At 37.6% G+C, this 65,537-nt stretch overlaps 1 protein-coding gene across 1 annotated transcript; it reads right to left on the bottom strand.

The window, feature by feature from the left end:
- Positions 1-35,646: 35,646 nt before the first annotated feature.
- GABRA6 (gamma-aminobutyric acid type A receptor subunit alpha6) lies at positions 35,647-60,613 on the bottom strand. The gene is made up of 11 exons (XM_075164125.1): positions 60,576-60,613; positions 60,221-60,339; positions 59,807-59,874; positions 58,288-58,508; positions 58,099-58,181; positions 57,358-57,501; positions 56,776-56,928; positions 56,543-56,695; positions 52,090-52,349; positions 40,612-40,866; positions 35,647-35,697 (listed from the first exon to the last, which is right to left on the bottom strand). The coding sequence occupies exons 1-11, from the start codon at positions 60,611-60,613 to the stop codon at positions 35,647-35,649; spliced, it is 1,545 nt and encodes a 514-aa protein (XP_075020226.1).
- Positions 60,614-65,537: the final 4,924 nt, after the last annotated feature.

Genomic DNA, 65,537 nt, shown 5'->3' on the forward strand with positions numbered 1-65,537 from the left:
AAGACTGAAAATTTCCAGGTGGAGTCAGATTCCTTTTTTTCAGTTTTCCTGGCTTTGTTTAAAGACACTGAAGATAAATAAAGGGAAGAATTTTTTATACTCCATCCCAAGTTGTTTGAGCGTCTCTTATTTTTCTATTTGATAGTATTTTCCTGCCCAGCAAGCAATACCCTTCCTTCCAGCCAAAAATGACAGCACTGATTTTTTTCATAGCTACAATAGGCACCACAATGGGCTACGTATGACCACGCGAGCGGTCTCCAGGTAACTAAAGCTAGTGCCGGAGGAATGCTCATGAAAATGGACTTGCTGAGCTCCCGCTTTCCTTTGTATATCAAACTTATATGGTTTATGCTCTAAGTCTGGCTCACAACTTAAGCAGTAGGGTTGTCAAATACCGAAAATATGAAGTGCACTGATCTGTGGGCTGGTGCTTGACTAGTCTTTGAGAATTTTTCAGTAGGAACCCAATAGAGCCCATATGGCAGAAGACCTACATGTTTTTGTTTCTATTTCTTTTTAAATTTTCACATATAATATGACTTAGTCCTGGTATGAGAGGGGAGATTTCTTCAGGTCTGTTGTTAATTCAGCAGCTGATGGCTGCCGAGGAAGCATGCTTGTACAAAGGGAAAGATAGGAGATTACTTTTGAAAGCAATCCCCCTCCATTACCCTGTGCCTTGAGTTTGTGAAATTCTGCATGGGTGTTAGGATTGTTGGTTTATTCCACTATGATTTTCAGGGTCAACTGGCTGGCCCTGTCATTGCCAGAAAGGGTCACTGTTAAGAGATTTGGTGAAAGATTTAGGTGTTGGTTTATAACAGCTATCAGGACCAGGTCAGTCAGGGTTGCCTCAAATACACTGTGGAAGCTGGAGTAAGGTCTGACATTACACTGTCCCAAACCTGCCTTGTGGATTTGGAAATCATAAGGAAAGGATTCTCACTAGAGAGAGATTCATAGAAAAGAATAGCTTTTAACTGGCAAATGTATTTATCTCCTTAACTGGACATAGGATTTTGGCTTTTTATTGTGCTGTGAGACTAAGGTCAGATAAATTGTTCTGACTTCTACAAAAAAGCTAGGAAATTAGGTGTTAAAAAATACCACAACTCTGTTAGTTATATCACCGTAACAAGCAGTAGCGGTCAGTACTAAACATATTAGAAAAATTACTACGCTTCAAATCACTCTTGCAATAATTCTGTTATACTGTCTGCTCTGTATTTATTACATGCAGTGGCACAGAGTGGCACAGCAAGAAGTTGTCTTTACTGCAGCAGACCTTCATTTGCTTTGAATGTTAAATCATTTCAGAATAAACAGCAACTGAAATGACTGAAGTGAATGTAGTCTGCTAAAGAATTTTGTACTAATGATTTCTACAAAGGGAATTCGGCCTTGTTAAAAAGTATGTAAACAGTAAGAAGCAATTCTAAAGCCCTCTGATGTCAATTGAAGCCTTTCTATCTCAGAAACTCATATATGTTTGCTTTAGAAAAGCAGCTTCTCTACAGTGGAATGCTCACAGCAATTTCAAAAACAGCAAAGCAATTAATTTTCTTAGTCTAGGGTTGCTGCGGCTATGTAAAAAGGAAAAATACAAGACATACCTAAGCAATGGGTTGGGAGGAGGAAGGAATAAGGGTCTTTCATAGCAGAAAATCAACATTAGCTTTCAAATCTCTCAATGAATCTTAGTAACCTATAGTCTAACAGCAAAGTCATAAAAAGGATACTAAATTTGCCATGTCATCAGAATGATCTATGTAGTCTTTTATCTAACTCATGATAATAGTTCACTTTAATTGCTACAAGAAATGAAAAATGAACAAATATTTAAATAAATACAGCCTATCATGCTGAACCTTTTATGTGAAGACAGGGTTATCTTTCCTCACTCTTGCAAGAGATTATCTTATAACTTTATGCACAGACTTGTAGGATTTTCATGATTTTTATATTGTGTTTCTAGGAACAATACTGAAGATAAAATCGGGTATCCATAGTGTTCAATATGCAATATAAAAGATCTGAGGCCCGTACTTTAATTTTTTTGGCCAAACTCATTTATTTTTTTCTAAATGCCCTACATGAACACAGTGTTGCCCAGGCAAGGAAGAGGTACTCTTCTGAAAGGAACAGGGAGTAATTTTCTTTACTCTTCACTCAGAGAACACTATTAATTCTTAAAGTGGAAGGGGACTATTTGGTTTTAACACTCAATACAACAAGGTATTCCTCCCCTTCTTTTTTTGCTTGGTGACCCATCTGACGGACCCATTAGTGAAAGTCCCTATTTCGTGACTGACTGAAGCATGTCATACCTAAAAGGCACAAAAAGGCTTCAGAGGACTGTGCTTGTTCCTGGGAGAAACAAATTATCAGAAATATATTAATGGCTAAAGCGACAATGGAAGAAACCATTCTTGAGGCAGAAGGAAGCCTTCTTCACTGATATTAGCAGAAGAATAAGCAGATATAAGCAGAAGAAAGAATGAAGGAAGCTGTCTGGTAATTCTCAGTGTTCAAAAATAATTATTAAAACAGTCGTTCTGGATCTGTCTGATAACTTCCTGCATAGGCTGTGGCTTCAGATATGCACAAGACTAAGACTGCAGACTGAATGGTTGGGATTTTTGCCTCATCTGACTTTAACTCCCTACCAGACAGATGCCTACATCTGAGCTGGTCAGCTAGACTCCCTCACAGACTGATTTCTAGGCTGCGATTTTTGTCCGCTATTTCAGACAACTGCCCTGGAATGGGACTAGTTGTACCTAGAACAAACCTGCTTCTCCCCATTGTCTTTAAAAGGAGTTTAAACCCTCTGTTGAGATGGAGCTGGTTACAGCACGTCTAACACAAGGTGAGATGAACCTTGCACAAAAAAGCAGACATGCCAAGTAAGAGTGTTCACCCCAAGTGCGGTACTGCAGCTCTTCTGCCATAGGAACAAATGTTCTTGTGAATAAAGTCAGATGAAGATTTTCGTAATGCTCAGAGATGATGGAAATAGAAATAGAATTTCTTAAAAAAAAGGTTGTTGCCCAAGGCAAGCTTTTATTAGCATTTTGTCTCTTAGTTCAGTTCAGTGAGTAAATTCATTGCTAATGGTTCACAAAGAAGTTACTTTTTGCAAAGAAGCAATACATGTTACCCTCCTCCCCGCTCCCCAAGCTACCTATACTAAAGGCTTGTATGGTGCTCATTGTCATGTCTTTCAAAATGCCCACCTTCCATAGTTGACACAGAAGAAGGTTAAGTTAGTGGGCAGTACATTTGCTGAGCCGTAGTGGCTTATAGCAGTTGAGGACAGGAGTATCTAAATTGTGAATTTGTTTCCATTGTACGCTATTTAACATAATAATTGAAATCTAGATTATCCTCTTCACAACAACAAATGTCATTTTTTTGTTGATACACCATTTTTAGCTGGAGAGTCTAGAAGGTCTGAAATGTTATACTTTCCACTTCTTTAATGTAAGATATTACATGATGTATATGCCTGTCATGCCCTTGGAAAAGGACTTCTTGTTCATTGATTGTTTACACAACACAGAAAGGCACAATTCTCTGACAATAAGAATCTGACTAATCAGTATGACATTTGCAAAAGTAATCACTGATTACAGAAGGGCATGTGGAGATTGAACTCAAACTCCACGGTTGTTATACAATATCAACACACCCAGCAGAAGTAGAGAACTATAACTTATGGGGAAATTTTCTAGAGAGTCCAGCTTCTTTCCAGTTTTTGAAGATCTCTATAGACTTGTGACTTTTCATCCCACCGTTAGCTTTGACAGAGTTAGCTTGTTTCCCTGGTGTTTTCTGACCTCAGCCATTTTAGTCATTCCTCTGGATGTGACTTGCCTTTGAGTCCAGCTGAAAACTAAAGGTTTCCCCTAAGCTGATCAGTGTTGTAGCAATACATGAAATGTAACCACAGACCTGCAGTTCTCACATCTGCTCACGTGTTGCACAAGTTTAGGAGTTGCAGTTGGTCACTGGTGATTATTTCTCCCCCACATCCATCCCCCCCCGCCTCCCCCATTTAAGTAAAATGAGCAAAATGATAAATTCATTTATGTTTGTCATACAAAACTTCTCAGGGAGCTGAAAGTTTGGCTTTAAATCATCCTTTTCCTGGGTTAAGGGAAGGTTGTTCAGATTTATAGCTCTACAAACATGTTTATGGGTATGACCTCAAACTATTAGTTGTCTATTTTCTCACTCCAGACTGAACACAAAATCTCAGAGTAATTAATCTTTATGCACTTTTATTATCTTCATGGGATTTTTGGAAGCAGAAAGAAAAGTCCTGACTGAGTATCCAACTATAGCTCTGACTTACTGAGAAGCTCGAACACTGAAACCTTGCTTAAACTAGACTGAAATATGATCAGAACTCAGCCCATATCTAATATCTACTTCTAAATGGCAGCTATAGCATTAGGTTAGTTCCCCAACTGCCACTCTTGGCAGAACAAGATGGGTTATAGAAGATGTTTTTGCATAAATGCATAATAGCAGGTAAAGGAAATTCAACACCTTCAAGGAGTGACCTGGGACAGACGATCGGTACAGTGTATTTCATTATTATAGACTTGCATTGAGTGTTGGAAATTTGGGAGTTCAGGATTATTTTATTCCTGGTTCTACTGTGCAATTCTAACACAGTTGATTTGACCTAGTCATGGCTTGATTTATCTATCTGTACAATCAATGCAAAATTGACTCAAACTTCACAAAGATATTAACAGACTTGATGCTAGATGAGAGTTCTGTTTTTTCCCCATTTTTCCCTAAAGAGTCTGGCACTGCCACTAGACGGGAACAGTGTTTTCCCCTTTACCAAAGGACTGAGCTCTCTGCAGTAGTGAAAGAATACAAAAAAAGGACAATTTCATCTCTGTTCGGTTGCTCTCTTGTGCAGTACTGGGAATATTAGAAACCCCAATTTTTCTGTGTATTATTAAGAAAGTGTTAAGATTTCACTCCTGAAGAGCAGTAGGGAAGGGCAAGTGATTCTGTTGATGTAGCTGTCAACTTTCAACACATTAAGAGGTTAAGAACTTGAGGTGTTTTACAGCAAAGATTTTTAAGAATCTGATATTCAAAATCTCTCTCCAGCATCAATTGCAGCAGAAACGCTCTCTGAATAATTTGCATAGCAACTGTTGCTAAGAAAAAAAAACCTGCAACCTAAACCAAAATTCTGATAAATTCAAATCCTATCAGCATTTCCAGCAGCTGGAGAAGACTAAATATACATAGTTCAAATGGCTGGCTTCCTCCAGCAATGGTATTTTTAGATGTTTCAAAGAAAAATAATGAATCAGAACACACAAATATTCTTGCTATATATAAGCTTGGGGGAGGGGGGAATGGCCATATCAAGGCAACAGAGCATCTAGGTTTCAGATGTGTTATCTGACCATGGGCATAATTCATGTCTGAAATCAGAAGCACCTGCTCAAGCAAAGTAACTGATGCTCAGAGGAAGCTTCTGCCTCCCCCAGGCTCAAGCACTCTTCTAAGTGGTGAAATGGGTGTTTTCACAAAGGCCTCTGAATCAAAACATAAACTATCCCAAATTTATGAAGCTTCCCTTGTTAAGTGATCCCAGTTCACAACAGAAGGCAATGGAGAACCTCAGTTTGCTCCCCACACACCACTCCTAGCTGAGTTTTGTTCACAAGTCCTTGAAGCAGTAGTGTATCTTCCTAAAGATTTCCTCTGGTGGAATGTTTTTGGGAAAGTGCACCTCCATGCCATCTGGAATAAAATAATGAAAGGTTAAAGAGAAGTACAGGGTCTATTTCCTTTAGAAAAAGGAGGGGGGGGCGGGGAACCCAAACCATTGCACACAGTGTGCAATGCATTGATAAAATCACGTGTTGACTCCAAGAAAAGACTAGAGTGGTGTAACCTGCCAACAACACTACTGAATGAGTCCAAACCAAATAAATCTGAAATTATCATCTATTTCAGCAAAGACCCTCTTAAGCCTCCAGCCCTTTGATGTGACAAACCTATTGTAGGCAAGGTCCAGGATTAGCCTGTAGACGAGGCTGGGTAAGTGATGACTGGATTGCGCAGCAGAAGGAACTAGATATCTGCACAGTAAAAATAAGAATGTTCATATTTTGTTCTCTAAAACAAACTCCTTCAAGTAGAAGGAGTCAAGTAGACTCCTTCAGCTGCTGCTAAAGGAAAGACGTTCTTTTTGCTGGTATCAGGCACGACTACGCTGTTTGCAGAAAACAGGCAAAATAGAAAGATATGACTGATAGGTCTTTTTTCTAACAGAAAAGAGTAATCTCTCCTCCTAAATGCATGAAATGATATTTTTGTGTAAAGCTAAATCTACATATGTGTATGTGTGTGTCACTGAACTCAATGTCCTTTGCCAGTACATAATAAACTCATGTGGCTGAAAATTTTCTAATTATTTTTGTACTTCTTTGGAAGTTATGGTTTCAGTATTATTATTTTTTTTTTTTAATAAAAAAACCAACAACAGAAAAATCCAAACAAAAAACAGACCCTCCCCTCCCCCCCCCTCCCCCCCCAAAAAAAAAAAAAGCCACCCCAAAAAAACCATTTTATTTATAAAGTTCCTGGGATCTGCCTGGAAAATTGTACTAAAACCAGCATGTTAGCCATACCTGCTAACCAAACACAAACTGCTTCAGGGCATATCTGTCCTTATAGCCCATCTAGTTCATCCCATTTTCATGTGAAGTGGGTGTAATGCTTTCAATAGCACTGAAGGAAGCAGCAGCCATGACTCCATTTTCAGGTCACTGATAAGAGCATAACATTCTGCTCTGCTCAAGGTATCTTTTCAAAATGGATTTGGTCAGAGTACATTTTTCTCTGAAAGTAGCTGGGGCAATAGCCCACAAGACCTCGGAGGCTTTATGAAGTAAGCAAATCTTGGAAATTTACTCAGTGAACTTTCTGTAGTTTATCTGCAAATCTACTAGTTCCTTTTTAAATTGTCATTTGGCTAAATTTTCTCTGGTTGCTGCTTTTCAGGTTGAACTGTCTTTCTCCATCAAAAATACAAAAAAGGTCTTGCTGACTCTTATCTTTCAGATGTTGCTGCAAAAGTCAGAAGCAACATGTGTGTTACTGAAAAGTCCCCTTTTCAGTACCACTTTAAATACTGCAGCAGTTGAAAGATATCTGCTTGGACGGGTCAAGTGGATTATGCCTGAACTGCAGGACACAACACTACTATTCAGCTGGGTACAGGTGTCCCCAGATCACAGCAAAAATTGACATGCAAATCCCTCCTAGCCAACCCTCCAGTCCCTTGTGCTGTAAGGAAGCAGGCCACACAAGAGTGGAGATGAAGGCTGGGGTTCTCCTGAGATGATGGGGGAAGACCAGCACTTTTGGATATGCTGTGAATCACACCTCCTGTTCTGTTCGGATACAGCCAGGAGTCTCCAGCATTTGCTTACTCCTGCTACGCACCCAGCAGCCCTCAAAGGTGGTGTCTGCACGCTGTGAATTGATATGTTTTGGATTTATCACATTTTTTACATAAACTCAGACCCGCTGGTGCAAACTGTCAGCCAGTGCAGAAAACTTCTGCAAAACTTTCAGAACTCATCTCTGTGCCGATAAAGAATAGAAAGGATTTTTTTCTTTGAATGAAAGCTTAATGTCCTACATGTAACTCATCATTCTGTGGCATTGGCAATGTCTTATGAAAATGAAGTCACTTAACATACTTCTACATTTTGCTGTCCATTAGTGCATGATGGCCTCTCTAAGGCAAGGATCAGAAGAAATAGCCTAGGCTCTGTACTTCCTCAGGGAAGAGGAGATACCACAGTCAAATAGGCATGATACTTGGCAGTTTGGACAAGGTCTAAACAGTCTAGAAAGCAGCAAAAGCAAGAAGCGCAGGGAAAGAACAACACAGCAGGAATGAAAAGGGAAAATAACTGCAACAGAAAGCAGAGACTGGTGCATCTCTGCACTCCCTGCAGGTATGTCACATCCCATCCTCCCATCCCACCACCAGACATGATGCAGCTTTCTGGGAGGAGCTTTAGGTTTCTCCTCCAACTTCTGTCCTCTGCATTTCTGAATGAAATGCTCATCCCCTTTCCTGAAGAGAGCTATACAGATGAAATAATTGCATAGCCAGAGAATCTCATGGGGTGTAAGTTGGATGCATAACTAAGTTTGATGTCAGAGGTTGCAGACTCCGTTAATGTGCTGCATGTCTGAATGATGTGTGGATCCCACTTAAAAGGGGTAGGGCTCAGCCTGCCCCTGGGACTGGGCTATGTGCGCTCGTGGGCCTGCAGGGACTTTGCATTCCCCTCGAATTCAAGGGCTGTGGATGACCCAGCTGTTTTTTGGCTACACTTGGCTCTGCTTTCACAGATGTACTTCTGGGAATACTTTCATTAAGAGCAGCATGGTAACATATTGGAGAGAATACAAGCAAAAGAATAAGTAGAAAAAACCCATTATAACCAGCTATTGGAAGATTCTGCACCTCTAAGTTCTTGAAAAGATCTGTGATTTACTAAGTACCATCTTCCAGCAAACAAGAGTTGCTCTTGGGTGCTTTTTGAAGGAGTAGATACATCTGTATGAAAATAGGAGTCTTTAGCTGTGGACTGCCATTAGATAATCTTTTCCCTGCCTTAAGGATATTTATGTCCCTTTTTTGGAGTAGAGTTTGGAGTGCTTAACCTAAGCGCAAAAATAAAATTTTTTTTCTTGGTGTGTTGTGAATGAATGCTTTCCAAACAGCCAGTCTAGAAGCTGGGCATTTAGGGAAAATGTGCTGTGTCCTGAACCTCACAGTGAATTCCCAAATGCAGATACCGGCAGTTATATATTCATATGCAATTATATGATTTATAGGGTTGAAGGATTTATGATACTTTCTCAAAACACTTCTGGAGCTTAGTTTCCATTCGTAAAAAAGTCCTTGGTGCAGCAAAATACTATTTACCCTAAACACCAAATGTGAGTGTGCATCTACTGTCTCTTTATTTGCTTTCCCGTTGAAGAAGTCAGGTTTGTCAGTATCTTGTGCAGGATGGGGCACATGCTGAACCGATCCCTTTGAGAGTGTTGATGGCTGCTGCTGTCGTCAGGAGCTGGGAGCAGCTCAGCCTTTTCTTGGCCACAGATTGCCCTTTCACTGCTCTCAGGTGAGCACCTCTGGTCCCGATTGCCTTAAGTCAGCAGTCAGGAAGGGGAGGGCAGTAGCACAGCATGGGCTCTGGTCCTGACCCCTGCAAGCCAAGGCAAGTAGTAACTAAGGCTAGAGCTTTTCTCTTAGTTTATTTTTTCCTTTTAGTTGTCTTTGAGGGTAATAAACAAAATATTATTGCTTGCTTAAAGCAGTAAGTGCTGAAGATTTTGTGCTGTTGGATGAAGACAAGTGTATTCCTGCCTTTTTTCATTATATTAATTCATTAATGAATATAATAATAACAGCAACATTCAGCTTTTTATAAAGCTGAAAATACAGGTAATAATTTTATCCTGAACAATATAAATTCTCACAGGAAATGATAGCGTGTGTATTCCTCTAAAATGTAGTGCAATATTAAGAGGGAGGACTGGCAGTAGCTTAAAACTGTTCTCTTAATACATGTTAACATTGTTCTCCTGGATCTCTAAATAAAAAATCCTACCCTTTCTCTCATAATAAGAATTTCTTTTCTTTTATATTACACCCGTCTGGAAAAATTTGGGGAAGCTGAAATATAGCTAATAACTTATTAAGATCTCAGCACTGCATTTCCTGGGTATTCAAAATGCCAATGTTTTCTTAAAGGAATATTCTGCAATGCAAACAAGGTCATAATGTCATGCAAATTAACTTCCAGATTGGAGAGGTCTCCCATTCACGCATTCGTTATGCTCCATTTTCATGGATGCTGATGACATCAAAGCATTTAGTTAAACCCAATATTTTATTGCAATAGCAATGCAGTGAAATGATAGATGGGTAATATACCCCTATAATCGCATTGCTTACTGGCACATCAGCAAAAGATGTTTCTTATATGAATTTGACAGCTTATGCTTATTGAAATTAATGGTAAAACTTTTGTTGGCTTGGTAGTCTGCAAGATGTTTTCAACAGTAGATGTTACATTGAAATGTCTTTCTGAAATTAAACAATGCAGCATTGTAATATTGAGCAATAAAGCAGAAAATGTCTTTAATAGTGAACTTTGTTAATGAAAGCTGCAAGGAAAAAATGGAATATCAAATAAATTACAGTATTTTTTCTTTTTCCTTCCCCTCCTTCTGCCCCTGCTGTATATGACAGTGACTTTAAGAATGGGAGAATGGTAGCTGTTGATGAGGCTTCTTCAGAGGCTTTGGTAAAGAGTTTTGTGATTTCTCCAAATCACCTGTTTACCAGAAGTCATACAAATCACACTGCCACTATGAAGAGTAAAAGAAACTTCATAAATATCTGAGATGCCAGTGAGTTGTGTGAACCTGTGTAGGTCTCCTATAAATGCAGCAGAAAATTTCTTAATGAACAAATACAAAATGCTCATAATCATATGTAGAACTTTCTGCTTGGAAAAGTCATTTTACAGCACTCTTCTCACTTGTAACCTGAGCATTGTGGACTTGATGTGTGTAGGGAGGTACTTTAAAAGATGAGTATGTTATTTGTAATTGTTGTGTGCTTCTCTATTCCCTGATTTCTACCCTAGCTCTACCTGCTTAAACACATTTGAACGCAGAACAAGTACTGTTAATTGCTGAAAGAAAAGTCATTAGAGCCCTTCTCAGTCAAGGAGCTTATGATAGGTTAACTCTGGTTTAACGGTTTGAAGGATGTCTGCACAAATGAACAAGTTTTATAGTTTGGAGTTCTTCATCCAGATTAATTATTTCTGCTCTGTTTTCCCAAACCCTGTAGTCACCAGGTACATTTCAAGAAAACAAAAGAATAAGTGCTTTGGGAAATAATTTTTCTTATGGGAAAGCATCCCACAGTGTTCCAACAATGAATTAAAAAATAAAATCAGATTTATGTACTACACAGAAGCTGCTGTGTAATTATTTCTTGAAAGGATATTTTTAAACTAATCAAATGCTTTTAATATCAGGACACAATTCTTAAATTTTAGGGATCAATGCAAATATTGAACAAGTACATACATTTCCTGCTTAATGTATTAAAAGTTTGGAAAATAAAATTATTTTCACTTAGAGGTGCTGGAAGTATTTGTGTAGAACTGGGCATCGATACTGCTAATTTCATTAGAGAAAAGGTTTCAAAATTGTGGGTTTGTTCCTTTGTGTTCCAAGTCTTAGCACTTGTTTTGAAATTCTGACTAGGACTAGACAATACCAGCTTTGGAAAAAAAGCAGCATGAAGTCCATGCTGTACAGAACAGAATGATTGCCTAATTTCACCACAAAGAGCAAGAACTGTATTGTTCCGTTGAAAGAAAGGGAACTTATGAACAAAGTCTTTGTCTGCTGACTTCATTAAACAAACCCAAACAGTTTATATTTCTGATGGTATGCACAGCTCTCAGCTTTTTATTAACAAATAAAATCTTCATAGAAATTGTAATCATCTAGTGTTAGACAAATGCTTTATTCCTTCTGTACTAGATGCAGGATGGCAACAAAAGTTTAAAGCAGCTTTCTTAAGAAGAGTTATAATGAATGTTTCTGACATCAGGGGAATCACTGATGATTCCACTGCTGACCCAGGGGCAGGATACGAATGTCTTTCAAGCCTCAATTACAAAAGTTTTTAAAAATTTGGAGGTTAGCAAAATGGCTTCCTACTTTGTATAAAATGGAGCTATGAAAGCGGAAGATTTTGTAACATCAAAAGAGGGAAAATAATACTGAGAATGCATAAATTTACCAAAAGTTACAACTTTGAAAATAAGAAAAATAAAAGAAAATAAGATTGAATAAATAAAAGAAAGAAAAAAAGTGATGCCATCGAACCTCTCTGGTTTTAATATGGAATCATTGCAAGATTTCTCTTTCTTTGCCAGTCTCTTTCCAGTTGTTTTCTTGACACAGACTTTTAAAGGGACAGTTAGGGCATACCTACATACTTCTGACTGAAACAGAAGTTGTGTTAGTCATGACAGTCCCACCTCTGTCTGAGTGGTCCAAAGCCTGGTGGAAAAGAGCTTATAAATTGTCTGTTGATGAAGCTTTGGAGTAGGTAAAACTATATTTGAATACAGATGAAATAGATTTAGAATACAGATTAGTTTTGAAAGAGATTACACTATTGATGAAGTATTGAACATGGAAGTGCTGCCTGCACCGTGGGAGTGGGACCCTTCCACTCATGGGCGATGCAGTCGGGGGCAGTGGGGGTGGTCCATGAGGCCTCTGTGGCGCACAGGGATACCCACAGCATCCCCAAGGCACCAACCCTTGCAGATGGTCTCCACCGAGGGCAGCCTCCCTGGGGAAGCACAATTACATCCCTCTTGTCAGCAGAGGAGCTGACTCCAAGGTAGCACTCCGGGAATCTCTTCAGAGGTGCCAAACTCTCAATTAATTTGCAGGAGAGTGCTCCAGCACCTTCCCTTAGGTGCTTCATCTGGTCTGTGAATTAAATGCCAGGCTCTCAAGAGCGAAACCTGTTTGTTTTGGTAGATGGCAGAGATGAGAAGCTGCTGAGCGATACATGCTCTATTCTTTCATTTCCCACTCCTGCGGGTCACCAAAACACCTTCAGGTTTTTGCAAATTATTAATTTCTGGACACTTGTCCCAAGGAGGTTGAGTGATGGCTTAGGCTCATCATGACAGTCAGCCACAGGCTCTGCGAGGACAAGGAAAGTTTCTAAAACTTCTTCGGTGTGACAAATAGAGCATGTTGTACTCTTTACAGCAAGTATGCTGAGTCCTTGCCTCCCAAAGTTTCTCTACCAGCCTTAGTTTGCTCTTTTAGTTTCTAAATCCTGTCCCCTTTTGACATCCTTGTTCCTTCCAAAACTTAATTCAGGATCTAAACAAGGCAGGTGACTCGTTTTTATACTTACAAGGCAAGAAATTCTTGACATTGAACCTATAACGTGTGTGCTCTGAATAGATCCCCAGCATGTATGCAGTTGCATGGGAATTGTATTTAGTCAGCAGTCTTCAGGGGAAGTTTCTACAATAGTGAGCACCAAGAAAACAATCAGCAGACCCCGAAACCTGCTGATGAAGCATTATTTCAGAATGAGCAGGGCTGGGTGTGAGATGATAAGGTTAAATGGAGGTGGAGAGGTCAGGGGGGTTGCACTGCAACCTGGTGCTCAGACTGGAGTCTTAATGTGAGCCAGCACGGGAGGATGTATTTAACGGAGGGTTCAGAATATTATGACTAGTGTGTTGTCTTTGGGTCTTACTTTTTGTCCTTCTGGATAATGCAACTCAATTCCCCTTTCCCCAAGTCTTTTTCATTATCTGAGTTGAATCTTAAGTGTTACATTTAGAGGCTCTTTGCCTTTACTTAGAATTCCTGAGAGGGAAGCATCTCTTGCCAGGCAATTTTCAACTCCTGCTAGAGTAGGCTGAGTTGTTTATCTGGTTTTTACTTTTCAAATGGTTAATGATAATGAACTGTAATTGAGAATTGCTTTGGGCTCATTAATATGCATGTTGTCATCCATTTATCTCCCTGTTTCCTTTGAAATCACCTTCTCAAGGCTTTGGAATGATGTTTGGTATTAATTTTTTTTCTTCCTGCCTTCCTGTTAATATTTGCAGGTTTTTATTTTTGTCCTTTTTTAGAACTACATTCTTCTAATGCTTTTTCTGAGTAAGTTTCTGATTTTCTCTCAGAATTTTTCTGTTACTGTAGGCTGCCTGATTTCTAATCACTCTATTCTAGGTTTTTAAACGTATGTCCAGTATAAATAGGAGTAAAAAAAGCATCTTAACCTAAAACTTTCAGTAATAGCTTGCTTAGGCTCTTGTTATTAATACATCTACTCTCGTTGGCTTAAGACACTACTGAAAACAGGACGTCATATTTCTAATGCTTATTTTGTCTTAACCAAAAACCTATTATGGAATAATAAAGTATCTGCCTGACTGTTTTGGTTTTTGTTTTGAGAGACAGAGCTTTGTTATTGCTGTGTACAAGTGAACTCCTGTAGACTGTTTTGGCCATTCATAGTGTCTCTCTTCTTCTCAGCCTGTTGGAAGTGCTGGATTCACAGCTGAATTACTCAGGTGTAGCACGGACCTGTAGTGCTCATCACCTTCCTGATTCTGTATTAAGTGCTGTACACCTTTGAAAAAATTATAATTAGGTACTGCTGAAATGTTGTTGGGTGCAGGTAGCTCAGACTCCTTCCTCCATCATCCCACCCCAGCCTCCTTGCTTTATGAGGCGGCGGGTGCGTCCTGAGGATCATCCCTTGGACCTGCCCTGGGTTCACTTCTAAAGCTTCTTCCTCTTCTCTGCTTCCACGAATAGTAAATCTGCTTTCTGAAGCAATGCTCAAAGAAAGTGGGAAATGGGAGCTCAGCTCTGAAAGGCTCATTAGTGTGTTTCAATCTGAGTGATCCCACATGAAAGAGTAAGAGAAACAAATTTTGTTCATGATCATTCACAGTTAAATGGAGAGCTGAAAATAATAACAGATGAAAACTAATATGAAATTGTGTTTATTCTAGTTCTATTCATTCCAATTTTAGTCAGCCTTGTGAGGACACTTTTCAAACATCGGTTTTGGAAGAGATATTCCCATCTTTAAGAAAGCCAACAAAATAAACATAAAGCAACAATAAAACAATCCTGAATATCTGTAACTATTTTTATATGTTACATTGCTTGTTCTTTCAGGAAAGAAAAGTTTAGTATTATGGTCTAATGACAGCACTTCATTGTCAGCTGTCCTCCCTTGGAAATACAGCTCCAAACCTTAACAGTGAGAGCCTGAAAATCTGGTTCTGAGAGCTTTTGACAAGCTCAGCTCCAAAGACGGATTTGACTGTGGATAGCTATTGATTCAAAGGGAGGGTCTTTCAGAAATATTAAGTCCTTGTCTAATGATTTCCACCTCACTTTTTTTAACATGTATCCTTCCTCTTTCTGTACACATGCACATTGTTCAGGTTTTTGACCTACTAGGTATGACCAGGACACTGGCAGAAAGAACTATGTGCTTTCCTTTTGTACTTTATTCACTCAAGTTTCTGTCTCAAAAGTTTTCCTTTCCTTGAAAAGTCTCACTTAATTAGAATCTGTTTTTTTAAATGCTAATAGGGTGAAGGAGGTAATTTATTACTACGTGACTGTTTTTAATGTGGCTTTTTGTTTCATATGAAGGCTTTTAGGAATGACCAACAGAGACTTTTAGGATGCTATTCAGACAGTGAGTCTGAATGCAGTATTACGACTGAGAAGGCTTGCTGAAGTTGCTCAGTCTTTGTTGTCACACCTTTCTGCTTTGTATTTTGTATAGAAAAGTATTTCAGGGTCCAAAACTGCAATAAGGGGTTCTCAATGCCCTGTATTTTGGTGGAGAATACCCATGCTGCAAGGACCAAAACCAGCTGTTATATGTTGTTCTACTTTGAGTACCTATTTGTGTACCTAGCCAGTGTCATTATGCAGAAGTCAAGCTGTCAAGGATTTAAGAGTAGAATTGTGCAGAGCACTGTGAAGCTTCTGTCCAGGTTTGTGGCCAATGAAGGCAACAAGCAGGGGTCAATGTCCCAGGGCTGCTCTGGCATACCTCCAATAAATAAATGAATAAAGCTACCGTTGGTTCCCTAATTCATGAACTATTTCTTCTGTGAAGTGTCTCAAACACAAATCATGTCACTTCTGACTGCTGTGACTTATTAAAGGAAAAATCTGTATGTATCATGAATTCTAGCCTTTAAATATTCCTTCATGTCATTTCTTCTCTGTTACAGCACTATTAAGTTTCTTTGCATCAAATTACGAGACATCATAACTCTTGTCATTACAGTTAGTAGAAGTTGAGAAGTGCTTTGACTGTTGTTTCTGTGCTGTAATGCAGATGCCAGTTTGATCCATGTGTGCATTAGTGAAGCAAAACTTCTAGTTGTGCCAATTTGCTCTGCTTTCCCAAATGGAAAATAGGCAGGAGAGTGCAATTGCATAATTAGAAAATATACATTTGTATCTTTCCCCCGCTGCTCTGAAAGCAGCTTGCCACCGTGACTCTTGCAGGTGGAAGAACAGATGTTTCGCAGTTGACATCCATGCTGCCCCTCGGCCAGCTGGCAGGAGAGGTCTGCCATTGCCTCCCACTTGAGCTCACAGATGTCCCTTCTGAGACATGTCTTTACACAGAGGGGGATCAAACTGTGCCAAATTTGGCACTGCTGTTCAATACAACGGGGGAGTTACGCGTCTGTGAGCTTGTGTTGATGTGTCGATAAAAAAGCCACAGAACTGTGCCTGGGGAGTCACATACAATGTGACCGAGACTCAAACAAGCAGTTACATGGATTGTGATTTATGGTGTAACTCTCATGGAGACTGTGTTTCACTCACAAAACACAGAGAAGACAGTGCTTATGCCAACTCTCGTGTTGCTGCTGCCTGAGTGCTCCTCCTCAGCTCCTAACAGCCTTGCGCGGGCCAATATCCCGCAGGGATCAGCTCCCTACTGTCTCAACCGATTCAGTTACACACCCTGTCTGGCTTTGGAGGTGGAGTGGAAAGGCAGAGCAAAACGTTTATGAGAAATTTCAGGGGTAAAAAAGACAATTTGTAATTACTTGTGATTCAAGGAGGCTGTGCATCCTCCCCCATATATGTTTTCGGAAAGAACCAATGTTCAAAAGAGGATCAGGTGGAAAATAGCGGTTCTCAGGCATTTATTGCATCACTCTCTGTGAGCTGCAGATCAACGGTGTTGTAAGCAGCAATGGTTTCCTTTTTCCAAGCATGAACACTTGTAATGCTACTTTTCCTAGATGCCCTTTATAATGCTCAGTTTTCTACAATTACCTAGTCTTCTGCTTTTACAAAAATTGCACCAAATGGAGTTTGTAAATTGGTAATACATCAGCCTTCTGTGAAATGTGAAATACTGTAAGCCAAGGAAATTTTCCATGGAAAATATTCTATATGCTTACCTTGCCTACAGGCATACAGACTAGAAAATGCCAGACAACATTTCTCTTCTGCAGTCCTTGACTGCAAAGCAGTGTGAAATCAGGCTAATTTATCAAGAATTATCATAAAGTGTGAGGTCATTGATTGCCAGAAATACTGGAAGTATTTTAAGAATAGTACTTAAGAAGAAAAGAACTCCTTTTAAGAATAGAAGTTTTATATCTAATCCTGTACTATTTACTCCAACTGAACAAGCAAACAGAGCAATTCAGGATAGGTGTCGCTTACCACAGACACCCTCCGGACTAAAAGATCGTACTGTGGCCCCTCCGTATCTGCCAGGAAAGCCTGTACCCAGATTCCTCAATCCCCATCTTTCTGCTTTGCCTTCCTTTTTCCTCTTGTTGCACAGAGGCCACAATGAAGAAAACCTTTCTTGTTTACAGCAAACATGTTGATTTCAAATAGCACAACGGGATTAGTCTAAAACAACTGCAGGTCATTTTCAAAAATAGCTGGGGAAAATTTTGTTTTCTTTTAGTTACAGACAGGGGAAGGATTCATAATAAAGCCAGAGATGTTCAATGCAGAAAAATAAATATTGCAGTGATCTCTTTCCTCTTTCTCCCTGTAAAAGGGTTTTTTTACACAAGCAATTTTTTCGGTAGTTCTTACACTATAATAAAGCGACATTCATTTTAAAACCTTTTGATGTGTCAGGTTAATAATCTGTTCTTTGTTAGTACTGAGACACCTCAGGGTGTGTGTTAGCAAGCTATTGATGTATTTTTTTCAGGTTGTCAAAAGCATTGCCATTCTGGCCTCTTGTTCCCACCTTAGGTGTGTCCAATAGTGTACTACAGCAGCCAACCACTTTAGGGCAGGCTTGGAAATATTTCTTCCAGTACAGAGCATGAAACTTAATACAGCAAGCAAATTATGTCACTTCTACACAAATTCAAATCTAAAGCAGCCAGGTCATATACACAAAAACTTGCTTTTGATAACTAATTCCTGTTTTCAACAGTATCGCTGTAAGGAGATTCAACCACGATCAGCTGAGGCAGAAAGGTGTGCAAGAGTAAGAGTGAGCCTGTGCTTTGGCTGGGGAGCCTTTCCATCTCCTGCAACAATACCAAATATTGCACTGTTTCGAGATGGCACTGTTCTGTAGTTTCTCATGCCTCTTCTAAAATGAAATCTGCATTTATGTGGCTAGGAACAGAAAGGATTCTAAAAAAATATATCCCTTCAACTACTACAGGGTGGAGGAATCCCAGAGCAACTCATTCTCCTTTTTTATCCACTCCTGAGCTACTAAGCACTGCAATGATGTTTATCTAATAACTCCATTCTCCTTGAGGCATATTTTCTATTAATAGTAATTATCCATGACTTATAATTTGTCTTGAATTCTCCTTACTAGTGCAGCACTTGAACTGATTATGTACTCCCACTATTAGAATAAAAAATGATGTGACTGCATTCTTAATAACAGCTGCATATAAGTGTGTGCATAAAAATATCATATCTTCTGAAAGTGAGAGGTGTTTCTACCCACAGTGAGGTGGATGAATGTTCACCAATTGCAGAATAAGTGGGATGAAGAGGCTCCTGACATTCTCTTTAATGAGATAGAACATCTCCTGACATTGACTTGCATGGTTTGGAAGACTCAAATTATTCTTAGTGTATTTATATATTGTGGAAACTCAGAGAGCAATGATGAGTTTGGTACTTAATTGGGGATTTTTGCTGTAATAAGCATATAATAAGGCAGACCCTGATTTGAAGAGTTTAAAATATAAGTAGAAAAGACAGAAATCATTATTGTGTGGAGTCCCCAGATGTAAATTCGAGAGAGATCATGAACCCCTCAAGGTCATATGTGAGACTTTTGACAGCATGAGGAAACAAATTTAAATACCCTCAGTCCTGGTTTAGTGCATGTACTATAATGTCCTGTATCTTATTGGTTTCCTTTTGGTAACTGAAAATTGGGTCCAGATTGTTATACCTGTATCTGGATTGTGGTTGAAAACTGTATGTTAGCTCTTCATTACTTTGAATGTTTGAGCAACTCCTCCTATCGGGTAGGTGAATGCTATCCTTTGCCTCTTTAAAATAGGAATTCAGGTTTTGCTGAATACACAAAAGTAGGATGGAAAATTCCAGCTAAAAGAAGAGCAGGTGGACTTTATCCCTCTGCAAAATGTATTATTTTGCAATTGTACAGCACTTAGAGTTCCTTGTATGGTTATTGCTAGTCTGTTGGTAATTATAAAACATGTTACAGAGGAGGAAACTTATGAATTCTCGTTTTTGTTCTGTCTTGACTCATCTGACCTTGGAAAGTTGCATTGAGATCTTTAAAAGCAGTCCGTAATTTTGAATGTCTTATGTTAGCTGAGTTGTACATACAACCTTAAATGAAATTAATGAGAGTTAGAATTTTCCAGTGCATCTGGTGCTGAATGTCATATTGAGGTGGTGACCCTGCCATCTTAGTTTTCTCATCAGTTAAAAAAACAAAACAAAACCCCCCAAACAACAACAACAAAAAAGAAACAACACATCTGCATTCACCTCACAGGAATGATGTACAATTAAGTAGTTATCTTGAAAAGTCTTCTGAAAAATCTATTATTAAAAATAATTACTGTTGTGAAAAAGGACAAAAAAATTTTTTTAAAGTGATTGCTCTAATTTTAAGCATTCTTTGAAGATACATATTAGGAAAAAGTGTCAGGCACTTTGAACATAAATCTTTCAAGTTTTATGTTTGTAAAGCCCCTTGTTTCCAAAATGGATACTAATTTGCATTCCTACATCTGATTCATAGACATAATCAATGCCATTTTTACAAAGGGCATTGCTTATTCTCATTCATTGCAGCTACAGGTGTGGTAGTGGTTGAAGAAAACTCTCGGCATTTGGATATGCTGAATGGGGTGAGGGATGAACAATGGAAGCCTATTTGAATATCAGTAGGTATAGTATTCCCACGGGGAGAGAATTCAGTGATGTTGAGCCCACCCAGCAAATTAAACAAGAAACATGAATTTGCATAGAACTGTCTTGAACAGATGTTCATCAACAGAATGCAGGCATAGATTTTTTTGTCTTTAATCAAGAAGTATAGTACAAACATTACATTAGTTTATTGGCTTTGGGGTTGGGGAGTGGGGTGGGGTATGTAACTCCATACCAAGACTACACCCACTAAAAAGGTAGAGACAAAAAATCAGAGAAAACTTCCATTTTCTTTTGAAACAAGCGACCAGTAGAATCTGGACTGCAAAATAAACAATTACATTTTATTTTGTTAAAGTAAATAGATCATTCATAACTGAAAATGAACTAGTAATACTACCTGTGACTGCACCATCTGGTGCTACCTGTCATTACAATATGTTCAAATTACTATTATATTTAATACATGTATAATCTTGCATGGAACATTGTATACTCATTGATAGTCTCATCCTGAAAAAGATTTAACAGAAATGCAAGTTTTCAGAATTACGTGACAAAAGCTATGTCAAGTGGAGAAAGAAACAGAAAGACTAGAGCAAATTACAAGAGAGATTATAATTACTTAAAAGTAATTCAATAGCATGCAGAATTTAGATTTGAAAACTTTCACAGTTTTCTCTTGTGCCATTGGAAACAAGATGGTGAACTATATGGCCAGCTTCCTCCAACTCAGTATGGAGTTCTCATGCTCTATGGAAACGAGAGAATGAGACTTGACATTGCTGAAGCCTTTGGAAAATCCCCTATTTTAAAGATACAGTGAAAGTGGCCTGTTACGTTATAATTTATTGATGAATATACAAAATAAATTTGCTTTTTCTAACCCTTGAAAAATTTGGCAGTTAAATCTCAGAACTGCTGAACGGAGCTAGCAGATAGATGCTCACCCACCCTTCAGTCTTTGCACCTCTTTACTAGTAATAGTAGTACCTAACATTGTTTTAATAAGGTCACAAAGTGAAGATTTGTCTGAAAGGTATGTTTATGTATGAGTTTCCATAATTATCTCCTCATGTTAACAAGCACCTCTGACAATTTTTTATATTTAGCAAAATGAGTGAAGTCCCCTGAGCTCTGTGAAAATTGTTTTCTGTTAATTAAAGTAGGACTTTTGTACCAGCTTTTAGCTTTTAGTAGACAACTGCAAATTTTGCACATCTTGCAAGGAAGTAATGAGATGGAAATATAGGACCAACAAGCCTAAAGCAGGAACATTATTCTCTTCGCAAAACTCAATGTAAAGTTTAGTAACCTGAATTGCTTAGAATGCCTGGGAATTGCTTAAGAATTATTTTCCCAAATAGCCTTTGTTTGGCTTGGAAATTTTGAATATAGGCTGATTTGCTTAGAAATACTGGATTTTGTACCCTCTTTCTTTGTCTTATTCCAAATGGCAGAGCAGTTTCTGAACAATACTGCTAAGGGGGGGTCTCCACAGTAAGTTTAGGATTATCGTACAGCTCACTGCCTGCTCCATTCCTACAAGGGTGGGGAAAGTCACCCTTCAGAAGCATTATGTGAGATGGTAAAATAAGAAGTTATTCTGCAATGCTATTGATCCCCAGATCAGACTTCTATGAACGTAGCTTGTTTGGTTTGCGTGTTTTTTTGTTTTTTTTTTTTTTTATTTTGTGTGTATGATGATGCCCACATTGTCCCCCCATTTTCCGCCCCTCCCCCTCACCCCCATTATACTCAAGCAAGACTTCAGGAATTAATGTGAAAATACTCTATTTTCACTCTCCTTATGTTCGCAAACTGGGAATGAAATGTCCCATGTTTAACTTCTGCTTAAAGATGTAGAAGCAGAAGATGATGGCTGCAGAAAATTAATTTTCTGCTAGCTTGTAGCACTATGGAGACATTTTAGGTGTACCTAAATAGGAGTAGGAAAAATGTGTGTCCAACAAGTTTTCCAATTCAAGTGAATTGACTATAAATATGCTTATATTTAGAAAGTATTCCATCACCACAAAAGCTGTAGCAATTAAACTTAAGTTTAGAAAGGAGAAGAAACACCTGATATTTTTATTAAATTAGACAAGTTTACTTGCTAGAACTGTTTTTGATTAGTAATGAACTGCAGGTTTAAGCTGTCATGGTACTAATAATATAACTAGGATAGTAAGTTCTTAACTTAAAAGTGCTAATAAACTATAGATACAAAAGTGCTTTCTTTAGAATGGTAATTACACCTGAAGTATCAAGCAGTTTGGTTAAGAAATGTGCAAAATGGATGCCAAGTAGATCAAAATAAGGTATAAAAGACACATTTAAGGAAAACTTTCCTTGGACCTTCCTCAAAGTGACATTTGCAACCCGTAAGTTACCCAAGGCTCTTTCTGAAGTAAGCCACTTTGCTCTTAGGAATAGAATATGCCAATTCCTTCTTGAAATTTCTCTAAATATTTCCAGTGAAAAAACACTGGACATAAATCGACCAAGTAAAGTTAATGGGTGTTATTTAGACCCAATTTATATCGATCTAATTTGATGGCTGACTGGGAGCTCAACAAGCTGAAAATCAGATGATATGTTAGTGCTGAACTTTCGACTCATCAGTGCTTCATGACATACTTGAAAAGACTGCATTGAAATATCCTGCATTGTATAACATACAATCACAGCAGTAAAACTAGATAGCCCTGGTATATTTAAAATTTACAAATATGTTTCTGACAATCCTGTAACCAATCAGTTATTTTTTGCAGTAAAATATTATGCATTAAAATTTTTGCTCTTTATTGAAACGTACCCTTTTTTCTCCCAGCTCTCTTCTCCTCAACCTATTCACCTCAGATTAGTCCACACTTTTTATACATACAATATTTAGATAAACATTATTGGAGAGTTTAATTACAGTTGTTAATCTAGCTGTAGCATGATGAGGTGTTTTAGAGGCGTCTCAGCATATTTGCCTGTGTAACTGTTCTGACTGGAAACATCTCCTTTACATACTACATTTTCTGCATAATTACTTTGTCATGAGGTTAATTAATCTGTGTATTCGCCTGGCACATACAGTACGGAAAACAACTCTAGCATCATTTTATTACTTAAGTGCACCAACTCTTTTATTGACCTGAAAGATTGTCTGGGTTCCAGCAAACAACTGGCATTTTAGTCAATAAACCAGGCATTGCTTAATTGTGTACACTGAAACAACAAATGAACACAAGTGTGTCTATAAGGTAAATAAAAGTTCTATAAATTACAGAGACATCATAAGCATTTTAATCAAAACATTTAAAAGTGAAAAGGTAGAAATGAACTCTTGGAGAAACTTGTGGCGGGTTGACCTTGGCTGGACACCAGGTGCCCACCAAGCCGCTCTATCACTCCCCTCCTCAGCTGGACAGGGGAGAGAAAATATAACGAAAGGCTCGTGGGTCGAGATAAGGACAGGGAGAGATCGCTCACCGGTTACTGTCACAGGCAAACCAGACTTGACTCGGGGAAATTAGCCTAATTTATTACCAATCAAATCAGAGTAGGGTAATGAGAAATAAACCCAAATCTTAAAAGCACCTTCCCCCCCACCCCTCCCTTCTTCCCGGGCTTAACTTTACCCCCGATTTCTCTACCTCCTCCCGTCCAGCAGTGCAGGGAGATGGGGAATGAGGGTTGCAGTCAGTTCATCACACGTTGTCTCTGCCGCTCTTCCTCCTCAGGGGGAGGACTCCTCACACTCTTCCCCTGCTCCAGCGTGGGGACCCTCCCATGGGAGACAGTCCTCCATGAACTTCTCCAACATGAGTCCTTCCCATGGGCTGCAGTTCTTCACAAACTGCTCCAGCGTGGGTCCCTTCCACGGGGTGCAGTCCTTCAGGAACAGACTGCTCCAGCGTGGGTCCCCCACGGGGTCACAAGTCCTGCCAGCAAACCTGCTCCAGCCTGGGCTCCTCTCTCCACGGGGCCTCGGGTCCTGCCAGGAGCCGGCTCCAATGCAGGCTTCCCACGGGGTCACAGCCTCCTTTGGACATCCACCTGCTCCAGCAGCAGGGGTGAGGTCCTCCATGGGCTGCAGGGGGACAGCCTGCCTCACCACGGTCTTCCCCATGGGCTGCAGGGGAATCTCTGCTTCAGTGCCTGGAGCACCTCCTGCCCCTCCTCCTTCACTGACCTCGGTGTCTGCAAGGTTCTTTCTCTCACATATTCTCACGTCTCTCTTCTGACTGCTGCTGGTAGTGTGCAGGTTTTTTCCCCCCTTCTTAGATATGTTATCCCAGAGGCACTACCACCTTGGCCAGCGGCGGGTTCATCTTGGAGCCGGCTGGCATTGGCTCTATTGGATCTGGGGGAAGCTTCTAGCAGCTTCTCACAGAAGCCACCCCTGTAGCCCTCCTGCTACCAAAACCTGGCCACACAAACTCAGTACAAAACTGTTGTGGAAAAGTACCTTTGAGCCATTTGTACTGTATTGTAAGACAAAGTGACAATATCCAATTGATCTGAGACATGTACAAGGTTATGTAATAGTGAATTAATATTGATTTACTATAAATGTCTGTATTTGGATCTGATCACTAAATGACTTTCACAGACTTCTTTTCTGTGAATAGATATACATTGGATTGGCACTTGTTTAGAACCTTGGGATTTATAAGTGGCCTTTTCCTATTTTATGGAAACTTGAAATGTCTTTACCTCTTATCCTCTTTTAAGTTGCCTATCTCCTATTTAGAACTTGCTATGAGGTAGGGTAAAAGTAAGGACTGAAACAGTATGAAAACTGAGGACATATGGTGCTAATGGAGAAAAGTTCATTGGCAGTATCATAGGTACCATATGATACAGTTTCTAGTAACAGATAATGCATGTTTTAACAGTTAAGATAGTAATACAGATTAAATAAATTATATTAATTTTGTTTTTCCTGTTTTTCCGTAATACTGTGTGCACCATAAAAAGTTAAGGACTCATCGCACTCTCCCCAAGGAAAATAATACTATATTTAAATAATACCAAAGAGATAAATTGTCTTTTCCTAATCTGTCCATTCTAAGCTGGACATAAACCACTGTTTATGTGACAAATATGTACTATTAAAACCATGTTAATAGCCTTGGATGCAAATTGGTATTACATTAGTAGTAAGATGATAAAAGGCCTGTTTAAGATCTCAAAATAATTGTTATTAACTTATCTTATCCTGTTATTATGTACCATCATGTTTTTGCAAAAACACGTGTCCCTAGCACTTATAGTAAAATTATGGTTTGACTGAATTGTGTGCCCAAAAAGGACTGTGGGATTTAGGCATAGGGTGATCACTTGCCTGCCCTTAGCTACATGGATGGCATCATACTCTGGAATATTTTCTTTTTACCTTTAGAATATCCATCGAGAGATATGCTAGTCTGCCAGCCTCCTCATGGGAATGCATTTATGAAAGTGCTTTGTAACAAGAGCACACTGCCCCTAAAATGAACACAGCATATTGGATTAAAAAAGTAATACTCTCCCAAATTACTTTGTTTTATAAAAATAAAAGGCGCAATAAAACTACTTAGTGTACCTTGTTTCACTATTTGTAGAGCTGGTTCAGCAGTAATAAATATGTATTCATGAATAATGTACTCAGCACTTGACAAAAATGTCATGAATGAGTGATTTGTATTACTCAGCCACGTGTAGAAAGACTTTTTAATGTGAAAAAATAGATGAAGTAATTGTATAGAGCAAGTTTGGGTTTCTGGAGTTATGAAAGTTATGCCTTGATATTTTGGAAGAAAATTCTGAGAGTACTATTTGAAATGAAGAGAATGAGACTCTAGGAACCACACTTCATAGAAATGAGAAAGAAATGCTGACACTGACTGCCATGGGCTTGAGTGGATGATAGCAGGTGATGGCTACAGTCTTGTCATAAAAGCCACAGCAATATGTATCCTGTATAACTCAATGAGTTACAAGCAGAGTTTGTTATTCTTTTTATCATTATTATCTGAATGAACCAGAAAACCAAAAAATAACCAACGGCTGTGATCTTCAGCAACTAAAGAATCTGTGAACCAGTCGGTTTCACAGGACTGGGACATTCCTGGACACCTTCTAAGACACGAAGAAACTTTTAGGGAGACTCAGCAAGATAATTCAATGACTGAAATAGTCGAGGCTGCTTTCTTTCACAGTTGTGAGAGAGTCACAAACGTGTGCCCCTCTTGTCCTACCTAGCAGCAGCTCATCACCAATAATGGAGCATTCACTCCCTTCCAGGGAGTGTCTGGAACAGAAGACCTTTGGCTGTAGAAGTCAGGCTATAACCATTCTCTGAAATTAGGTCATAATTCCTTACTGTTGTGCATGAATATCTGCACTGCCTCCTTTTATCCTTGGATCGACCAGGTTACATTGTTGGCACGTTCATGGTACTTTGTTCACTCAGTTTGTGCCCTTTCTGAAAGTCTCTTGACAATCTTGATTGTATTTTGTATCTGTATCTTGGGCAATATCTAGGATGGCTGCCATGGTCCTCTAAGTGCGCACTGTTCTTCTGGAGGCCACAAGCATTTTTGCATTGCAGTTGCTGCACTAAGTCTGGTATGTGGGGACTGTATTGAATGTTGAGAGTGCTGTCAATCTTCTTTGCTCCATCCTCAAATTTACAGCAGGAACTGTTGCATTCTCACAAGTGAGAGTGAAAACATCTCCTCAAAGTAAAGGAGCTCCTACCCTCTAAAGTTCTTCATAATAAAAGGTGTGCCATCCTAAGGGTAGTATTCTGGACGTGTGTCCTGCATTTTATCACTAATTCCATTGTGCACTGATCTTTGTACAATCATTAGGAAAGAAGTAACTTTCTTGAATGTCACTTCTTTTATTTCCCAACTCTTCCATCTGGGATGTGTTATAGATAACTAAATTCTGATTAATTTTTGTTGAAACTGTTTTTCAATGGAAAATTGGTCTCTTCAACAAAACAAAATTTTTGTGCAATGGAGATTTTTTTTTTCAGTGGAAAATTATCCACCTTCTTTAGGAAAGATGTGGTGGGGATGGGGATACAGTTTAGACCCAAACCTAAAACATTTTAGCCAGAAGGATTAAAATGAAGAGAAAAGATGATTTGGAAGACTAATGTTTTGATTTTAATAAAATCACAAAATAACTTATATGAAAGCTCTGGTTTAATCTATGATGATCAAAATCTCACAGAGAGGGAAGGCAGGATCATTTTTCTGTTCAGTTCTACACTTAAGCTTTCTAGTGCAAGAACCACTTTTGCTATGAGTCTGATGCACAGCCCTTTTTTTTCCTACTGCAGAATCCATCCAGCAGCCTTCATGCAGTCCCTTCATATAGATGTAAGCTGAGCCTTGGTGTGGGACACGCTGCACTTCACAGAAATAAAAACCTTACTCAGAATTTCTCCTAGACAGAAGAACCTGCATTCCATCTAAGGAAAGCATTGTTATTAATAAAAGCTTAAGTGGGGATGACACATCAATGGTGTCGCTACTGATGGCCATATATACCTAACCTATTGAGTTTTTATTTAACTATCTAGAAATGTATGCAGAATAATATGAGAACTGACAGAGGAAAAATATTCCCTGACAATTTCTAAGGAAATTTTTTACTGTCTCTAGAATGAAACCTTTTTTTCCCTGAAAACAATGTAAAGCAGAGTTGTGCTGACTTGAATGCTATCTGCTTACCAAGTTTTGTGTTTTGTTAATATATGAGATCATGTCAGAAAAGACCAGAGAGAGACTCCTAAATCTCAGGGACCCTCTGTATTAAAATTTTGTTGATGCTAATTTTCATGTGACATTTTGGCTTTCATGAACGTGTCAGCTAAAGTACATTCAGCAGCAAGTGTTTGCATTGGGCTCAAGTCCAACTATTATTCAATTTTTGCTGTTCCAGTGACGTGAAGGAACTAGAAGGCCCACTGTCCTTCAACACCATAAAAAAATTGCTCTCTGATCCATATTTTCTCTGCAGTCATGCCAACAACTTTGCCATCTCTTCAGCCTTTAAGGCAATGTGAGTAGTGTGGCCAATAAGGAATACGTCTCAGATGGTGAATGTGGGTCTTAATTTGTCTGTTATTGTCAGCGTGCCTTCTCAGAGACCATTACAAATGACATTTATTTGAATAATCTTAATGGCCAAACTGTCCCTTGCAGAAATACATAAGTAACAAAATCCAGTTTTGCCTTCTCCTTTTAGGACTAAAATCAGAAGAATTTCCAATTACATTTTTCAATTTAATGTCTCCAGGAATTATTTTTTCCTTGTGAGGGTGTCATGGGAGATGTTTTGAGATTGTTGCTCCTTTCAATGGAACTCAGAGAGAGAAAAAGTGTTATGTTTGCACATCATTGACCTGAATATTTTCCTGGTGATTTCAGGACATTAAGGTGCTCACTTATAAAAGTCATGACTCCTTAATCAGCTCCCAATGAAACAATACCTTGTGAGTGAATAAATTACTTTCCAATCTTAAAATAAAGGTAGGATGTTGGAGTCATGTGGATCTTAACTTCTAGTACAGCTGGAATTAGAGTTTTAAACTCGCTTAGCTTTATTTGCTGCTTATTGGTCCTGAATAGAGCACATTTACCCAGTGGTTTTAATTTAGTTCAAGCACACAATAATAGTCCTGTAATGCTCTGTAAAGAGCTGTTAATAAACAGATCTTAAACACAGGAAATGATTTTCTGATACAGAATTTTTGTATGCCTGCAGAATAGAAGTACAAATAGGTACACTGTATATAAAGCTTCTTATAAAGACATCGTGGTCTTTCTGGCTTCTAAGTTCCTGCACCCCTGAGGGTTTTCTCCTCTATCCACTGTTATAATCTCCTCATGTTGCCTTCATAGGGCACATAAAGGATGGTTTGGTTTTTGTTTTCATTCTTTAAAAAAAGTACTATAATAGGCATTCCTAAGTATAGCATTTAAGGATACATTTGCCTTAAATCATGTAATTACTGAAAGTTGTAGGCATTCTACTTTTCTTTAGTTGGTTTTTTAAAGGCATCTCAATCTATGGTAAGTGGATTTATGTAATTTTTTGTAATAGGTTGTTCCATATTAAATTTAAGTAATATACTACTATTACGACTGAGCTATCACATAGGCTTAAAATCTGGTATTTAAAACAGCTTCTTAAATATGCCACCAGTTACTCTCAGTTATTTCCTTTCACTTTGGTCTTATTCAGTCTGCTTCAGTAGAATTACTCCACTTTCATGGTGTTGGAAGTAACATCAGAATAAAGCCCTTAAATTAGTAAGGGCAAAACTTACCGCTTTGCCATATTGATTTAAAAATCTACCTGAAAAAAACTTCAGTTACTATTAAAACCATGAAGTCTGAATCCAGCTGTCACATGTACACTGACTTCTGTCAGCAAAGGCTCTGTCCACCTTATCAGAAAAGGAATTTTTGGGGGGAAGACAGATACAGTACAATCTGTAGATGGATTATACTTGAGGTATACATGTCTGAATGATTTCAAGTCCAAGACTAGACAGGGTGATGTGCTTGTTATTTCTTAAATTGGGAAGTAATAATTTGAAAACAGGAATCCTATGTTTGCTGCACTGTGAAATGTTTTGAACTATTTTACAGAGACCATATTCAGTGTTATTAAGGTCTTACTCCACCTGTGAGTGATTCAGCAGTTTACTCCTTAAAACAAAACCTACCTAGACATGTAACTAAATGAAGTAAGATTCAGCAAATCCAAAGGTAACATTAAATATATTGATTCTCCATGCTAGGTCTGCATTTTACAGATATGAAAATAAGGTAATTTCTTGCCCTCAGTACATGTTTTGAGCCCTGGCTGCCATTAGTGGAATCTCCCTCATTCATGGAAGCCACCATATACCAATCACATACCACTCTGCTCACAAGCTTTTGCTCACATTGAGAGATTTAATGCTTTTGGTTTGGTGTTTTTTTTTGCTTCACTGCTGTAATAATATTTTCTTTTTTTCTGTTTTGAATTAAATTACTTAACAAAAGAGAAATCCTGCTCTTGGCAGCATGTAGTACAGGAATCAATTCAATAGATCAGTAGGTAATTCAGAGGCTGCACTCTGGGTTTCTCATGTATGTATTCATAACACTAAAACTACTCTTTATTAATACTTATTCAGCTACTCCTTCAGGGCTGTGTAGCTGATCTGGTGTAACTCGGTAACATCTTATAAACTTTAGTTATTCAGATAGCTGTTTACTGCTCAGTTCTGAAAGGCCCCTGTCCAAGCAGATTAATTTAGTTCACAAAAATCTGTAGGAAAACAAGTGAGAGAAGGCTAAAGAATGTTTCAAAATAAAGTGTACTTGGGTAAAATTTAAAACTCATGAAGCTTAAAAAGAAAACTTCTTTTTACTTTTGAATAGATTTGAGTTGCAAGCAGATACCTCATACCAAGCAATTAATGTTGGTTTTTATGTGAAGACTGGATCAGAAATGAAACAGAAGCTTTTACTCATCTAAAATGGGGGGGCGGAAGTATACTAACTTTTAGCCCATAAGGAATGTATAACTTACTAAAACTTGAGAATGCACATTGATTACATTTATTGACCAAAACCCATCTTTTTGTTCATACAAAGATATTTTTGCCTTTTAAAATAAGTTCAATCCACTGAAATTCAAATCTTTGGATAAAGAACTAGTCTGTTTCTGATCATTTCTAGTCTGTCTCACCATCACAATCCAATCTTTCGCACAGACTCATCTATGGAACTAACAATTCTTTAATGTCATTTCCTGATGAGAGTGCAAATGTTATTCATTGACTTAAGTAGTGGTTGAGTCAGATCACTTGGTAGACATGAAGAGGATGAAAGCAGACAATAAAGGGCATAGTTTGAGCTTTAGTATTTATCTTTTACTATGCTTTGTTTCACATGCAGATAGAACCTGTGACCTCTGCCGAGAACCCACTTTTAAATCTCGTAACTATTCCCCACATTGCTATGGGGAACACCATGTCTCCATGTAGTTTAAATCAGCACACTGAGTTTACAGCCCTTAGAAAAGTCAAATTCTAACAGTTGATATTTCCTAACTTTAACCTAAGCAAAGCTGGCATTCAGTTATAGTAAAGAAACTTTTTTTAATGTACAGGAATAGCAGACATAAGTATTCCAGTAAAGAGTTTTAGCTTGTTAGTTTTATTTAGTTTTAAATTACAAAATATTTCTATCTGCTCTATGAAAACATTATTATAAACAAAGTAGGTGTGAGGCGGGGAGAAAAACCTTTGCAGTTGTGCTTGAATATGTAACTATATATGGCCTAAAGGTGGCTTATTTGCTCCTTAAGGCATGTAAAGGATTTAGTACCTTAAAACTATTACAGGTTACTTTTATTTATGGAGTAAAAAATAGTCTAGCCATAATTAAGGTCAGATCATGTTTTCATGAACTAATGACCTCTTTGATAACAACCCAAATGTGTTGTGAAGTGATTTAGCAAAAATGCATGTTACCTGGTTTATGAAGTTCTGCAATGACTTGTGTTTTCTTACTTTTATATAACTACATTAAATACACGAGTTAGGGTTTTTTCCTCATCTGTGTTTGAAAGATTGCATATATTTGGTTTTGGACAGGATTAAGAATCATTGCTTTTTTTTTTTTTTTTAAAAAAAAAAAAAAGGACTCCCAAGGTGTATGGGATATGGGATTCTATTTTCTACTTTACAATTGTGTGGATGCTTTTAGTTTCTTTGAATTCCTTTGTTTCTCTTGGTCAAAGTTTCTGTTTTAAGACTTTCATCTCAGAAAGCATGGCTGAGTCTCATTTGTGCTTTGTCACTAACTTCTACTTCCAATATACTTTGCTGACACTCAATTGCTATCACTTGCATCAAACTGGTGTCTGGAAGTGAACTGCGGATCTTTATTCTTTGTATGCAAGCACCACTCCAGCCTTGGCTGAATAATGATTTTGTTGAAGTAGTGATGCAGAACAGAATAGTTTACTCCCCAAGTCTCTACCCATTCTGCTTGTGGATAAGGACTTTTTTGCTTCACAGGTTTCTCCATAAAGCCAGGTGACGGACAGCATTTATGTGGAGAGTTGAAAGGTTTTTATTGCTTACTGATTAGAGGAAAATCCTGCAAGAATTACTTCTGTAAGGAAGGCAGATGAGGAATGCTATTCTTGCCGTGAACTGGAAGAGAAACAAGAATGTAATGAACTAAGCCATGACAAAGTCACCTCTGAATTTTGTTTGCATATGTATAAGAGAAAGGCCTTGAGTTTGTAACATGACAGGATGCATCAAAATATCAAAACACTGGACAGCACGCTATATCAGGACTTTCATCTTCACATTTCCAGGGTTTATCCAACTCTTGCTTTATTTCTGGTGAGGACTAGCCTTTGAACACAGTAGCAGATGATCTCAGGGCTGATCTAGTGTGCCATTGCAAAGTTTCTCTATCTTAAAACTGCTAGATTTTTATGTGGTTTAGAAATTATGAAAAAATAATGGGGGAAAGGGGGGGAGAAAACCCCAGATCAATAATAATAAAGACTAATATGTAATTGAGATTTCTACTGTACTATGACATAATTCTGTAGTTGTGTTCTTAGTTCTTCTATTTCTTGCACTTCTGATCAAGCAGAAGACACTAAAGATTAATTTAAGCTAAACTCTGTCCCTTTGAGGGGTTTGTGGGCTAAAACCAGAGCATCCTTTCTACCAGGATACATAGAAAGTTAGGTCAATGTTGAATAACGTATTACCAGAGTGTGATAGCTCAAGGTAACTGCCCGTCTTCTCCCCTGCAGTGTCCTGTTTTGCACACACAAATTCCCATTTTACAGCAACTGTAGCTCCTGCTCTTTCTATTACAATACAGTCAAAAATACTGGAAGAAACACATATCCCCCAATTTCCATTAAATTTGTATTAAACAGAGAAATGTATATTATTTATATTTTCTACAGAAATACATATGTATATATGCATACATAAATATATACATACATATATATACACACACACACACACACATATATATATAAAAAAACCTTTTCTATTTATCTGCTCTTTTTACTGTATTGCTTGTTTGGTTAATGTTTGACCACAACCAGGATTGTTAAGAACTGACATTAATTGTAAGTAATTACATTTATTCTAAAATATAACTTGACATTATTAACATTGTTATTGATTACACCTGTGTCTCTACAAAGCATGTAATAGGAAGAACACATACTCCCTTCCTACCATTCAAACAGATGTGGAGAACCAACCCTTCTCTATCTCTTCTACATGAAAAGCTCCTTTGAAAAGAGATAAGCAGTCTTTGTGGTCCTGTTGAAATATGCTGTTAAATACCAAAAGCTGCTAGTACCTTTGTAAGGTGCTGATATAGCTTCCTAATCAGGAAGTTACCACTATTTTATATATTGAAATACTAGACTCCAAGGAAATAGTGACTATTTAGTAACTCTCTGCATTTGCTGTAAAATTCATATTTAGATTTCTTTTAAACAAAGATCAGATACAAAATTTAGCCTCCTCAGTGTCACTTGTTTTCCCATAGCTTTTAAACATTTTCATTTTGTGTATAAACCAATTTTAAAGTATTCTGAATACTCTTATAGATATTAATGTAGTCAAAGTAGAAAATTAGTCAGTGAAGCAAGAATGAGTGTAGTTATACTGAAAAATAACCTCTGGGTCCCTACAGTACAATTTGCTTTTTGCAAAATAAGATGTATTTACAAATTATAAAATACTTGCCCTGTGTCCATATTTTAATTTTTTTAAAAAATAGTATATAAAGGCTGAAAATGGGAAAAATTGTCACAATTTTACTTTCAAAGCAAAATGGAGGAAGAATTCAATGCACTTACAAATACAACCAAGTGTGCCAGCCTGCAGCCAGTCAGGAAAAGCAAATTGCAAACATGACATCTTTGTGCAAACAACAGTTATTACTGACTCAAATCTACTTAAATTATCCCCATCTAAGCTCTTCAGAGTTAAAGAACAGGGAGTACAAAAAGTGATCTCACATGTTCAGTCCAGCTACCACATCAGTAAAAGCTATATACTCCTCTTGAAATAGGAGCTGGAGCTAGGTCATCAGATAGTTAAAGTTGTTATAGTGCCAATAAAGCATTTGACAACTTACTGGAGTCAATTAGTCAGCCCCTAAATATTTTGTCACAGTGACCAAGATGTTTGTTTAGACAAAATAAAAGACCCTGAATTTCCTGAATCAATGCAGCATTTCATGTTTCTGTTAAAATTAATTTAATTTTAATGTACTAAAATTAATTTCAAGGTAGGAGTCCTTAATTTTTATTTGGCTGCATGTAAATCTTCTTTGTGTGCTTTTGACTCCCACCATCGCAGGTGTCCATTACACCTGCAACAAAGTTGGCTTGGGTTTGGTTTAATTAGGCATATCTTTCCTAATTACATTCTTAAGAAGGATTATGGAGATGAAGGGTAATATACAATAAAATAATAGATGAGTATGAAATATGAGAAAGAAATCCTGTGACTGTTTGTGTTGAAAGTGACAAATAAAAATATTATTACCTTTAAACTCTGAATATGCTGACAGCACTTTGCCTCTGGAAAAAAGTTCTAGGGACTTTGCTACAGGCAGTTCAGTAGAATCAGCTGATAAAACGTAGCTTGTTCCCTAATTAGCTATCAAGACTTGCTTCCAGGAAGTTCCCTGGAGCTGGAGGCTTGCATTTAGCTTGATGGGTAGCTGCATCTTTCTGTCTATTCAGCTTTAGACCTTGAAAACTCCCTGATACCTCAGGCCTGTATTTCTAGATCCTGCCGAGACATTGCTTGTTATTAGTCTGGTTGTACTTCCATGGTCACAAAAAAAGTTACACTATCATAATTAACCAGCTAAAGTACATGAACAATAGTTTCTATTTCCTTTTTTCTTATATCTTGTTCTTTATAAATATTATCTCAAATTAAAGGAGATGAAAATGAAATTAAAGAAAATGAGAATTCGTCATTCATCTTTTCTATGAAAGGTTTATGAAAAGATGATGGGATTGCAGCTCCCTTTCATAGGATTTCTTAACATTATTTTGTCAATTTCATGTGCTGCAAATCAGTGCAGCTCCTAACTTTTCAGTGAAACCATACCAAGTTATATTAGTTCAGAATCAGGCTTATTTTAGCAATCCTTATTGTATTTTAAAAAAATAATCCTGTCATTGATGTTTTATATCAATGTAAATATTCAATTGTTTATATACAGAATTAGAACAAATGCACATTCTTTTCTTTGACAATTGAACAAAATAATTTAACAAGAACTTTTATAGTAGAATCAATGTGAGAAATCTTAAGAACGTGTTGTTAGAATTCTGTGCCGTTTCTATTTTTTTGATTTTTCCAGAGATTTTTTCCAGGTGATGTCCAATATAAACATTCCCTGTTTGAAAATTGAGAGCACCTGTGGATAGACAAATCCTTTGAAGTCTCTTCAACCCTACAGGATCTTCAGTGATTTCTTTGAAACCTTGAGCTGTTCTTCAGTTGGACTGATGGTCATTTCGAAGATGCATTGCAGTAGGTTCAAAAAACTGGAAAAAAAGTTTAGAGAGAAGTTTAAGCTATGGGTTGTTAACAACTAAGTTAATCAACAAACCCACCTGATTTCTAAGTGTCTCAGCAGACAAAATAGAACTGCATTACAAATGAGAATCTTCTTAGAATTTGATGTTCATTACCTGGATCATCAAAGCTCAATTGTAAGTATGTATGGCAATGACAGTTTTCTCCTGAACTTTATTTTTCCAGTATTTAAACTGAAACAAGGTGTAACAATACGCACTACAAGCTCTATGAAATTAACATACTGAAGCTAAATACTTTTCCAGTTCTTGTTTCTTTCCCTGTTCTTGTTTCTTCTCACTTGACCTCATTAGCATCTTATCTTCCCCTTCAACCTGTTACATAACTCTTTTTCTGTCATCATACTATGTTCTCTGCATCCAAATAATATCCAGGACTCAGCACATTTAGGACATTCAGTGACTTTGTACCTTCTTCTGCTCCCAAATATTAAAGCTGGCCTCTGCTTGTTTTATTGCAGTTTATCATCAAAACTTTAACATCATATCCTTCCTTAGTTTCATTCACTCCACCATGTGTTTCATTACATTAAAAACTGTAATATAACATTACATATAAAAATTAAGACAGGTTGCTTTAGAAAGAAGATGTGTAAGAAGATGTGAGAACAGCATATGCATTGTGAATGATATGGCAAAGGTACACTATGTACTTGTATTCTTCTCATTAAAAGGACACTCTTTGAATTCTAAATCAAGCAAATTTTAAAATAAACTAAGCATACAATTCACCTACCAAGGTCACTGTCATAAATTAGTATTCAGCTCAAGGACTTAGCAAGATTTAAAACCAAAAACAAAGCCCAAAAATACTGTATGACAAAATAAAAAGCTAGAACAACTTTTTCTTATTTGTCAGATAGGTTTGTTCTACTTTAAAGAACTTCTTTATTTGGCTAATCTAGACAAATGTGTATTGTTTGTTACTGTATAGAGCTTTTTGTGGATGGCAGATATTACTGTACTCTATGGAAGAACACAGACCACAGAAACATGCCTGTTCCATTTTGCATGTATAAATCATGGGGAGGTCACATCTTCAAACCTTCCATCTGACCTTACAAACTGACCTTACATAGTGAGGGAGTAAGTCCTCTTAGAGTAACTTTAATGCTTTATTTTTTTCATATTATAAATGGCAGAGTGATATTGCTATAATTAAGCATCTGTCAGCATTACAGTTATAAAACCTTTGGAGAGAAAGGGGGGCTTATCATACAAGTATCAGCATTTTCTGTGATCTAAAAACTGGCATCTGTTATTTCAACTGGGGATTTTTTCACGTACATATTTTCAAATACCTCCTTTTTTCGACTTTTATGTTATCCTTTGGTTATTTTAGGTTCTAACAACATGCTGTCTAGCAAAATGCAGGCAGAAAACTGTATTAGCTTCATTTCTAAACTTTTACCAATATAACTGTTGTCCTGCAACACTATTGCTACTCCACAATGCAAACCAGTTTACATTTAAATACCTTTTATATATCAAGTTGCACGGTGGATGACTGCTACTGAATAAGAATGTTTTCCCACTTGTTCCAATGCAGCATAGAACCATTTATTTAAATATTAAGGCCAGAAGATAACTTTATGCCCATCCAGATATAAAAAGCATTCCATTGAAGCACTTAATTTCAACTTGGATTTTTTTTTCATTTTTTCATTCAGAGAATGCTGCTATTTTGCTTAAAAATGTAGCAAAGGATTAATTTTACAATGAAAGTTTGCTACTAAACTTCCCTATTTTGCTGAGCTGGACTTGATTCAGTATATATGGAAGTACAAATACAGAGTTCAGTCTAAGATACTCTTGCTATCTGCCCAATCCTGGCTGCTCTGAAAAATAATATTCAAATGTTTAAAGGCACACATTTCATTAGAAACACCTTCTTCATTATACAAAGTTCTAAATCCTAAAATTTCCGTGTAATTAACATACTCTTAGTTTACAAGTATAGCAAGAGAAAGGGTGATTAACCTGAAGTCTTCCAAAAAGAAAATTATTAAATGGAAGGGGAGGAAAAAGGTGCTCCAAGGAGCACTTTGAAAAGTACTCAAGCCCCAAGGTTCTTATAAATATTATCAGATACAATACACAAGAATGACTTCTTCATTTCTGTAACATATGGCCCATTACTTAAACCATAAGAAAACTGCTTAGTAGTGCACAGAAATACTACCAAACAGCTTAGGAGAGAGCTCCTCATTTCATGCAACTCTCATTACATGAACAAGGCTGCTCATTCTATTTGATGCTCTGAATCCAGAAAATGAAGTAAAAAACTTCCTTCAAAAGTCAAAGGAAGAGTCTGGCTGGAAGATAATGATATGAGTTGAAAATTACCTTTGATTCCAGTGCTAATAGTCTGCTTTTACAAACAGATTCATGAAATGCTTCTTGATTTATTCTACATGCATCATCCAAAGACAGTAGGTAGCTGTTCGGTTTAGGAATCTCCACAATGACAGACTTTGGTGGGTGATGTTCTGCACTCCAAACTACACTAATCAAAATCCTAGAAAGCTGCGCTACAAGAACTTGTGCACAGGAAATTTGCTTATTTCAATGAAATGATTCGATTTTTTTTCCATTTTGTTTTTTAAACAAAAGCCAAATGAACTCAAAGAAGTAACTCAAAAAAGAAAAACTAACATAGCTGAAATACTGCACAAAATGCACTTTATAAATGAAATTAAATTTCTTAACTGAATAATACTGTACCGATATTTAATCCTTTGGGCTTGAGCCTGTGATTGAGTTCAGCTGGCCTTAAAGCATGCCATGCTTTGCTTACCTAACTTTTGTATCTCCTCTTACTTAATGGAAAGGCTTACATATTTTTAATATATTTTTAAAGCAAAAACAATCCTGGTTTTCCTTGAAAGTAACAACAAATTAAGTGATACAACATATTGAAATAGAAACCTAGCAATGTATATCACAATCATGATTAGTTACAACTGAGTACACAAACAGGAAAATGTAACTTATGAAGAGCTTGATCAACATTTTACATAATTGTTTACATTCTTCATAATTCAAAACACCCCAGCTGTCAATACTGTTCTGTTTTCTAAATCTTGCTGCTGGATTTCTGTCATTCTATAAGGCTACTACAGAACATAATTTCTCAGTTTGTGAGCATGTTTGTGAGCTTGCAAAAGTGGCATTTAAAAAATATTTATAGTCAGCACTATGTCCTAGACTTTAGAAGTATTTTAAAAGCCTAGTTCTAATACAACTATTAATATACAAGGTTCAGTGTAAATATTTCATCACTACCAAGGGAAATGGCAACCATGTTCCAAATATTTCTAGATCCAAAATGTGAATGGTTGAATGAAATCACTGGAGTTATGGCAAGCTACACAAGCTGAGGAACTGGTCTCTAAACAGAAGCTGTAATGATTATACATGAGCTTTTTTGATACTTCCCTTCTCTGATTGAGATAAGTAATTTGCACACATAGTCAATATTTTAATAGCAGGATCAGTAACTCTGGCATAAATGCTAAATTTAGCATTGGGCAGATTTTGAGTGGCCAGGAGTTAGCAGCTGTGACCTCTTGAGAGAGACATCTGCAGGAACATTTGTAAGAGATAGTGCCTCCTATCTTCCTGCCCTCCTGATTTCATATAAGCTGCTTGGCAGCACACTCCATCTTTGAGAGACAGCATTTTCCAGATCATACTAGTAGCAAAAATCAGCAAAATTAGAGGCTAGTAGTCTCTGCTTCAAGCAGAGGCAAGATGCCACCAATCAGCTGATCAGCACTGTCTTGTTACTTTGAACTGCAACATCTCTTGGCTGTCCATGAGATTTCCCTTGGCCTGCTTTACCTCTAATCTAGGAAATAAAGGTACAATCTGCTCACCACTCATATCAGATTGCCAGCCTCTGTTTTTATTGATGTAGGGACTTTGTGCACTCAGTACTATCTAAATACCATCATTATCTCTCTAGCTGTCCTAAATAAAGCTAAATGTACCAATCATATTGACTGCAATGTACAGTGAGATTCAAAAACTCTATGGCAACAAAGCAAATGAATATATTTTTTACCAAGGAAATGGGACACCATTAGCTGTATTTAGGCAAAAGGGAAGAATTAGAGAATTAAAGCATTAAAGACTTAAAGTTTAATGACTAATCACTGACTGATTATTCTAGACATGCTCAATTTGCAGGGCACACATCTCTTCTGGACCTGATGGATATCTAAAGGTATGATCACTCTCTGCCTGATTCAAACAAACTTATGCAAAGAATTTGGCAGCTTTATCTGCATAAAACAGTTCAGCTATACGAAGAAACAGGAAAAATCAGTGTTAAAATGTATAAAAACAGAGACTCTTGATTCACAAACTGTATATTGCAGTTGTCAATTCTTCACTATGGATAAATGTTTAAACTGAATAACAAACTTTTTTTGGGATACTGTTATCTTATTACCTCACTGTGCAAACCTTAGGAGATATTAAAGTTCTTATCTCCTTCACTGCATTGCCTCAACAGATAATTCTACCATTCCTTACTGCAGATAGGAAGATTAAGAAATGGAAGATTCAAGATTAGTTTGTTTGCTGAGAATGGCGTCATACGTTGTCTTACACAATGTGTTCTGCTTAGTGCAACATGGCATGGAGGTAAGTGTTTACATTTCTCATCTTCAAATAGCCTTTGTAAATTGTACTGAGTGCCACTACTACTGGAAACCACAGCTGATTTTTTCGAGAAAGCTATTACCAGTGACTTTCCTCAGAAAGCACTGAGTAACTGAAGTTGAATAATTAAAATAATATTGGTCAAGTAAACATATTACATATTATAAGCAAGTATTCAGAAATTCTACTACTCACTTCCATAGTGTCTTTTGAAAGATAAACGACCCAGTATACCAGGTTGAATCCTGCAAATGCCACTGGAAAGAGGATCCTAGAATACTGGTCTATTTTACTTGTGCCTCCAATAGGCGGTGGTGGGGCTGGTGGAGGAACAGACACTTGTTGACACTGGGATGCTCTATTTGATATTATGCTGGCTTCAGGAGACTGATCTGCCTGAGATGTTACGGAGTTTACTCGCTTCTTCAGGTTACAGTTGGAGTCAGAATGCTGTGGAAGAAAAAAGAAAAAGGAGGAAAAAAAAAAGAGTGATTTTTGGATAGAGAGTCTTAGGTTTTATGATTATTAGGCTTCTCTCCACCTTTTTACTCAACTTTCTGATTTTATTGCTGTTCTTCTGCTATAGAGCAACCTAAGGAAATCACAAAAATAATGCAAATATACAGAGATACATTTCTGGTCTAAAACTTTCCTGAAAAAAATATGTGCTTTCCATATTTTTAACATGGTAATAAATGGAAGCTACAAGAGAGAAAGAAAAGATGGAGCTAAAAGGAAAAGAAAATAAGGTAATGGTGTATCTAAATTGCAATATATTGGTACGACTGAAGTTTATGTAGATATGAATCAAGTTTAAACAAAATAGTACATACGGGCTGGCTCAAGTGCAATCTTCATTGTGTGAGCCCATTGATGAGTTTTGGTAAACACTCACTGAATGGAGTCAAGCTGTCACACAGTTATTAGTTCCCAAACTAGCTACTGATGAACTAGAAAACTGCTGCACAAAAGGAAATGGACTAACTTTACAGGTGCTGAACGCATGAATGCTAAATTGTCCTGCAGTTTTTTCTAGGATGAAATTTCATTTTCAAATATATCTCACGATTCCCACAGCAGTTTCATGCATGCAACTGAAGACAAATACTCATCCTAACTGTAATGGGACTATTTTTATTTTCATTTATGGTAAAATGAAACAAAATTATTCCTATATTTTGTGCAATATTCATAGCCAGGTCCAATTACTCTTCAGAAAGCTGTATGAAAATTCTTAAAAATCTAGCCAGACCTCAGGAACATTTAGAGTTTACCTCTTAGTTGCTAGGCTGACATATCTATTCATTATGTACACCTGTTTTATTTGCGGCCAAGTTGCCATTTTTTTACTTTCACAAGAGTAGAAGTAATAGATTTCTTCCTTGCAGAAATGGCTTAGGAATAAGATCTACCACAGGCTCTAAACCTGCTCTAATGGATATCAGTAGTACCAAATGGGAGGAAATTTTCAAAACCTTGCTGCTACTGCCACTACTCAGGACTACCATTAGTAATGTGGATGCATGGCAGCAGCCATAAGATTTGTCTGATGGCTGAGAAAATACAGAAGAATGCCTAGAGTGTCAAGTTGGTTTTTATTGTTTTGGTATGAAGTACTCAAGTTTTTGGTGAATAGGGACCACTAGAAATACCTTAGACTCTAAAAAGCAATGCTAACACACAACATTTTAGTTGCGATTGAGTCTAAAGCTTCATCAATAAAGGATTGCAAAACTTATTTCCAGATTATTGATGAAAAACCTTGTGCACAAAATTGCACAACATACACAGCTATTCTTGGGTTTGAATAAGCAGCTTTTTTGGTCAGCAGAACTAGATAACTGAATGACTGAAGCTGATGAGGGAACTCTTAGACAATATAAATAACTTGCAATACAACAGCATATATATCTATTGTAAAATGGAATAGTAACATTTGAATGGTTTCAAAGTAGCAAAATTCTGTCAGATGTGCAATTTCCAAAGTCGTTCTTTGGGAGTGATTTAGTGACAATCATTCACTTAAATGTGGCCCACTGTCAGCATTTTTGGGATTTATCTTGCAGGATTTCTCTGCATGGAAACAGGTTTTAGTCAATCAGGTAAATAACTGGGTCGTTAAAAGGAAAAGCAGCATTTTCTGAAATACATTGCCTATACTTGTACTTGGGCCACAATTTCTAGATAAAAGACTAGCCTAGCACACCTGGTATCTCATGTATGACTTAAAATAGAGTTATAACAGGAATTATCCTTTTAGCGGTCAGTGTTACTGCCAGAGTATCAGAACAAGTGACGTTGCTACACCATGATGCCAAGTTCTGCTCATGGAAGAATGGACTGGTATCCAGCTGAAATCAGGGAGAGATGGATTCCTCACAGCTGATTTTAATCTAAGTAAAAGGTGGAGAGAACATCAACTTATTTGCCAAAAAAAAAAAAAAAGAAAAAAAGGGCTTTTTCTCGATATATATCTTTTACCTATTGCCCTTTTTCTTCCTTCACAACCCATCAACACTTCTAACTTGCCATAACCCTCTTTCTTCCACTTTGCCATCTACACATTAAATTATTAGTATCATGTCTTGAATAGATATTAAATGGCATTCATATTCTGGGGCTGTGCCTATCTGGAACGCAGATGTTTGTTTTTTGTATTTTCCAGTAACACAGCAAGCAACAGACAGATTTAAATGGAGGATGATCTACAGATGTGTCACAGAAACAGAAAGAGGGTTATCCATGTCCACTTGCGCTAATCATAATAATAATCGCACTCTATAAACAGACTGACTGACAGAGCCTGGACTACTGCTTTCATTCAAGTTGCTATTCCGTTTTGCTTGTATGCCCTACTTTGAACTGAATTGTAGAAGTCGTAAGGTAGCTTGTTTTTCGCTTTACTGCAAGATAACTTGACCTTTTGTGGAGAATGAGTGGTTCCTAAAAATATAAGCGCTAAGGTGAATCTTAGCCCTTTTTATTTGGAATATTCCGGTATAAGGTGGGTCAAATTCTGCTCTGGATCATTCAAGCATGAATCGGGAGTTATTGTACTGAAGTGACGGAGTTAATAGTAGGCAGAACAGATGTAGCATCTGATCTGTGGATGATATTCAGTACTGAACATATTTAGAATGTAGAGGTAGTAAAATCATAGTGATCATCTGAATAGGCACTTGGAAAAGTGTAATCCTGGTCATTATTTTATTTATAATATTTATGAAATCTCATTCCCATAGAAGGAGGATTGCAATAGAAGGAGGATTCTCTCAATGTGATTTCATCTCAAGTTGGAGACAGGAAGATCTGGAGTCAGTGCATACCCTCAGAACTTAGGGAGTGCACTAACTAACTTAATTATGCTCCCACTTTGGGGCCAGTTTAGGTCCATTTCTATCAATGGAGTGATATTAATAACTTCTCATTACCTAAAATAGCCTATTCCAATATTCAGGAAGGACAAGTGCATTTTACTGTCTCAGTAAAGCTGCAGTTTTTTGTCATGCTTTTCACCTGCTGAGGAGATGGTTTTGAGTTGATATAAATCATTAAGAAAGTCCCCGAGTAGTTCTTTACACTGTAACACCCTTGTGTGCCCATCCAGCAAGTCAGGGTCAAGACTATTTTCTTGTATACCACTACCCAGGATATGGAATTCTAAGTCTAAATTTATCTTAGATGTGTAATGAAGATGTTTCTCAGTATGGTAGCTGACTGTAGACCAGACTTGCTGCCCCAGAACCACAACTCATATTTTGCATTGGAATTCACTGCTAAACCAAGAGGAGGAAGCAGTGGCGAGAGGAAACCACATAGTTTCTTATGACAGTTGAATTCTGAACAGCAGCTACAGTAATTTGTCTACTATATTTAGATTTCACTTTTCCTTTTGACAAAGATTACCTACAATGACATCATGAAACTTTAGCAAAACACAGAGAGGAAACAGGAATGAATAGCCTATTTTGCATAATTCACACAGCCAATCACTCAAATAGTAAGGACTGTTTTACAAGTAGCAAGAGCAACAAGAAGAAGCCTGAGGCATGGCACACTGTGTCATAATGAAATAATGAATTTTGTTAATTTACTGAATCCTGATTCAGAGGAGAACTCTTGCAGTGCCATCAGGCAATTAAATTTGTCATTACGTATGACTACCCAGTGACACAGAACAGATTGCAAGATCACTGTTTAATGTGAGATACCATAAAACTGGACTAGACAAAAATTGGTATGTATATGGGCTAGTAAGATATAGTCTGGCTTCTATTAAGCTTTTGCAGTTCAGCTATCTGATCCTCCAGAAAGCTCACAAAGCAGTCCCATCTTGTCTATAAAGGTGCTGCTCTCTCACAACTCTCATCAGTATCGCTAGAATTTGCTTATGCTCAGAATATCTCAGGAGGCTCTCAGCAAATTGCTTGGCTTCCAGATTAAAAAAAATACAGCATATATAACCTTGGAGTAAACAGAATTCTTTGCTTTTTCGGATTTTTGTATGGATGCTAACTGTGATTTATGAACGTGTTTTGTTCTTATGTTTCTTTTCCTCAAGAGATTTCTGTAATTCATATTTGAAAATTCTCTAGTGTTCTCTGTTTCTTTGCACTGCAAATACATATTCTCACTATCAGTTTAGTTTATGACCTAGCAGTAACATGAGTATCTTATGCATGCACTCAGACACTGGCTAACTTTAAACAAATGAATATCTCTATGTCCTTACTTATCTCTCTTTTACTCACTTATGTCTCTTTTTCCTGCAGGCAATGCAGTAAAAAGAGGTTCGTGAGAATAAACTCTAAAAGTTTAGACAAAAAATGTGTTATTCCTCCTTTTCTTTATAATTTATTGGATTAAGGATATTGAACATTGCTGACATCCCAAAATACACACAAAAAAACCCCAGAAACAAAAAAAAAAGCTAGCACCAAAACTCAATGTCTGTACAAGGCAGAATACTAAACTAAATATAAAACATTCTTTTTTCCTGCCCATCTCCTTAGTAGATACAGTTTGAGTAATTTCAACCATTCATATTATACATATAAAATCACATACTAGTGACTTAGCTCCCAAAGAGGCCCCTCATTCAACAGTTTAATCTGTAAAAACTCTGCTTAGCTACTGAACAATCCATATGCAGCACCTTGCATCAGGAAAGTTCACCACATTATGTAAGATGTCCTTTTGGGCATGCACTAAGGTACTTCAATCTTTACAGTCCTGTGCAGTTTAAGTATCCATCTCATGCCAGAGATGATTCATTATAACCTATAATTTACCTATTTCTTTGCATATCTCATCTGTGGGATCTGATTCAAAAAAATGTGTATTGCAAACATCTATAAACAGTGTTCTGCATAATTAAAAGCTGAATATAGTTTAGAAGTCATTAATAGTCCTAGCTTTAGGCATCTCTTTAGGAATTCTAAGTTTCCTTTCCTAGGCATATTATGATGAATAACATGCAAATTTGTTTTCTTTGTGCTTTACCCTAGTAAAAGGATTAAATCTCTTAGGTTAAATTACTCACTTGGAGCATGGGAAAGCCATGTTCAAATTCTTTCTTAATCTTTAGGGATTGAAATTCACTTCTCTCAAAATATAGCCTAACCATCAGGTGAAGGTGGTTAGGGGGAGAGGCTGTTACCTCATTACTTCAAAGCTGTTTTACTTTGCATGGAAAATCTAAAGAGCCATTAGAGGCAGAAAGCATAACTTTTAAAAATATACCATGCCCATTGTATTAAAATTGCTGTCATATAAAACAGGTAAGCACTAAGGAGAGCAGAGACTGGAACGCTAGTCATTCTCTTTTCAATGTGAATGTACTGTGGTAGAGTCTCTTACTAACATTTATAGGTAGCGTATCAGAAAAATCATATAATTAGCACAGAGCCTCTGTCAAAATATGTGTTTATGTTAAACAGATTTAAATGTTCAAAGTCACATTCGGCTCTTAAACTTACCAGTGTCAGCCCAGAACTTTGCTAAATTTCTGCAGCTTATACAAACTACTTCTTTGAGTGTCTAAATGAGACAGAATTACACAAACAGCACTAGAGAGGTTTGTTTGGGTTTTTTTTCCTATAATTTAACTTAATTCATTTTGTTCTCATTGCCCCTCTGCAAAAAAGGTACTGGGATTAGACTTCAATGTTGAACAAAAAAACGTCTAAATCCAATTCATCTTGAATTTTTCTATTTTTGTGTATGATATCAGCTACTTCTAAACATTCCTTACTGCCCTGCATTGCCTTTGTTAATCAGACAAATATTAATTCAGGCAGAACCAAATAATCAGCACCTACTTTCCTTGTTGGGGTGACAAAAAGTCAATATAACTGAAAGTTGTTGTTTGTTTTTAATATCTACTGGATAATCTGCAATTGTGGAGGAGCAGGAAGGTCTCCCTCGACTGAAAGTGCCATGTTCTCAGTCAAGACTTTAATGCATATAGCTGTTTCTAGGATGATCTCACAAAGTGTTGTTGATAATCCAAATAGAAGTCCTCTCAGTTACACTAGGATACTCATTAAACATGCTCAACATATTCTGACATAATTATAGAAAACTAAATTCTCTATACCAAAGTGACATACGGCTGCTCTGCAGTTGGGCAGGGTTGCTAAAGAGAATGAGGATCCTTTTCTGCCCAAGCCATGTTATTTTGAAACACAGGGACAGGGCTATTTGTAGGGAGAAGGAAGCTCTCCCAGCAGTATTTCACTGCTCTGCGCTGTTTTCTGTTAAAACAACAGGTCTTTTAGAACATAACTGTAATCAAGCTACCACCCTGTAACAATCTTTTGTCTTTCATATGTAGTCTCTCACATGGAAAGGATGTCTTTTGATCCATGGTGGGTACTCTCTGACCATCTTGTAGAGTATTACTTCAAATGGTGCACTCCAGACAGTATCACCAATTCCCTTTCCCCTGCAATTTCCAGTATTGGGATATTCCTGGATAAAGGAAGCCATAATGATGAAACAATATGATTGATACAGAAAATACATATTTGAAATGGATTAAAAAGCTAAATGCCATAATGTTTTTTATATTTATGTATATATATAACATTTGCTTTTGGCATGCTAGAACAAGCTTGGTCACCATACGAATAAAAACAGGTTTCTGTCGGGGTCCAGATGACTGCTCAGCTTGTTGCCATCGTATTTTGGAGTGGAACACCCATAGTTTTGTATTTCACACAGGGATTGCCTGCAGCTGACAAAGAGAGCAAGCCAAATTCTACTCTCAGTTATCTGAGGTAAAGAGTGGCTTTCCTGGAACCAGAACAGGCATGCTGGGCTGTCGTCAGTTAACTGAGCACATAGTCAGACCATTGTCTCTCTTACTGAAACCAGTGTAGTCCAATGACTTTAGCAGAGTTTCTTCTACTTTCATTAGTACAGTAGAGCAGAATTTGGTCTTCTGCCATCTTTATTTTCTGAGTGGACAGGTTTTTTGGCTACAATATAAAAACCCATGAGAAAAAGTTTTGTTCATTTGAATAAAGCAAGATTTTAAATAAAATGAACTGGACTGAAGGGGGAAGGAGGATTTTTGATAGTATTTTGAAATATCCCTCCCCCCCCCCCCCCCCCCCCCCGCCCCGGAAACATAGTTAATTTGGAATTAAAAAAAACCTGAATATATTCTGTAAATACATTAAATACATTTCTCTTGATGAGTTTAGGCCCTCACTCAAGCAGCAAAAGCTTCTAACTGGCTGTTTATAACTCCTTTGAATTTTCATTTATACCAAAACTGTCTCCCTGGGCTCCTCTTACACAAAGCAGGGGAATGGGTCTCCTGTCATACAGAAAGTACTAGTTCAGACAGCCTAAGGTTATTCCCACCACAATGTTCTTTAGCCACTCTTCAGGCAATTTCAGATAATTATTAAAAACATATAGTTTATGTTGTTACTCTTAATGTTGCTACTGGTAGCAGAGTTCCATTGGCAGTTGTATAGCCATGAAAATTTTCAAGTAAGTACATCTCACTTTTTCACTTTTATTTTTACAAACGGACTCCCCAAAACTAACTCAACCTTTACAATCTTCAGAAATTTTCTCAATGTAAAAATACCATCTGACTTCTATAAATGCAGAAGACAGTATGCATTTTTGACACATTGTTCACTACTCTTCATCCTATACCTGCCCTTTCATATAGCTAAAATTCTGACAACTTTCATGCGCTTAAAAATCACAAAAATACTAGCATTACAAGTGGATAAAAAACTTGACTATCCTATCTAAAAGAGCAAAAAGAAATAAAAAAAAAATCACAGATTAGAAAAGGCAAGGTACCAAAGCCCAGGGTATGAGAGAAGGGAAAGATTTTAATTACTTTTTAAAAACCAAATAAAGTAGACAGTTAAAAAACATTTTAATGTATAAGACATGCATTCTAATAGTTTTTTTTTCCTAGTGAATTAGAAAACAACATTTTAAGAAGAAAGGTGGAGTAAATGGGGAGAAAAGGCAAAAAGAAGAGCAGGAGAGGTAAGATAAATTATGCAAGGAGTAAAGAATAAGAATTGGGCATTGTAGCAAAAAAGAAAAATCTGGACGGAAAAGCGATGAAAGAATTCAGAGGCAAACAAATGGAACAAATTGGGGGGTATGGGACAATAAAAGGGAAATCAGGACCTCAGAAACAGCTCCTAAATCTACAATAAGAAAGAAATTGAGTATTACGCTGTACGCCTTATTTAAACATAACTGCCTTAAGACCAGTAATGTAACTATAGAAGTACAAAGCTCAGTAGGGGATGATAATTCTGAGGAAATAGTCATACACTCACGCAATTAGCCTGTCCTAACTACACTTCAAATTAGCTAGTTCAGGTCTGTTTCAGCTGAAATGATATCACTGACTGCAGTATATCCATCTATGTGACAACGTAGCAAAGTTCTTTGCCCCTTACCTTCACCACACAAAAAAAAGAAAGAAAAGAAAAAAGAAAAAAAAAAGCTTCTTAAAATCTGTTATTCTGTAATTACTCCTTTTTTCCCGCATGCCTTTCTGGAATGGGAGCTTTTACATCCAATACTTAATTCTTCTAGAAGCCATTTTGACTACATCGTCTTTCCTTCAATTGTAAGTATCCTTCATTTTTGTGATCTCAGTGATTTTGCTTTTCCTTTTACTGCAGAGGTGGGTCCTCATAGAGAACTGATGCTGTGAGAAAAAAGTGGTGGACTTACAGGGCTTGAAAATTACTGTCTTGGATAATATGAGCTTTGAGCAAGATCAGGACTATAGAATTTTGTGGACACTGTGGGCTGTTTTAGAGATTGAGTTTACCTTGAGACCTTGATGTTATGGGGTTTACCACTCTTCTAGATCTAAATGTTGTTAGGTAGTTATAAATAATTTTCTTGAGGAAATGGTTGCAGTGTGCTTCCTAGATGTTTATTTTATTCCTAGATGCTTATTTTTTGCTTGTTTTTACTTGGAAAAGCTAACAAGTAAATATTTACAAAATGAGGAACATGTGTCTTCAGTTTGGCTCTGTGCTTGTTTGTGGCTGAAGCCCTTGATAAGAAACTTCAAGTCTTTTAATTTCTTTTTCTTTTATTCATTTGTTCAACAGCGATTTTGTAGGTTGTGCTTAGTTTGGTCTGCAATGATACAGAGACCATTTAAATCTCATCCACAAGTACTGGAGGAGCCACAATCATCAGGAGTATGTCCTAGTATATCTGGGATTATGCAGAGGGTTATTTTTTGAAACAGGTGTCTTCTAGAGATTGGAGGGGGAGGATGGTGACGGCTTTGTAGCATCTGCTGTGAATTCACCAGCAGCACGTGCAGAGTAGGCCAAACTGTTTTTATATCACTCAGCAGGGACTTCAATGAAAAAAAAGTAGGTTTTTTTTTCTCCTTCTTGGAAATCTCACTATGATTAAATCAAACTTGAATAAGGAAATGTGTGTAAGAAAAATCAGAGCTGTTGTTCCTTTTCGTTATGTAGCAGCTATCAATATTTTCCTCATGCTACATAAAGCCAAGTGATCTCTTTAGCTTTTTTTCTGATAGCTTGCCCTCAAAAAAAAGTCAACAAAAGAATAAAAATGAAGCTTTAGTACATTTTAAAGTTCCTTCAGTCTTAACAGTATTTTTCTTATTTTACACTATTTTACTGTTGCAATGTTCTGCTCATTCAGTCCAGAGTACTTCTCAATCAAATATCATGATATTGGGGATCGGGGAAGTATGTCCTAAATATTGGCGAATGCTTACTCTCTTTTCCTCTCATTGTTTTTTGTAAGGTTTAAATATAATTATAAAAGTTTACTAGTTAAAATAAATGTAGATATGAACACTGCAAATATTGCCAAAACTAAATCAGCCTTTCAGTCACTTTAAAATCAGTGCAAGATACTGCAAACACTTGCTTCCAAGCTCCTTCGAAATTTTTTGGACTTTCTTTTGTATTTGCTTTATATAACTGTGATTTAAAAAACAAACAAAAAAGCTGTCGTTCTGAGTTAAAATGTATAAAGATTTGCTTCTCTTTGCATTTATATATTTAGTGAAAATAAAACGCATTTCTTTATTATATCTTACAATGTCTTCGTTTTTTTTCAATATTAAAAAAATTGTAAGCGAAATACAATATGACTTACAAGCATAATGCTTCTTGTGAAGAACATTTGTTGATTAGCTCCAACGAGGACCAGTAGCAAGATGCTGTGGAGCTTTGGTTTTGCTATTATATGGAACTTATCAATTATGAATTTAACGGTTTGAATGTACCTAGATGTTGTAACTTTAACTGCTGTTTATAAGCAAAAGTGGAAATATTACTATATGGTGGGTAAGGTGTTGCCCTGATATCCAATAGCTCTTAGACTGACTTCCTTATTCAACTACAGACTCAAAGGTTTTGCAGGAGGTCATTCAAATTCTGCTATTCTGCTCAAAAAGGGAAATGTGGTGGTAATAAAACTGATTTTGAAAACAGGAGGGCTAGAGTGATAAATATATTAACATATGTTGTGAGATAGCATTCATTACTTAGCCCGAGATGTAAGGAATAATATTTACAAGCAATTCTGATGTACTTTTTTTGATACTAGAAAGTCTTCCTCTCTTTCACATGTAGTCAAATCTATCCTTAATCTTTACATTTATGTTTTTCCCCAAGCTTCCACCAACACAGATTTTTATGAAAGTAACAGATGCCAAGTTTATGTAAAGGCTAATTCCTCTTCTTCCAGATGACCCACTTATGGTATGTACCAGTGTACTGCAGTGATCCCATAATCATCTGGCCAATGCACGTGTTCATTCCATTGTACAGTGTCCCACAGATTCTACAGACTTACTGAGAGAACCACAGCTGCCTGACCACACTGCCTACAGCATTGCTCAAGAGAAGTATTATGGGTAACAGTCTAATGGCTTTCCTTAAATATCTTACTTAATAAACATCTCTCTAGTAAATCATATCTCAAATTTAAATAAACAGTATGAATAAATGAAGTCTTTTCATTTTCTGAAATAAGAACAATGTCTTTGATAAATAGACATGATCTAGTTACATAATCTATTTCAGGTTAAGATCACTTTAATATTGTTCTGCATTCACTACTTCAGCTGCCTCTTCCTATATGATGCTTATTATCAGAAAAGCAAGCAATTACCGAGACAATCTCGTCCTCTGCCGGTACAGTTGCTGCTGATAGTGCTGCTGCCAGTGCTGCTGCCCTGGCTGCCTTCCTCATTGCTCTCTGAGTCTGAAGATTGGTAAAGTAGTTGACAGCTGCAAACTCAATAAGTGCAGAGAAGACAAAGGCAAAGCACACAGCTATGAACCAATCCATGGCGGTAGCATAGGACACCTTGGGCAAAGAATGGCGTGCACTGATGCTTAAAGTGGTCATTGTTAGAACTGTAGTGATTCCTTGAAAATAAGAAAAAGAAAATGGGGGCATTAGAATTTTGCTTCAACCCTGCTACTTTTAAACTCATATATATTAAAAAAATCCAACTCCTCTTTGGTTTTAGCTGTCATCCTACATACCAGCTAACTAACAAAACTGCTAAGTATTTTGTATTCTTAAGTAATTCATGTATACTGGCTTCAGCATCTAAAAGCTGTGAACAAACTTCCTTAATACATTGAGCACACTGAAAGTCAAGATAACTACATACTACATAGTGCAGCTTCTTAGAATTGTAATAAACATGGGTATAACAAAATTCAGGCTCAAACTATGAAAAACACTTTACTTGAGGGGTTAGTAAGTGGAACATTTGGCAGAAATCTAGATTAACATACTGTCATTTCCCAACAGTAATTCTCTCTTTCTCCTGTTGTTGCACAAGACAGAGCATGGCTCACAGAACCCTCACTGAATCAAGCAAATTCTGCATTAAAATCAGTGGTATGATCCAAATATTTCTAGTAATAAGAGTTTGGTTTTCTGTGCAGTTGTCTTTAATCACTGGATACATTCTTTAAGATTCACTAACAGTACCTTGATTTGAAAGCGCCCATAGTTACAAATATGGAAGGACAGAAAAGCTACTTCTCTAGAGCTGCTTATCTATTTTCACACAACAAATCTGGTCACGTAGCTCATGGGCCCCAAAGCGTTCTTCACGTGAATTCATGAATTTGTTGTTTCTGTGTTGGAGTGTACAGCATTAATAATGTAGGAAATACACTTACTTCCCACTGCTGCCTGATACAAGCAAAAGTGCTAGAGCAAACTCATTCATTATCATAGGAGCCTCTGTGACTCATGTTTACTTATAATTATGCCTGCTAGAATGCGAAAACTGCAGGTATTTAAAGACAGTAAGGTGGAGAATACCCTCTTCTGCTCTTTTCTGCAGTTGGGAAAGGGTAGGTGGGAAAGTAAAAGATGTTGTTATGTCATGTTGTGATGATGAATCAATATGCTATGAATGATGTTCATTGGAAAGGATGCAGTGTCATTGCATACTGCAGCATCAAGACAGGGTGACTTGATTATTTTCAGAGTTTTTTTGCAACTCTTTCACATGATGTAGCTTGCCAGCTGTCTGAGGTTAACTATGCCCAATGTCATTACTTAACATGTTTTAATGAAATGCAGATAGGAGATGGTATAAAAATATGTAGGATCTCTACTTCCCCCATATCTGCCAGACTCATTTTATGATACGAATACAAGTATGCTGAGATATATTTCAATTTCAGAAGTCCAGAATGAACTTTTCAATATGATGTGTGATTAGATTAGAATCTGTCCATGTGCTAGTTAGTAATAAAAATGATATATTCTGTGTCTGAATAAAAACTTACTGCAGCAGGAATTTAAACTTAGGAATAGGACTCCTATTCTATTACAGATATAGATAAGACTTCTCTCAATGTGGAGTGAATATTGATGAAATGCTCTGCACTGTGGAAAACTACTTCATCAAACTGAATGCCAAATTACAATTGGTAAACTGTGTAATTGATGATTGTTTACCCTTGTCTTTCCACTTTGAGCACTTGGTAAGTTTTGAAGAATCTGTTACATAATGCAAATACTGAAATATGTTATCTTTTCTTATTAAAAATGAAACAACAAAAAAACCCAAACACCTTTCCCTATCTGAAACTCTGTTATAAATAAAGTTTAATGACTAGATATTAATTTAAAATTCCCAGGGTGACCTGCTAGGAAGGTAGAAGCTGACTACTATCTTTCTGCAAAATAACAGATGAACTTTTTGCTAGGAATAAAGAAGGATTAGATAAAGTCACATGAAAATGTGAAATAATAGCCATTGCTATATGGATTCAGAGCATACTTAAAATTAGGCCTCCAATAACCATGTTTCTTATTCTAAACAATCTCTGATAATGTCATGCTTCATAAAACTTCACACATATATACATATATATGTATATGCATAGCTACATACATAGCTCCACATAAAATAAGGAATTTCATACTAGCAATCTGCTGTTCTTTCCAATGACACAATTATAAAGAACACAAGAGTGCCTCTTCAAGTATTTCTGCCTCCCATTTTTCACTTGCAGGTCTGTAAAGAATAGGTGCTTATGACCATTAATTTATCTTTGCAAAATGTTCAGAGTATTTATTGTAATATCACCTGCAAAGGATAACTGGCATCCATTTTGGAAGTAAATAGAGTTGCTAAATGAATTTGTTCTGAGAAACTGGCTTAGGCACACTATTGTTATTCTTCTACTATTAATTTCTCTTCTCTCAAATTTATAGTTTAGGAACTTAGAAGTAAAACTGAAAATTTATAATTCAAGTATTTGCAATATGATGCAGAAAGGAGTCTTACTTCTCCATTTTAAGCCTTTTCTTTTTTACTGGGGCTTGAAAGTCTTTTTTGTCATAAGGAATTTGCCCTCCTTTCCTTAGATGAAGGTATTTAGAATCCATGGGATTTTGAATTAGTAAGGACTATAAATTCAGACTGTGCTTGGGAGAAATAAGAATGGAATAAGGATTGAAATATTCTTTTAAAATGCCAACACGACTAATTTTCCATAGTACTGAGAAAGGTGTCTATTTTACTATTTTCTTAAAATATTTTCTGTTTCTAATTCTGTATTTACTCTTCAGTATGACATCTAAGAGTTGTTATTCCAGGATTTGGGGTCTCTATGTAATTATTACTGAATCAGCTAAAGACTTATTTGCACATTACTTCAAGCATATAGAATTGACTTTCACTGCCCGCTAGGTAGCAAATATGTTTTACTCAAAATGTAGAGGATGTAACTGTATAGTTCAGAGATGCAATATGAAGCCAAATCAGGTAGCATCATATTTGGTGTACAAACCTCCTATATATATTTTATGCTTCAATTGCAATAAAAATCCTTGAAAATCTATTGCCTGATATTTTAATATTTTTAAGCACTTAAAGAAATCCCAACTGCCAGAAAATAATACTTGAAAGTGCTTAATGATGCCAAACTGCATCCCAACTCCCAATGGGGACATGAAGAACAAAAGTGTTGATCTTCCTTCAGAGGCACATGATGAAGTTGTGTTCACTTAGCATTCCTAAAAGTTTGTAATGCTTTTATGAATACCATTCCATACAGGTAGGAAATGCCAAATGACTGAAATCAAATTATACAAATTCTGTAGCCTGCTAACTACAATTATAGACTCATTTTGAATTATAAGACTTGCATCATTTATGCTTAGGGAACATATAGCTGCCTTTTTGTTACTGAAGACAAGTCTCACAGAGGAATTTTTTTGTATAGAACTACTGGGTTAAGAGAAAATAGATAGAGTTGCAAAAGGTGTATGTATGGCTAGTGGATTCATGAAGTTTTTGACAAGTTTTATTATTTTTGCTTAGTATTTTTATGATTGTTTTTCTAGACACAACAATTCAGTCAGTGAAAGTTTACCCCTTAACAATGAGTGCTGTTTCAGAGCTTATCAATATTGAAGTGGGGGGGTGTGTGTCAAATTTAATAGCAGAGCACACACTAAAAATTAAGGAGACAAAACTCTCAGCTTTGGGAGAATTAATTCAAACCGCTGGAAAGAAAAAAGGGCCCAGCCATGCAATATGGACACACCTTTCACATTAGGACTCCAAACTGTGCTAGGGACAGGATTCATCTCACCTGACTTTATCCATCTAAAGTCCTTGCTAGTTGTTTAGATACCTTTATAAACAACGGGAAGAGAGCACCTCAGAATCAGTGCTAAATGAGGTACCTTATGTCAGATAAGATTAATTCCATGTGTTTTTTTTTTTAAAAGCTTTAACTCAGATTGGTTTCACAAGAGAATAAATCAATAGAAAAATTCCTCTTTAAAAAATTGAGAGGTTTACATTTACTCTGAAATTGTCCCTTCCTGCATACAAAGAAATATTCAGGGGAAGAAAAACATCACAAACAAGTCTGGCTAACCAAACATTCTGAGTAAAGAATTTTGACCCTCGTGGGCAGACTGGATATTATTTGGTTTAATTTTAGTTTTTACTTTTGTTCATTGAAACCTACTAGCTGTCTTCTCCAATCCCCACTGGATTACAGCAGCTGTTTGATACAATGGATTCAATACAGTGAATGAAGTGAATGAGAAAAGAACAAAACATGAATACCAGCCACGGTTCTCGCTGGAACAGATTCTTTGTTGATCCAAAATACAACTTGAGACAGGACTACAGTCATGATGCATGGAATGTATGTCTGAATGAGATAGTAGCCTATTTTCCTTTGAAGATGGAAATAGAGCAGCTGAAGTGAATATTCGCCTAAAACAAACAAGCAATGAAAGTAATGAATGAATGGTATATGTGATGCTGAGCTGTTCAAAGACCTTAACACAGCATACCAAAAACTGTTCTGGCTGGAACAGACTCCTTGTTAATCCAGAAAGACACCTGAGAAAGAATGACTGTCATAATGCATGGAGTGTATATCTGTATCATGAAGTAGCCCATCTTCCTTTGCAAGTGGAAATAAACTGTCATGATTACATATTCACCTGTTAAGAGACAAGTATGTCAGCATTATTTTGGCAACATATGCGTAAACATTATTGGCTTAAACCCAACATACTATGTTCTGAGGAAAGCACTTACAGGCCTCCTAATGCATAATAAAAATAAGCTGATTAAAAAAAGGTAAAGTGACCTTATGGAAAGAGAAGAATAATATTCATTTTATGCATTGTTTTTACTGGGGCGGGGAGGCAGGGGGAACTCTTAAGAATTGCATGAAAAATTGTATGCTTAAAGGGACTGTATTGAAAAGCTATCTTTTAAGAGACTATGGTTAGATTCTTTCCAAGGATTTTAGTCTTTAAAATGGCAAAAGATAATTCAACTAATTCGGTTCTGTATGAAAAAAACCTGTAATTTATTTTCAAGATGTGTTTTATAATGTCAATAGTTCCCATATGGCTACATCTTACCTGTGTTAGATTTAATTGTTTCACTAGATACAGTTTGTCCTATGAGGTCATACTGGAGGAGACTGGAAGACTCCTGTGGTACTTCTACTGAATGCAGGGGTCCTTTTTTCCATGTATAAATTATTTCACTTTTTGGATAAGCATCTGAGTTGCAGAGGGAAAAATTACTATTATTAATTATGTAATTTATAAGCAATTGAAAAAATAAGTATCATAATCCCTTTTGTGGCTCAAATACCCACAGAAACATGCACCCTGCTCCAGCAAGTTCCTAACCTCATTAATGACAAAATGCAAAAAAATCAACAATAAAAGAATGGTTGAGGTGGGACCTGATAGGCACTAGCTTTTGTTTTGTAATTTGCTATAAAACACATACATTGGTTACCACAGATCAACTAAATCGTTTCAAAATTGATTACCACAGATCAACTAAGTATTTGCAAAACTAGAAGTAACACAGTACATGTACCACAGCTGTTGAAGGACCCACTTTGACTACTAGATGTGTAAGAATAATAAACAATAAAATATTCAACAGTCACCCTTCAGAGAATAAATCCATGTGCTTATGAATGGTCTGAGTCTCAGAGGAGAAAGTAAGATTTTAGTATAAAAAAAAAAATAAAAAATTTCAGCTATGTCATTAAGTAGCGTCCTAGGATCTCACTTCTGATCTTCTCACATACATGTAGACCAAATGTATTACTATAAAAAACTGAAAGATACAGAAAAACTTACAGCTTCCAAACTTCAATGGACAAGCATGTCCGTCCATAGGGAAGTTCACCAACCGCATAGGACAATCAGCATTAATGGTTAGTCTAGAATACATTATAGTAGATGACAATGAAAAAAAATGGTATGCAGGAACACTGCTGAAAGAGTCAAAAATAAAGGTCAACCAAAAGCAGAAGAATAAGCTCTCACCTCATTGTGTAAAGAATAGTTCCATTCTGCATAATTCTGAAAAGTTTGTTAGGAGTTGTCATATTATGAGCAATTGATTTTTTTCCATTTCTAAAAAATGTGTCTGGTGTCCAAATTTTACTGACCATTAAATTGTTCAATCTCAAAATTTCAGTTGGCCCACTAAACTTCAACCTCTCATCAGTCCATGTCTGCCGAAAGAAGACATCCATTGTGTATTCCTATGGAAAATAAATAGGTCGTTGACTTATGTGTGGGGGCCAGCAGTCCCAAGTTGCTGTGTATACAGTAACTCCATGAAAGAACCTAACACACATGTCAATGGCATTTCATTTACTGCTTAAACACTTAATCCTATTACCATTAAGTAGTTACTAAAAAAAAAAAAAAAGTAGTCTATGAAAAAATATCTTATTTTCTTATTATTTAAAGAATAGTTACAAATTAATCAGTGAATATATAATTTGGTATGAATAAGGAAAAAAACCTCATTGTCCTCTCAGAGATAATAATTTAACTCAAAGTGACTGAGGTCTAAGTAAATACAAATGCCTAATTTAGTACCCTTTCAAAGTGCAAAAACAAACTATCAATGTTTAATTGCCAGCAACAAAAATACATGTTCAGTGCCTCTTCTTCAGCTTACTTTGGATATTCACAGAGAAAGGACTGATGTGAGTGAATCACACCATGGTATGACTTGGTGTCAAGTTAATATTAATCTAAGTTATTTTTCTCACGGATTCTTAGTAATATTCTTACAAGCCTTCAGAAAGGAGTTCTTTATAGAAGTTGCTTAGGAAATGGAGCTAAACCTTGGCCAGAGGCAAACGTGTAAGAAGACAAGGTTATGCCTTCTCTTAGATTGACTGATGAAGAGGTGGAAAAACTTTCGGTTGCATCTTGGGGCCCACGGTTCCTTGCCTGCAAACTGGACTGCAGTTTCAGGCGAGCAGGTATTAGAGGAAGTGTACAAGAGCAAAAATAGCAATCAAAGTCAATTGCCAGAATGAGAACAGCAATGCCATCCTCACTCCGATGGCTTAACATTTTCCTGGGACTGCTGCTGTAATTGATGGAGTTCACCCAAGCCCACAGCTACCTGAATTTGGGGGCACCCAGCATGACAAGGGGCAGCTGTCTCAGAAATAGCACCATTCCTCTGCAGCTGCTCATTAGGTTGTCTCCTACCAGGCAGCCTTCCTGCAAACCTATGTGTTGGGCCACAGATGCTTACAATCTTCTTAACAAGGTTAAAGAGGCCTCTTTAACCTCCCATCCGTGCCCTCACCCAAGGCTAGCGTTGCCTTTTGTGCCCAGCCTTGGACCTGGGCTATGGGCTGCCCTGGCTGGCTCTGCTGGGGAAATTGCTGTATGCAGCTCCAGCCAAACTGCTCCGCTGGCCCTAGAGATTGTCAGGAAGATTAAGCCTCGTAATCTGCTTTAATGACAGTCAACTCTGATGCCACCGTAATGAATCCAGGGAAAGGAGAGCAGGGGCGGCAAGTGGGGCCCTTACCATCTCCACGTCGGACACCGGCCCAAAGCTGGTCACGTAGATGTCCGTTTTGACTTCTGTCACGGTGCCTGCGGGACACGGAGACGAGCTGGGAGCGGAGCGGGATCAGGGCTGGCGGGGCGCGGCTCCCCGCGGCGGGGCCCCTCGGGGACGCGGTGCGAGCGCAGCACTGGGGGCCGCCCCGCAAGAGCGGGCGGGCGGGCGCGGGGCTAGCGGGGCACGGGAAACTTTCCTCCTTTGCCGCCCGCCTCTTGGGTTTCACCGCCTCCCTCCTGCCGGGTCCGGGACGGGACTCTCCTCCCCGCGCCCGCTCGGACGACCCCCTCCACCGGGAGCCGGAGAGCTGCCGCTCGCCCTCCCGCACCGAGCCGTGGGCTCGTTCTCAGGTCCCGGGGGACGGGCGTTTCCCTCTACCTCCACATCCCGGTCGGAGCCTGTTGTCGTAGCCGTCCAACAGCTTGTCGAGGATCCGAGTGACGTTTTCCGAGTAGAGGTTTCCCCCGTCGCCCTGGCCCCCCAGCGCCTTCTCTACGCTGCGAGGAGAGGCGAGTCCCGCTGAGCCCCCTCGCCTCAGCCCTCCCGCCGGACTCGCGCCTCTGCCCCTCGCCTCAGCCCTCCCGCCAAACTCGCGCCTGTCGGGGAACCGGCCCCCCGGGGAGAACAGAGGAGGGAAGGGGGCCCGGCCCCCCTCGCCTGCCCCTCCGGGCTGCGGCGGGGCTTGAGGGAGCCTTTAGGGGTCGGTGGGGCTGGGCGGGGAGAGCTCACTCACCTCACAGCGACGCATACCCAGGCGATGAGCAGAGCCATGCCTCAGGTATGTGCGAGGACGCTCAGGTGCCCTCGGACCCGTCAACTGGAGCAAGCGTCGGTGCTCATCCTTCCTTCCCCTCTTGGCCAGGGGCTCCGCCGGGTGAGGAGATCGGGGAGTCCGGCTGGCTTAGCCCCTTCCCTGTGGCCCTCGGCCGTCCTCTGCCCGGGGTGGGGAGGTGGGGGCTGTCTGTGGCCGTGTGTGTCCCTTGGAATCGCCACCGCCGTTCAGCCTCGTCTGACTGTTCCAGTGGGGGAATTAGGGTTTGAAGGGATGGTGCGCGGTCGGAGAGCAGTGACAATGATCGAATAAGGCATTAGGGGAGATTAAAAGGAAGAAATCCACTGCTAGTTTTGGCATGGAATTAGCAGGGACCCGTTAGGAAGTCTGGAAAAGCGCTGGCATCTTGCTGATAGAGATTATGTTAGAAATGGCCTCAGCTTTTATTATGTTTATGGTTCACAGGGAGATTATTATGCAGCTTCTGCATCATTAGAACTTTGGGGGGGAAAAAAAACACACCCAAAACCTACAGTTTCCAATTTACTGGGTTTTTTGACCTTTCTCAACAGATTTCCTCATGATCAATCTTTCAGAACTGTACAGAGGGATTAAATATCTAAACATATTAATATATGAACATTGAACTGTAAAAGTTGGTTCTGGTTCAGGGTTTTGGATTTTTTTTTTTTTTTTTAATACTAAGCTGTTCTGGAGGGTTACATACACGGATTTCACTCAGACTTTAAACCAGGGCATTACTAGGACTTTTGTTAGAATTGGAGCTCCTTACTTTTAAACCACTGGGATTGTATATCATTACTAATTTTGTCCTGATAAGTATTGACTGGATCATTACTGTCCCCTCCTTCAGTAAGTGTGTTAATGTAGTCAGCCCTAAAGGAAAATAAGTTCAGGCTGCTCTAGCTTTGTCTGTGACCTTATTACTTCTTATAAAGCCAATGAATGGTGTAGCACCTATGTCATTTAGCTACACTGTAAACAAAGCAATTGGTTCAATTTTCTTTCCTCGTGATAATACAGAAGAACAAATAACTAGACCAAAGCAAATTAATTGTTTTCATAAAATTTTGTTGCATGAACCACATCTGCATTACCAGCTTCTAAGCAAATATATTTAATTATCAAGCAATGGAAAGTAAGTATTTGCATGACCATAGGAGAACCATGTATTTATTCAGCAGTAAAACTAGATGAAGTCTAACACTGGGGTTCAGTGCTCAAGTTTTGTGTTTAAGAGAGACTGTGATGCTACAAAACCAAGAGAATATAAGAATGCAATTAAAAATACAGGATATCCTCTGTCATTGAGTCCCTCTCCCTGTTGTCATGGGCGGTAGCGTCATATAATCCACACAGGTGGGCTGGTTGCACACAGCCAGAACTCTGGCTCTGCCTTTGAACATTTGTGAACACCGAAGATGTGATCTCTGTGAATTCATCATGAGCTAGTATAGCTCAGTATTTTTGTTGATACTCGGAACCATTTATCTGCATGAATTTATTCATAGGCAGTAGCATGGCATCTATGGAAAATCAAAGGCTTGTATGAACTACTAGGTAGAAAAGGGAAAAGTAAAAAAAGGAAACCAGCAAATCAGAACTTTCTGGGGGTTATGTTCTTCTACCTGGTCCTGATTTAAAACCTACCAGTTTGAAACTTTACCCCATTTTTAGGATATATTTGATCTTACTGACATGTTTGAGGCTTTTGTGTGCATCACTCAGAACATTAAAACTGCATTTAGCATATAAACAACACTAATACCCATTTTTGCAAATATGCTTCCATTAGTATTAAATATGTAAACACATTTTAAAGTCTTTTTTCTTCTTTTTTTTGGCTCCATTGGATCACCTTATTCACTGCTAAGAGATTTATGTTTTGTGGCTTACCTTATATCTCCTCTTGGAATAATGTCCTTTTCCTTTTTGAATGAAAGGAAAAAGAAGTCTTGGCAAAATGTTAGTGGGAGCATTCTAATTTCATTCACAAAATGTGCAAGAGGAGCAAACTTTTTAAAATGAAGCACATGCTTGTCCAATCAGCATCCCCCTCCTTAATTGCACAGATCTAATTTGTCTTCTTTTAAAAGGTTTATTTTAGTAGCTTCTTTTAATAAACATCTCCTGGGCATTAAAAGCCCAGTGCTACAGTGGGCCACCAACCCCTCCTTATTTCCTTTACTTCACTTGGCCTTGTTGTCAATTAGACAAGAACATATTTTCTGTTGTTCGTATAATTTACAATGGCCTTTTGTTCAATAGCACCCAGTTCCAAATTAGACTCCTATTGTATAAAAGGCAGTCTGTCTCATTCACTAAGAGTAGACTAGGATATGAGTCAGAGAAATGGAATATTTGTTTTTTTCCCCTGGAAATTGGGGGAGATTAATGCATTTACTTTTTGGACCAGGTTTGACCTACAGTTCAGCAGCTGTTCTGGGACATCTGTGATGTTCTTACAGATAAAGCATCTGTGTAAGTGCAGGGTCTGAGGAATTTGGGTTTAGATACATGCCATTCATGGAAGCCTACTTCATAACTTATTTAGACTGAAAAATAGGTGCTTTGTGGAGAAAACAAAGAAAGAAAACAGAGAACAGAAATACTATGTGAATTTAAATGTTCTAGCAGTGTGCTCTGTTTATCCTTTTCACTTAAGATAAGGCAAGCCAAAAACAGATAAACAATTCAGTATTTGCCTTCAAAATAAAAATATAGATCATGACACTTGTCCTCAAACAGGACAGTTGTGTTGAATCCCAGCGAACAGTTAAGCGAGGTCTAGCAGCGGCATGTTCAGTTATCCAAGCTTAGTATGACTACCGTAAGGAGCGTAGCGCACACCTCAATGCCAGCTTGCCCTGCTGAAAAGGATAATTTACAGGAGTAACAAAGTAAATTAACATGGGATTCTGTGCTACACAGCTATTCCCTTTTCAGTCCCTGAGCTAGCTTTCATACTGGTACACAGCACTGGGCTTTGCTCTGTTGTTATATTACTGTTGAAATTAGTTAATGAATGCTGTAAATAAAGGAGTGCAAGTTGCAAGTTGGGAGCTGACTGTGAGTCCAAGTGCAGTGAATCAATGCGAGTTTAGAGCAAATGCAGCTTAGTGTGATATGTGTATTGAAGAAGCTAGAGGAAAGCATACATGCGCATCAGCTTGAACACTCTCTGGACTCCCTTAGTTGTCTGTTATTATCTCACTTCTGAGTCTAGCCTAACAATTCTTGCATGGCAGCATGCATCTCTGATGGCAAGGCAGATAACGGGCAAGTGGACTGCATTGTTTGAATGAGTCATATAATTTCAGTCTGGGATTTCCCTCCAGGAAAATAACATGATAATATTCTTTGTAAGGAATTTGCAGAGAAGAGTCAGACAGAGGCAAAAAAATCTCAAAGCCATTCAAAATATTCCAGCCTGCCTTCTAAAATGCTAAAAACAGCCTTTGCATCCTAAAGGGAGTAGAAGGGACTTTACTGTCTCTTGCAAAGCTAGATGGTTTCATGAGCTGAAATAGGCTTTGGATAGATTTTTTTAATCTAATTTATCTTGAACTTTCAGTTAATGTTTTCTTTTTGTGGATTCGGAATTTTCAGGACTGAAACAGATATATTCCATTTCTCGTCAGTTTTGAAATTCTTTGAACCAAGAAGTTGTGTGCTCCTGTATTTGTTTTCTAATTATGAAGAGAAATGCTCACGCTATCAAACGCACAAATTCCTTTATCAGAGAAGATCAAACCACCAGCAAATTTTAATGAGACTGTGGTTATCAAGGCAGTTGGAGAATAAACATAGCTGAGAAAATTATTTGGAAATCATAATTTTATAAGTGATCTGAGCAAGCTTTATAAAGGAATAGTGATCACGGAGACAAGAAGAGAAGTTTCTCAGGAGACAAATCTCTCATGAGAATAGTGAAAATGTTTATCTTATCAAAGTCTTGTCAGCAACATATGCTTTGGGCATTTAAGCAAACAGAAAGTGGCATGAACTGGACAACAGCTTGGAAGAAGTGAATGGCAAATTGAGAAGTGTGGTGGCAAGATTACACTTTCCAGCTGCTAATTTTATCACCTTGTAGGATGTCATTAGCACTGTGATGAAAGATTATATTTCTGATTCATTTGGGACTACTATTGCTGAAAATTAGATGAGTTTTGCAACAGCTGAAAACTTCCTGAGAAATGTGTTTGTTTTCTTCTTGAAACTGAGGAATTTTGAAATGAAAATAGATATTCTGACTGAAGTTTCTGTGGCAACTAGCAAGTTAAAATATGACAAATTTGGCACAAAGGCTACAAGACTGCAGTTAAGTCTCTGGTATTTGCAGTTAATGTGATATGTGCTAACTGTTCAGCCCCTGACAGAGATGTGTCCCCCCCCATTTCTTTTTCCTCAGCATCTACATACTAGAGAAGAAGAAATAAGCTTTTATGATGTGGATGTGATTACTAAATTAATTGAAGGGACATAGGGAAACTTTCTTTAAAAAGTGCCCTTACTTTGTGGAAAAAAATTGGATTTCAAGGTTTTGGGTGTTTTGGTTTTTTTTACTAGTTCTAGTTTATTTCCCAGTGAAGAAATTCATTTTATAGATGATATACAGAGGAGATATAGGTAAAATAGTTTTATTCTTGTACATTTCTGTATGAGATGCATGCCAGATTGCTATTCCTTCCTGGTCATCTTTCTGTCACAGGACAGTGTTCACTCTCTTTATCCTTTGATTATATTTCTTCTGCCTTCAGAAATCTTCAGGGAGAATGTATTCACATATTGCTACCTATGCTGCTTGCTCCACCCTGCCACTGATAATATTGAGCGTGGGTGAGTCATCTGCTCACAGATTGCCTTATTGGTACCTTGCAACACAGGGAGCTGGCACAG

This window comes from Calonectris borealis, chromosome 15 (assembly GCF_964195595.1).
Source record: "Calonectris borealis chromosome 15, bCalBor7.hap1.2, whole genome shotgun sequence".
Taxonomy (NCBI): domain Eukaryota; kingdom Metazoa; phylum Chordata; class Aves; order Procellariiformes; family Procellariidae; genus Calonectris; species Calonectris borealis.

Bases quoted from the DNA above. Each gene is read 5' to 3' on its own strand.
- GABRA6 (XM_075164125.1), bottom strand. From the start codon at position 60,613: ATGGCTCTGCTCATCGCCTGGGTATGCGTCGCTGTGAG. The intron at 58,509-59,806 runs GTAAGGGCCCCA...TATTTTCCATAG, and splicing joins CGGTGTCCGACGTGGAGATG to GAATACACAATGGATGTCTT. The intron at 40,867-52,089 runs GTAATTGCTTGC...TTTCTTCCACAG, and splicing joins CAGAGGACGAGATTGTCTCG to CATTCTGACTCCAACTGTAA.